This window comes from Telopea speciosissima, chromosome 3, assembly GCF_018873765.1.
Source record: "Telopea speciosissima isolate NSW1024214 ecotype Mountain lineage chromosome 3, Tspe_v1, whole genome shotgun sequence".
NCBI lineage: Eukaryota > Viridiplantae > Streptophyta > Magnoliopsida > Proteales > Proteaceae > Telopea > Telopea speciosissima.
In genome coordinates this window covers 31049669-31110616 of record NC_057918.1, presented here as the reverse complement: position 1 = coordinate 31110616, position 60948 = coordinate 31049669, and the positions used below count along the sequence as shown (strand labels likewise).

The 60948-nt window shown below is 39.0% G+C and overlaps 3 protein-coding genes across 6 annotated transcripts; 2 read left to right on the top strand and 1 right to left on the bottom strand.

The window, feature by feature from the left end:
- The first annotated feature begins 1027 nt into the window (after positions 1–1027).
- On the top strand, positions 1028–35968 carry LOC122655571 (pumilio homolog 23). Of its 4 annotated transcripts, none has more exons than XM_043849785.1 (10): positions 1028–1322; positions 1871–2234; positions 3167–3271; positions 3748–3915; positions 6429–6572; positions 8462–8581; positions 9244–9429; positions 11727–11875; positions 23393–23575; positions 35310–35968. In XM_043849785.1, the coding sequence occupies exons 1-10, from the start codon at positions 1129–1131 to the stop codon at positions 35806–35808; spliced, it is 2112 nt and encodes a 703-aa protein (XP_043705720.1). In that variant the 5' UTR covers positions 1028–1128; the 3' UTR covers positions 35809–35968. The 4 variants fall into 4 exon arrangements, with proteins under 4 accessions (XP_043705720.1, XP_043705717.1, XP_043705721.1 ...); XM_043849782.1 differs by having other exon boundaries at positions 2966–3271; XM_043849786.1 differs by lacking the exon at positions 3167–3271.
- A 4725-nt stretch (positions 35969–40693) lies between these two features.
- On the top strand, positions 40694–56660 carry LOC122656423 (ubiquitin-conjugating enzyme E2 34-like). Its single transcript, XM_043850932.1, has 10 exons — positions 40694–40911; positions 42192–42330; positions 43733–43787; positions 47484–47522; positions 47669–47732; positions 47855–47916; positions 48004–48043; positions 48265–48292; positions 55333–55424; positions 56093–56660. The coding sequence occupies exons 2-10, from the start codon at positions 42274–42276 to the stop codon at positions 56382–56384; spliced, it is 729 nt and encodes a 242-aa protein (XP_043706867.1). The 5' UTR covers positions 40694–40911; positions 42192–42273; the 3' UTR covers positions 56385–56660.
- A 2087-nt stretch (positions 56661–58747) lies between these two features.
- Positions 58748–59662, bottom strand: LOC122655072 (RING-H2 finger protein ATL3). Its single transcript, XM_043849313.1, has one exon. The coding sequence runs from the start codon at positions 59660–59662 to the stop codon at positions 58748–58750; it is 915 nt and encodes a 304-aa protein (XP_043705248.1).
- Positions 59663–60948: the final 1286 nt, after the last annotated feature.

The window sequence follows — 60948 nt, the reverse complement described above, 5'->3', positions numbered from 1 at the left end:
GTCGTGAAGATTTGCAAAAAAATTCCTCCCCTCTTCCTCTCAAAATAGTAATTTTTTGGGCTGTGAAGCTGGCAATCTGATGTAATGTAAGCAAGAAGGAAAGAAGAAAACAATTAATCAGAGTGAGCACTTCTTGACTCCCCCCCCAAAAAAAAAAAAGAAAAAGATCTCACATATTTTTTTGCCATCTAGAGTTGTAAACTTCGCAGGTATTGTGATTTGTTTTTTCTTTTAGATTTTTTAAAGAATTTATCATATGGCATTGCAAATTTTTTTTTTGGATGAATAAATAATTTCAGTACCAAAGGAAAAGAACGGGTGGGGGGGAGAAGGGAACAAGCGTGAACCAAAAACAACACCCGCCAAAATGGCAAGGGCTAGCAAAATAAAAGGCAAGAGCCCAAACAAGAATTACACACTAAACAAAACGAAACAAAGGACCAACAAGACATCCCGAAGACAGCCTCAGCAAAACAAGACCTCTGGCCCGGATCCACAGTCTCACGGCAAAAAACATGATCTCTGGTAACCGAACTCAGAGGCAAAATCTTTTCAACGCAGGGAAGGGAGTAAACATTGTAATTTGTTTACCATAAGTACTGGATTCTCTTTCTTTGAACCATTAGTGCATGGAACCAGAAAGAAAGCATCCTGACTCGAGGTTTTTATTTCTGTTGCATGGTTGTTCTTGAAATAACTGCAATTAGTTCTTTTAGATATTTTTGGATATTTCTTTGACAAATGTGTAAAATATTTTATGCTTATTGTCACCAATTCAGTTTTCCTATTCTCATTTGTACCGTAGAGTTTCTATTTCATTTGCACAAAAAGTAATTGAAGTCCATTCCCTACTATTACATCCAAACCAAAAAGTTTTATTCAACATGATTGTATTGTGTGCTTTCTTAGTATGAATCCTGCTATTAGGTTGTTGCCATTACATTTAGACAACCGATCTATTTAATGACATGTTTCTGTGCTTTTTTGGTCATAGATTTCAACTATCCTTCTATTCACTCTTGCTTTTTGTTTTAGTAGGGAAATCATAAGGTCACTGTGCCCAGTTTTGGTTCAAAATCCTCACATTTGAGAAGACCTCGAAGTGGTAATTTAGTGGAAAACTGTCAGATGTCTGAGGAGAATTTTGTCAAGCAGGGAGAAAGGAAAAATGGCAAAAACAGGTGGAGAAAGAAAGAGTGCCTTAGGTTTAATGCGGATTGCCTGACAAAAAGTCCATCTGAGAGGTTGACTGATAAGATTGTGAAACCTCGAAAATCATCAAAGCACCTGCATGTGTCTACAGAACAAACATTAATTGTCAGGTTATTGTTAACTGAACTTTTTTTTTTTTGCATTTTTTTTAATCACCTTTTTAATAGTCAATTGAGTTTATGTGTCTGATTTTTTACTTTACTGGGAAGGTGGCTGCATGCCAGCTGTTCATGGAGCCTGGCACAATGGCCCACTCATTGCTTTCATGTCACAGCACACATGGCACTCAAAATTTGGTGTACAAGTAGGCACCGCCATCCCCTATTTACCTTTAAAATTTCATTCCAACCAGAGTCTTGTATGTCGCAGAAAAAGGGGCAAAAAATGGTTAAAAAGTCAAGGTAGGATGTAAACAAATTGTCTGTTGTAAAAGCAATGGGAAAAATCCAATACCATTTGGAACATATGGTTGTGATGGATCACCAAATTTGACATGTGGCTCGAACACTAGGATTTTACCTATCGAATGGTTAGAATTTGCTGCATCATCTACCATGCGTCTTAGACATACTCTAATTGATTCAATGTTTTGCTTTTTGTAGTTTTTGTAGAAGGTTATCAGTATAAAGATGTTCATTATTGTAATTAATTCATGCAGGAAACAAGTTGATCCCGAAACAACGAAATACTTCTCAGAAATTGCAAATCTTTTTGAAGGAACAACAGTTGACTTAGATGATCGATCGGCTATATGTGGAAATGCTTTGGAGGAAACTAGGGGAAAAGAGTTAGAACTGGCTACTGATTATATTATAAGCCACACCTTGCAAACTCTTCTTGAAGGCTGTGACATAGACCACCTCTGTGGTTTTCTCCAAAGCTGTGCAAAGGAGTTTCATCAGATAGCGATGGATAAGTCTGGATCTCACGTGGTTGAGACGGCTCTCAGGTCTTTAGCTGTGCATATTCAGGATGAAGGGGCATACAGTGTTATTGGATCAACTTTAAACAAGATATGCCAGGTAACAAGCATATGGTGTTTATGAGCTAGAGGAGATTAAATGTACCTGTTGGGTTGATTGCAACAGATGGCTCACTATTGCCTAACAGTATCCTTTGTGCACATTCAGGGTAACAAGGCCTCACTATGGGGTGGGTTCTTAGTAAGGGATGTTCTAACCCCAAAATATGTAGAGCCTGCTTATTAGAACCGGATAGTTTTTTGGGTCTATAAAGAAGTCAACATAGTTGTGACGGCGTCTAGGCGGCCCAAGGCGTTGGAGAGGGTCCAAAATCAAGGCGGCACTAACAAGGTGCCCGCCTAGGCGACACCTTGATAACTATGGAAGTCAATACATGTAACAAACAGTTTGGAAGGAGTTTTTAATTCTTTCTTTGGGGCTGCTTAAATAAAATGATTTTATGCCGGGTTGAGTCTTGGGAGTGGTCAATTTGTGCAAAAATTGCATCCAACCCTTCCTGAAACCCTGTCAAAGCAAGACTAGCACCAGGTTAGAGCCTCAAATGAGCTGCATTTCATGAATGATATGTACCCAGTTTTCGTTGATATTGAACTCTTAACCTTGTTGCATGGTGGTTGTGAACCATCATATGCACATCACATACTCTCATCTACTATTAGGCATCGGTAGACCTTCTTTCATCTGTGCCTAACAGGTACCCTGGATGTTCCCTATTACCTTGGTTTGGTCCCTGGCCTTCCATTTATTTACACTTTGTTTTCTCTTGTCAGGAGATAGTGCTTAATCTTGCCTGTGTGATGTGTAGCCAATATGGATCTCATGTTCTTCGTAGCCTTCTCTGTCTCTGTAAAGGACTACCATTAGACTCTACAGAGGAGTTCCATGTTACTAAATCATCTTCCATTCTAGCAGAGAGGTTGAATTTCAAGTCACCTCAATCATTCAGAAATAAAGTACCACATCTTCAGCAGGGTTTCCCGGATTTGCTTAGATACCTTATTGCAGAACTGTTAAAATGTGCTAGAGGAGGCATTGCAACTCTGCTAGTTGACGAGAAAAGCAGTTATGTTATGCAGGCACGGCTTCTATTCTGTGTTGCTTTTTATTGAGCTTTATTAGTTGAGATTCAGCTATGTTGTATTTATTTAATTGTTTCTTGATTGATGTGTCTGAATGACTCCTTTTATATGTAGTACAATGCCTTCTTGAGGTTTGAGTGATATGATTTGTTATTCAGAAGGGTTGAAGAATTATTCACATTCATTGAGGACCTGGGTCTAAGCTGACTCAAAATTCTTGGGGAGTTGTCAATAAAGTTTTTGGAGTTTACAGAACTCACCTTTTGGTTTGAGGATTACCTTCCCTAACTCCCTTCAGTAGAGGACTCTGTTGTAGTTCTCAGCAAATGGCTAAGATTTTACTTCCAATATTTGACCATTCTAAAATTTGCTTGAGTTTTTCCAGCATGTGTTCATCCATGTGAGGTAGTGATCGTCTGAGCCAAGGTTTTAATTGAGTGATTTAGTAATATGGTTACAATATTTTTCTGCAGACTGCCTTGAGGTTATTAGCAGGCGAGGATCAAGAGTTGATGCATGCGATTCCCATCCTTCTTGGCTGCTCTGAGAAAAATATTGCGAAAGGGAAATTCATAGAAGCAAGTATGGTGCAAGACATTTTAGCAACGCTCAAGGACACTGCTTATAGCCATCTAATGGAGGTGGGCTACTTAATATATATGTTGCATGTAATTGTGTTTATGCGTCTTCAATCTTCTTTCTTCTTCTTGATGGATATCTTTTGCAATATATAGATTGCTACAAGCTACATATGGTTTTAATATTATGAAATGAACTCAATTCAAACTCAACTGAACTCATCTAAGCTTTATCCCGATTCCCAACTAAATGGGGTCAGCTACATGAATCCTGTTATGCCATTCGACTCTATTTGTGATGGAAAAATTGTATCTGAGCCAAAAGATGATCAAATATATAGTGTGCAATGTTGATTCCACTAAAATTTCAGTAGGATGAAAGATCTGCTGACAAATGAAAATTTCTTTTTGGATTAATTAAATATTGTGATAAATGCTCATCCATCTTAACATGATCGTGTGTGGTAGAATCCATGAGATAAAGGTGGCCGCAACCGCCTCTCAAAGCACTGAAGAACTGTGTTTGCATTGCCCTTAGATTAGTTACACTTAATGGTCCACATGGTTGAATGGTTTAAGGGATTCACGATCTAGAGTGCCATACGACCAGGGTTTTAAGTATCGGTATCGGTGGGTATCAATACGATACTTATTTTTCAAAAAATTTTGTATCGATCAATATGGGTCAATACGGTCTGATGCGGGGCCGATACAGGTAAGATAGACTTGATATGCCTCCTTTAGACCTACAAAATAGAAACCGTGAGTAAGATACGAGACTGAGAGCAGCCGAAGGCCATGGAAATTTGTTTCTCTCTTTGATATTGAAATCATCCAATATAAAAAATGACCGTAATCTTCACCATTCAACTAGTTTGGGTATTTTCAGTGCTCAAATCATGGATCGAAACAGATTTGAGCGAAAAAGTGGTAAAGTTGCAGTTCTCTTTTTTTGTTGTTGTTATGCATCACTAGATTAGGTAAAAATTACTCAAATCCTTGCGTCAAGCTGATGTATATATTGCATAATAAGGTGTTTTATGCTTGAAAACTATATTTTATATGTATTATAAACACATCCATGCATTTCTTGACTTTTTCCATGCGTATCTTGAATCTTTCCGATTCGATACAATTCGTCTCTTAAAATCACCCCTCCGATACGATACCCGATACCGATACTTTAATCCTTGTATACGACTTTGTGGATCCTCAGTTATATATTCTCTGAGGACTTAAGAGTTCTCATCTAAGAAGGTTGCAGAACTTACATGTTGCAGTAGTGCTATCGTGGCTGGACCGATACGACCAGATTTGGAGACCTAAACCGGGTTTTTGGTCCAAAGAGGGTGGTAGTGATTGTCGCTCTACATCAGATATACTTGTATTTATTTTATTGTGTTTTATTTTTGTAGGAGAATTTTCCTATTGCAAGTTTCCTAGTTGTTTTAGTTTCCTTGTCTAGTTAGTTCCTAGTTGAGAGTAGTTACTATTTATAGGAGTCTTTGTTTTTACATATATGGTTGTAACCTCACTGCTAGGGGGAGATGAATATTGGAATGAGAAAATTTGCCTTGCGTTTTTCTTCCCCCCCCTCCCCCCCCCAATCCTTCTTGGTTTGATTGCTGGTTTCCCTTTCCTCTCCCATTGATCCTGCCCTTTTTCTTTCTGGGTAGCTCTCGTAGTTCTCATTCTTCTTTTATTATTTGTCTCCTTCTTATATTCTTCCTTCACTGTCCTCTACTCCTGTCTTTTATTTTCTCCTTTGTTGAACTCTGCTTTCCCTCATTTCCCTGTTACATACATCACTGAAGGGTTGAGAAGAGTATGTTCGAACTCTCTATCTCAGATCATTGATTTGGGATTTTAATTCATAACCTCAGGGCAAAACCTAAGTCTTCATACCCTAAGTCATCCTCTGTTGTTAGATCAAAAACCTGCAACTTGGATTGATTTCTTGTCTGCCACTTCTTCTGGTAATAGTTTCAGCAAACTATTTGCAGAATAATTTATCAGCTTTGGAACTATTGTGGGTTGAGATTGAGGAGTTAGTTGATAATGAACTTTATCTTGCAGTGTCCTTGGATATGGGCTCAAGGAAAGAAAGCTTGATCGTTGTTTGTAAGTTGGAGTTACCACTAATCCTTACTTCCGTCGTGAGGAAGAAGAAGACTTTTTCTTCTATTTGTTATTAAATATCTAAGCTTCTGTTAATTTCAGTTATGCCCCCCCTTGTTGAGTTGGATTACATTATACCATTCTTTCATCCGAAATCCCAGAATACCCCTCCCTTTTCACTTCCCAATTAGCCCTTAATACTGTTCTTTATTGCAAGGGTCCAAAACTTTTATTTATTTACAGTTTTTTCCACTAAACTCTTGATTTGAGCTATCTAGTATTCTTGTGGCCCACAGCAATCTCAAACAGGGTTTCATGACCCAGGATTGTGTTATTACGTCTATTGAATAATCACCAACAAGAAATATTTCTGTACTACATGTTCTAGTATTGTTGCCATTTTATGTTCTGAAATAATCTTTGCTAGGTACTGATTGAATACTATATGAATTTTGCAGGTCATTTTGGAAGTGGCACCGGAGACTTTGTACAATGAAATTTTGACAAAGGTTTTTAAAAATTCATTGTTTGAGATCTCATGTGATCATTGTGGCAGTTTTGTTGTCCAAGCATTAGTTTCTTCTGCTCGATGTCAAGATCAAGTAGGTGCTGAGACATTTTAGTGCATTTTGAGTCTTCCATGTAACTTTTTGTGTAGAATGTCTTAGTCTTCCTATGTGTCATTAGCATGTGTATCATGGTGAACTCGACTGTTTATTTTGTAAATAAATTATTTAGTTGCCTGGAAATGTGCTGCTGAAGAAGTTAGTGTCCGATATTATGGAGCTGTGTGTCGTTATTGCTTGATGCAGTATCCATAAATTGTCCCGTGGGATGTGGCCAAACTATCATCAATTAATTCATACGACAGTAGGGGGACCAGGATCTACCATCTTTCATTGAAAGAGACCTTCCAAATCCATAATCTTGGTTGTATTGGCTTCATCTGGACTTCCTTTACAATGTACCAGTGGTTCGAAATATTCCTTGGGTTAGCTTTTCTTTAAATATGTGAAACTGAATTTTATAGTTGGTCCTGTTCTGTTTCTTAACTTCTTTTGAAAGTTTTGAAACATTATCTGCGAAAAGAATTTGAAGTGATTATCTCAGTCAAGTCGAGATACTCTCTTGGAACAGATGTGGGTCAATCAAATAAAGATATATTTACTGTCCCATATATATATATATATATATATATATATATATATATATATATATATATATATGTATCTGAGGAAGTAGCTATAAGCTTAAAGATGAAGATGGAGAACCTCTTACTGATATATGTGGGGTTTAGAGATTAGTTGGGAAACTCATCTATTTCTCCTTCACTAGACCAGATAGCTTATGCTGCCAGCTTCGCCAGTGGTTTATGTACTCGACATGAAACCTCTTTACCTGGAGGCTGCTTACAGGATATAGACTTGCCTCAATCCTCCCAACTCAGGTGAAGGAAGGCAGATGTGTCTGGTTGGGGGCTGGCATTCTGTAGCCAGATCCTTTGAAATACATCGCTATAAGTTCACTGTTCCACTTTATGCTGGGGCATTGGCTTTAAGTATAAACAAATGCTGGAACATGATCTGTGTGGCTGACCCCATGCAGTTTGGATAAAGGCTTAATTAAGAATGGATTTCTGCTTTGATTCCTGGATTTGTTTGGGAAAAAAATGGGTTTCTAGCGAGTAAGTACTTAACCACATTGCTCAAGTATATGACAATATATTCATTTGTGTTGGGTTGAGACATCTAATTTTTCCCGGATACAATTGGTATGCACGTCTCCTTACAGGATTTTGTGTGTGTACTGGCATAAGTTGAATATTGCTTCTTCTTTGGAAGCTTTGGTGTTTTTTTTTTTTTCCTTTCATTTTTGAGCAAACATGGGTCCCTGGGCAGGTCAGGAAGAGTGGGGCCTTTTCCATCAACAACTTATATGTTTCCTTTTCCCTTCCTCCTTGAAACCCTAGGGGAGAATGACAGGAGAAGAGTTAGGCAGCATCATCTCAAAAGGTAAAAAATAATAAGTGGGAACTATTTACTTCCTTTTCAGTGGTAACTGAGAGTTTATATACTTTTGGAGTATATAAGTGATAAATGATAGGAGAGTTTAAATGCTTGGCTAAAACAATAATACTCATATGAACCCAAAAAATACCCCTACCAATAAATAAATCCTTATACATTGTAAAGATATATTAACTAGTATCTTCTTAAGTCCATGTGTAAATCCACAGGGAGTTATACTTGGCTTTTAAAAAAAAAAAAACAGAAAAAAAATCTAAAAAGATTCATTGAAGTTACTCCTTTTAAGTTTGCTGTTTGGTAAAAATAGGTTTTGATCATTTGGAGGGTGTCATTTAATTTTTCCCTTATATGGTATTGCTGAGGATTAATTTACCTCAGTAGACTAACACCCAGGTGACATTTGAAGTACTATTTTCTCATGTTTATTGCATATGTCCTAATCATTCTTTTATTTTGCTGCATAGATAGAGTTGTTTTGGGAGGAACTCGGCTCCAAATTTAAGGAGCTTCTTGGAATTGGAAGGGCAGGAGTAGTTGCTTCTCTATTGGCTGCAAGTCAAAAGCTTCATACACATGAAAATAAGGTTTACAGCTTTAACTCTTTGTTTGTATACTTTTCTTTCCCCTTCTTTTTCAGGAACCCCCTCTTTTCAATATCATCTATCTGAAATTTTTATTAGGGAGAAGTTTTTCTAGTCTAGCAGGTCTCGAGGGTATCTCTAAACTGCACAAATATCTGCCATATGGCAGATTGGGTAGAGCCAAAACTTTGTGAATAGGTAGACCTTAAGGTCCTTACTCATATGTCAAGTTTCAGCTGAAATGGAGTGGCCAAGTGGCAATATAAAGCTTTGAAAATCCAGTGAATAAATGAGGCTTTGTAAGAAGAAATGAAGGATTGAAAATACAAGGGAATATGCAATTACATGGGAGGGTACATGATTGAATCTTACTCTGAAATTTAACATGTGGCCGATCTAGACTATTTCATAGATATCCATACTGTTAAAATTGTCATATCACACTTTGAACGTGGGATAACTTGTCCATGTGGCAATACTTGTTGCAGATCTATAGATACTTTCTAGTTTCTAGACCTGCCGGTCTTGAAAAACTTAACCTCTCAACTACAGATCAAATGATGTTTGTTGCTAGCTTTTCTGAAATAGTTACCATAATTCAGTTTAAATACTTTGATTAGTAAGCACAAGTAATGAAGGTATACTTATATTTCCTTGTTTTGCAGTGTTGCCAGGCCCTTGCTGCTGCAGTGTATTCAGAGAGTGAACCTCCTAGCTGCATTTTACCTCGAATATTATTTCTTGAAAACTATTTCTCATGTGAAGACGAGTCAAATTGGAGTTGGGGAAAGGGTGATAAGATGCATGTCTTGGGGTGCTTAATGCTACAAACAGTTTTCAGATATCCAAGCGTATGTTGATATCCTCCTCTCTTTCATCTCATTTTGTTTTATCCTCTTAGACCTCTTCTGGCGGTGAACACTTCCCTAATGCATATCAGAATACTCTGCTTTTTCCATCATCCAATCACAACAAATCGAATGAAACCTGGCCAAAAAAAAAAAAACATGCTAAGAGATCTCAGGCCTGGTCTATGACCACTCTCTCCCTGTGTAAATGTAACTAGGGAATTCGTTTCAACTTCATTACATATTCAAATTCCTACATTGCTGATGAATTGCATAATTTGTGGAAATGCATTCTGTAACTTTGAAGAAGAACACTATTGAATAGCGATGCTTCCTTGTTGCTTCCATTGACAGCAGAAAGAGACTGGTTGTGGTTGATTACAACATTTACATGATAAGGAGGAGGTTGAGGATTTTCTGATGGAACTAATCCTTCTTGGTTTTCTTCTTATCAAGTATCAATCATTTTAGTTGTTCTCGCTTTCTCCGACCATCACGCACTGGTCAGCAACCCAAATTCTTGACTCTGGCCACTTGTTGAACCCCCAAACTGGAATGGTTGTTGAGATTCTCTTTGTTTTTCTGTCATTTTTTCAGCCAGCCGTTGGTTTGGAACATTTGGGCTCTGTTTCAACAACTAGGGTTCTTCAAGTGAGACTGCACATTTATCATCCCATGCCATCTACCATTATCCCATAGCGTAAACCTATTTCTACCATCAGACTGTCACTAGTGAACTTTTCAAGAAACCTGCAAGAAGCAAAATGAACTCATCTTTGTCTAACTTGCCACCTAAAATTCCCAGTAAACTGAACTTAATCAACCGTCTTTTAGACTTTAATTATATCCTGTCATTTTTTATGCCAGCATAACTTTCCCCCCTTTTTTTTTTTGATCTAGAAACCATCCTCTGAATTACCCACTGATAAGCGGTTCAACCAATACCTTTGATCCATTTATTTTTCAAATCCCTTATGATGCAGATTCATCACCGAAATGGGCTTATTTTATTAGGAATAAGTCTAGGGTTGGGTTAGGGCCTTTGATCCCATGGATTTTTTAATGTAATAGGCCACTTTTATGGGCCTAAAATATGGGTAATTAGGTTGCATAGAGGATTAGATAGTTTAGTAGTTTTATGTTCATGTTTTTAATGTTTTAATTGAACCGGTCCAAAGCTGGTTTGAACCAGTGGTTCAATTTAAGTGATTTTAGTAGTTTTTCTTTTAAATGTTTAGTTAGGCTGGATTAGGACTCTATTTTGAGTCTATTTCAGTTTCCTAGTCTATTTAAGTTACCTAATAGGTTAAGGATTGGGTTAGGCCTTTCCTTTTTAATGTAGGAGTAATTTTGAGTCTTTTATACAAGGTTGTAAGGGGGGCAAACATTGAACACGAATTTGATTAATAAAATAACTCTTGCTTGCTGCCATTGCTGTTGCTGTCCTGCTCTGTTGCCTTGTGAGTCATATCAAGGTGAAGGGACTGGTGGATCTCCAGTTGACTCCTTGCGTCTTGTAGATCGGGAGGATCTGCTATTTGTCTTCAAGCTGCTGCGATTGAAGACCTGCAACTATTCTTCTTCCCTTCTAGGTGGTCACATACAAGGTGATTTTTGTGAGAATTCTGCCTAGCCCAATCTAACCTTTAGAACCTGCTAAAATTTTGATCGAATCTTCCTCAAACCCTAAGAGATACTCGATTCAAATTTCAGCACCATCCACCCAGCCGATTGTCTGATATTACACTTTTACCCCTCTCTCCTACTTCTACTAGGAAACCTCCATAACTCTAGATCTAACCATCTGATTTAGTTGTAACTTTCAACATATATTCCCCTTCACCCTACCCACACTCGAACTAAATATTAAGCCCATTCAACCACCTGATTTCCTACCCTAGATTCCATCATCTTCCACCTTTCAAAACCCTAACCCTAGATTTGTCCTAAAACCTCAATTCTGCCCCCATCGAACCAGCAATTCAACAGGTCCTGGTTGTTTGGTTCCTAGTAGATCTTCTATCTATCTAGGACTACATTACCTTAGCTTCTTTGTGTCCTAAGATCCTGCATCTAGTACTCATTTGGTCTTAGTCTATCATGAATGGATGTTGGTTACCTTATCAAGAGTACCATTTGCTGGTTTGCTACATTTTGTGTTTTTATTTTTCTGGTATATATCAATTTAATTCCACTCATGTTAGCACCTTATAATAGAAGTTAGCTGGTTTGAAACCATTTTGTTTCTAATTTAAATCGTTTCAGTGAAGTGTCTCATTACCCTTATTTCTGTTTAACAGGAATTCATTCAGCCATTTGTCACAAGTATTACATCCTTGGAAGCTGACCATGTTCTTGAAGTTGCAAACGATGCAGGGGGCGGACGGGTGATTGAGGCTTTTCTTAGCTCCAATGCGTCTATAAAACAAAAGCGCAGATTAATTGTCAAGTAGGTTCATGGAGAAATTTTGATGCTTATGTTTCTTGCTGGTAGTTTCTGTTTGGCTTACTTTACTTGCATACCTAAAGATTAAAGGATTAAATCGAGAGATAGGGATTGTCTCATTGACATTAATAATGCTCTCATATGCTCTAATAAGAGTGTTGGGAAAGGACCTCTTGATGCTACTGTAGGCATAGAACATGATCATATGATGAACTGATAATGACGTGTGAAGCGGGGGGGGGTGTCCTATAGGATAAGTTGAACTGCTACTATAGAACAAAAACTCCTAACCAACCCCCTGATGCAGTGAGGCCTATGCGCAAGCTTAGAAGGCCCACAAGGTGCTGGTGGTAGTGTAATGGGCTAAAATTGATCTTTGGGTAGTTATATTATAGGTTGTCTTAATTTTTTTGGGTTTCTGATGGATATGAAATCTCTCAAGTGTTAGGAATTAGAAACCAAGAAATAATCTAGAACTGCAGGCAAGGAGGAATAGTTCAGACTGGAGAAAATCAGATAATAGAATCGAAACTAATTTGATTTGATCTTAACTCAACTCAACTCAGCCTTATCGAAACGAAATGGGGTCGGCTACTGATGCAGGCCAAGTTCCGAAGGGCAAAGAAAGTAGAAATTGAAGAATGAGATTGGAAGTCTTTTACTAATAAGCAGCAAGCATACAAATTACAAAAAGAGATGAATAACTTGGGGACTCACTTGACCCAAGGGGGGTGGACTCACTCAACTCTCAAAATGAACTTGAGGTTCATACATAGTAATAGAGTTCAAAAGCTGCTTTCACATGGACTAACATTACATATATAAAGAAGAAAAAAGAAAGAAAAAAAAGAAGAAGAGATATGAGCTAGTCGTTGGAGCCTTGCAGGAAGTCAACTAGCTGATGGAGCATTAATTGCCAATATCAAATTCAAAGTGTTGCTTGCAATCCTTCCAATTGTCAGAGAATTCAAAAAACATTAATGCTCTTTGACCATTGGGGGGGTGTTCCATGGGTTGAGCCTTCTTTCTTGTTGGGCCTAAGAAGGTAGATTGCCCCATCCTTCTCTTCTTGAGAAGAACTCGTTTCTGAGTGTCGTTGGTAGGGTAGAGGTCGGAAATGTTAAAGATGGGGCTAATTTTTATGCCTTTGGGCAACTCAACATGATAAGTACTTGATCTGATTTAATATTACATGGATCAATCTTCTTGTACTTGAGCTTGTTGTAGGTGCCACTAGGAAATCTTTCTTCCGCAAATATACCATGACTAAGTCACCCTTCTCAATTTTCACATGTTGTCAGTGGGCATCAATGGTTTCTTTGTAAAGTTCATTGGCGTTTTGGAGTTGGGCTCGCACTTGCTCTTGAATATCCCGATTGCGTTTTGCAAGCTCTTCTGCTTCCATGTTACTCTTGTTTGGATTTGGAATTGAAACACAATCTAAGATGTGATTTGGACTTCCTCCCATACACGATCTCAGATGGGCACTTTTGAGTAGACCGACACTTGGAGCTAGTGTAGGCGAACTTTGCTTGTGGCAAAATAAAACCCCATTGACGTGCATGATCACCTGCAAGACAACGGAGCAAATCACCAAGCGATCTATTCACGACCTCGGAGGTGGATACATGTCTTTAAATGGGAGTATTAGAGGGGGGAAAAGAGAATGTAATAAACACACATCACATACATCCAGTCCCATGACCATCACATTCTACAAAACAAGGGTTAACAATTGCATTTTACAATCTTAACTTTTAATATGATCAAAGCAATTATGCATCACTACAACGGATATTCCAAAATTAGGGTTCTTTGGGGGCATATTGGTCGTTACAACTAATGTAGCTCTAGATAGGGAAAGGTCCTACTAGAGGCCATTTATCAAGGATCTAATAACAAAGGAATCAAGGGCTGCTGGTTCTGCAGTCTCAGTAGGACAGAATTGCAGTTTTAGGTCAAATCTAGGGTTAGGTTTATGAATACGGAGATGAATCTTATAGGGTATTGATGGGCAGGTCTAGAAGAAGCTATTAATGTAGGTTTGGATGATGTTTAACTAAAAAATTGAATTTCAGAAAATTTGGGTTAGGGTTTCGGGTTTTGGATTTTATAACTTAGGCTAAAACTAGGGTTTTTAATGGGATTTTAGGGCTAGGGTTGGGATCGAATTTTCCAGGTAGGGAGGGGAGGGTTCGATCCAAATATGGGTGGTTTTTATTGGTTGGAAGTACTAATTCTAGAATTTAGGGTTTTTTTTGGGTTTCACAGAGACGAGGCAAACTAGGGTTGGAGTGGGAGGATGGGGCTGCAAGTTGGATCGAATGGAGGGGATGTAGTATGGAGACTGGTTTGAATTTGACGAAATTCTGATGATCAAATATGGCTGGGCAGCAAGGTCTAGGGTTTAATGGAATTCAAACACAAAAATAAAGGGGATCGATTGGGGGGGGGGACTAGAGGATTAGAAGAAGAAATTGGTGAACAAGTTGTAGTAGAAATCCACTGGCAGCAGCTTGAACAGGATTGAAGGATAGAACCACCTTCAGAGAAGAACTTCCTAGCCGTCACGGCGTAAAGAGTCACAGGAGATCCACCTGTCCTTCTTCCTTGATAGAACCACAAGGCAAACACTCTAAAGAGCAGTAGCAGCCAACAATTCTGTTTTTTTTTTTTTCTTTCAAATATTCAACTGTGGGGGAGCCTCCCACGATTTAATCTTTTATAATAAAAGGCCATAGGCCAAATCCTAAAGCTATTACAACTCTTCCCTCTTCATAAATCGTGGAGAGGTATAATTAAAATACTTAAAACAATTTAAAACACTTAAACTAAGAAGATTCCTAAGTAACCAATAGGATATAAGACCCTATTAGCCAAGAGGAACATTTCACGTAAATTGGACCAGTGGTTCAACTGGTTCAATTTAAAACATGAAAAATAAATTAAGTATTGGGCTAATCCCGTATGCAACCTATGTATCCCTGGTTTAGGCTCATTAAAGTGGCATATTACATAGAAAACCCTTGGGAACAAAGGCCTAACATATATATATATATATATATATATATATATATATATATATATATATATATATGTTTGACTTATTTCTAAAGAAATAAGTCATTTCGAGTGAAATCTGCATCAAAAACCTTTTTCAATCGTTTGATATTGAAATTTGTTTTAAAATGGTTTTATCACACCCAAAAATTAGGATTTTGAGGGCAATTTTGTCATTTCAACACTTTGAATTAACTCGCATGATTAAAACACTTTAATCAACAATAAAATGATATTCAAAATATTCTATATAGGGAGTAGAGGCAATTTAAGTAATTAGATCTAATCTAAGCTCCCACTTGAATCTAGTGAGGGCAAATTTGTAATTTAATACGATCAATTTTATTTTTTTTGGCCCCCAAATCCAATTTGGTTTATTTTATTTTAGTTGGGCAATACAATATTGTCATGTTGGTAATTAAATTTCCTATCCAAATTAGTGTCTAAAGTCTAAAGCTTGGTCAACAAGTAAATCAAATTTGAAACTTAACTTTCCATTTAAATTACTTGCACAAAAGGATCAAATCATACTCTAAGTAGGAAACTTACTAACAATAGGATTCCAAAACTAGGTTTCCTATTAGGATCAAATCACCACCATTCTGCATAATTTTATTGAGCATTTCGATGATGAATCTGCATCAACACCACTTTGTAATCATATGCAATTAAACTCTTTAATTAAAACTCAAGAGAGGGAGCACACCCAAAAATTAGGATTTTGAGGGCAATTTTGTCATTTCAACACTTTGAATTAACTCACATGATTAAAACACTTTAATCAACAATAAAATGATATTCAAAATATTCTATATAGGGAGTAGAGGCAATTTCGTAATTAGATCTAATCTAAGCTCCCCTTGAATCTAGTGAGGGCAAATTTGTAATTTAATACGATCAATTTTATTTTTTTGGCCCCCAAATCCAATTTGGTTTATTTTATTTTAGTTGGGCAATACAATATTGTCATGTTGGTAATTAAATTTCCTATCCAAATTAGTGTCTAAAGTCTAAAGCTTGGTCAACAAGTAAATCAAATTTGAAACTTAACTTTCCATTTAAATTACTTGCACAAAAAGGATCAAATCATACTCTAAGTAGGAAACTTACTAACAATAGGATTCCAAAACTAGGTTTCCTATTAGGATCAAATCACCACCATTAGCAAAGCTTCAAGCTTGAACCATGGTCTCCATTAATGGAGTATCAACATGAACATCATAAAACATGAAGAAGAAGATGAAAAAGCATTAGGAGAGGATAATGCCATCAAACGGAAACACCATCCCATCTTCCCTCTCTCTTTTTTCCCTTTCTCCTTCTCCCCCCCTCCCCCTTTTTTTTTGATAATTGGCCGCTTCCTGCAGCCATGGCTGCACGCAGGCTGCTTGGCCGGCGGCAGTGCCCTCATATTCCTCTCTGTCTCTTCTTCCTTCAATGGATAATCCCAGTGAGGGGTATTGAACGATCTTCAAAACATCAACCAAGGAAAAAAGAGAAAAGAAGGAGAAGAGAGTGAAAAACCTAACAAAATAAATTTTTTTTAATGGCAATCAATTGATCAGAAACATGTTCATCGAAGAATGCCTCTCTGATACCAATTGTTGGCGGCAGCGGAAGCGGTACAATATCAGATATACAATAAAAATTGTGGTAACAGGATCTCGATGAACACATGCAATAACAAATCACTTTCGGGATGGATAGGTTACCTAGACCTTGCTAAACGCGGGAGCCTTGTGCACTGGGTACAGCTTTTTATAGGTTACCTAGAGCGCACTAGAGGTACGTTCCTCCAAAGGAATGCAACACAAGAACACGAACTCCGTTTGATTGTACCAACTCCAATGGCAAAATCCCTTGCTTGAGGAAGAGAAGACTCTATTTCTCTCAAGTTTTCTCTTTCTCTTCTCTACGAGAATATTGTGTAGACAAAAATTGTAGGGCAATTTAGGATTTGAGCCAAGCTTCTCTTAAATAAAAAAAGCCTAATTAGGATATTACAACTTAACGGATAAGATTGTGCCAAGCGGTGTGATCCTAAAGGGTAGCCTTTATGCTATCCGTAATTGCTTAAAAGGACATCTCTACAAATGGTGTAACCTGAAAATCCCCAGTGGTAGAAATTTTCATTACACTTACTCTCCCGGCACTACTAACATCCACAATGCACCCTCACAGGTATGTAATCAAATAATCCGCTAAAAAAGATAGTGCATTGTATCATAAACCGTGTGTGTCGGGAGTTGGGACCAATGATTAACCAAAATTGTTTGAGACTCCTTTCAAATAGTAATATTGAACTAATATTATCAAGGCCCCGGATTCAGATCGATCGCTGTCCAACAACTCACATACTCGGATGTTCATCCTATCAGGGTGCGGAAAATCCTATTGTGGAACACCTCTATTCAAGCGTTACCCCATACAACGAACGTCCGGTGTGTAGTCAGTTATGTCGGTAGACTTCAACCATTGGATCACCATGATTGCATGAAATATAAACGCAACAGTAAATGCCTTTCAGGTACGGGAAAAAAAAACTGCTGGAAATTCCCCTTACAAATACAATGGCGGTAAACCAAATAGGGAATTTCAATGGATTATTGTTCGACACAATTAAGTGCACACATTTCCTATTAGGGAAATATACAATGTGGCAACCCTAGAACGGAATGCCCAAATCTGTCCACAGTTGTGACTGAGTAACGGTAAAAGTGGGCAATTGCACTTTATCAAAATAATCACAAGAAGCACATGAATATGAAAATGTATTAATTAATTTAATCAAATTAAATTTGGTTTGATGGACACATACATCAAATATAATTAATCCAACACGAAGTCCATACTGATGTGAACCCACAGTGCATGTTGGACGGGCAGTGGGGAATACAAACCTGCCTTTTGTTTAGTTCCCTTAGCAAGCTGACAAATACAGAAACGTTTGATTACGTGATCCACTTCCTTCTGTAGTTGTGAACAATAGTAGTGGTCAGTGATGTGTAGAAGGGTTTTATCTTTGCCAAAATGTCCTCCGTCCTTTGCAATGGAATTCCCGTATCAAATGGTGTCGTAGAGATGACTCAGGAATGTGGAAGTGAGCCCCCATAAAAAATATCCATCATGGAGTAAGTATTCAGGATCTCTCCCACCTTATTATAACTTGTGGTAGATGGTCTAGAAATCCAAGTCTGAATTATTCTCAACCTTGATGTGGTCTATACTCATCGCATGGGTCGAGCATGTGTGAAGAGTCGACACTTTTTCTGCTCAAAGTGTCGGCTACAGTATTCTCTTTTCCACCTTAGTGCAAAAATGAATTATTGTAGATATGCGACCGACTTGGCATGTCTGTCACTAACTTATTTCTGGGAGTTGAGATGCTTGAGTGCTTGATGATCAGTAAAAAGAATGGATTCTTGCCAATGAGATGCCAATGTTTCAACACTTGTACATCTGCTTAGAGCTCTAACTCATAGGTAGAATATCACTTCTCACTATAAAAGGCTATGGATGGCCTCCTTGCATACGAACTTCTCCAAGGCTAATATGTGAAGCGTCGGTTGCTACCTCGAACGCCCGATTGAAATCCAGCAGCTGTCAAACGGGAACTTCAGACATCTTCCATTTTATGTGCGCAAAAGCCTTAGTTGCTGCGGGTGTCCACTTGAACCTCCCCTTGCTTGATTTCATGCATTCGATGATAAGAGCCATGGTAGCACTGAAATTGTTTATGAATCTCCGATAGAATTATGCAAGGCCATGGAAGCTTCTGACTTTTGTGAGGGTCTAGGAAACCGGGCAGTTGAGGATGCTTTTGGCTTTATCTAGATCAGGCTCAACACCTCATGAAGATACAATGACCCTAAGGAATATGATCTTAGGCAGCATAAAGGAGCAGTTCTTTAAATTGATATAGAGCTTTTCAGCTCGAAGTACTTGTAGAACCTATTTCAGGTGGTCAAGATGGGCGTCTTTCTCTTTGCTTTATATTATTATATCATCAAAGTAACAACCAGAAATTTACTGATAAAATGACGTAATACCTGAGTCATAACATGCATGAAGGTGCTCGGCATGTTGGTGAGACCGAAGGGCATAACCTTCCACTCAAAAAAGCCATCCTGCTTGGTTCTTGAAGGCTGTCTTCCATTCATCACCCAAATGAATATGAATCTAATGATATCTGCTTCAAAGCTCTATTTCGGAAAAGACCTTTGCACCAGACAACATATCTAACATATCATCCAGCCATGGAATGGGAAACTGGTAACCGTGATTTTGCTGATGGCTCGACTGTCAATACACATACACTATGAACCATCCTTTTTTGTTGTTAATAAAGCAGGAATGACACATGTGCTTCAGATCTTCTGTATATAGCCCTTCCTCATCAAATCACAAACCCGTCGCTTTAGCTCTACATGCTCAGTAGGGTTCAGTCTATAGGCAGGTAGGTTGGGTAGAGCCGATCCTGGTATGAGGTCAATGGTGTGCTGAATATCACACATTGGTGGAAGCTTGTTTGGGTAACTCATCAGTCACTAGGTTTGAGAAGTCCTAGATCAGGTCCTGTATTGGCTTAGGAAGCTTAACCTCAGGTTGAGGAGTTACTTACCTAGTGACAAGGGCCAATATTAGTCTCGAATCTTTGTTGGATTCTAGAGACTCCTTCTGCGGTAGTGCCAAGAGTTTCTTCTCCTTATCAACTAGCTTCTGATTTGTTCTCAATGCACTCGCTTAGCTCGCTCAACTGGGATGTTGAGAGGATCAAGTATGATGTGTTTGCCCTTCAACTTAAATATACGACGGTTCTTAGTGCCACCGACAAGCACATCATTATCGTACATCCACAGGCGTCCTAGCTAAACATCTGTGAGCTTCATGGAGATCACATCGCACCATACCTTTTCATTATAATGATTGAGTTTCGAATGTATGGAACAACGCTGATTGACTTCCAATGTGTTGCCATTCAGAAGGGAGACCTCGTAAGGTTGTGGGTGTTTTTCTGGGCGTAGCTTAGCCTTGTTAATAAAGGCTTGAGAGACTATGTTGACACAACTTCTGCTATCAACTATAATCTCAGCAGCTCTTGAACCACTCTTCATACAACTATAGAATATGCAGTGTCATCCCCAGTCCTCTTCTTTGGATTTTGCAACCAGAATATGGCTAACCACATGGACTTCATATGCCTCATCATCATCACTATCATCATCACCATTCTCATAAAGGTTAGCATCATCATTATGGTCCTCATTGTGGTCATCATAATTATAATCCATCAGGTCGAGACCCCTTATAAACCTCCATCGAAGTGTCCTCATTAATTGGCGTTGCAACTGCATTAGCCTTTTGTTGTGTGGGACAGAATTTGGCGACATGTCCATACTCTTGACAACTAAAGCACTTTGTATTACTGCCGCTGGCCATAAGTGCCTCACCTTTATGATCTGCACGTGTAGGGACAGTAGTAGGAGTTGGCCTTCCAGTAGGTTGAGCTGATGGTGTACCTCTCCGGTTCTCCCTGGCTTGAAAACCATATCACTGAACTGGGTTTTTCAGTTACTCTTTGGCAAGTACAGGCTTTTGAAAACAATCATAAAGATTAATGATATCTGTCGCACCAATCTCCTAATTAATTTCTGGTCATTGTCTCAGCCGGAATTGTGACAGCAACTGTATATCATCCTCCTCAATGCCTCTGTGGGAAGATAGGGAGTCAAATCCCTCCATGTACTCAGCCATTGATAAAGACCCTGCCAAAGTGAATTGTGTTGGTCTTGTAATTGGGCTTTAATGTCTGAGGAAGATATTTATTCTTTAGTTATTCCTTCATCTCTCCCCAAGTAGGTGGTGTTGCACTTCATCGTTGCAGCTTTCTTTCATAGTCTCCACCATTCATGTGCTGCACCCACTAATTTTGTTTGAGCTGACTTCAATTTCCGGACCTCATGTAGGTCATACCCATCAAAATAATCATCTAAGCATGACATGTAGTCTTAGAACATTTGGGGGTCGTGCTTTCCACCATACTCTTTAAGTTCTAACTTCACCTTCTCTGTGTCTTCAAAACGCCGCTGAGGTGCGCCATTTTCAAAGTAAGTTCGCATGTGGTCCTTGAAGGAGAGTTGTGGTGTATTCCTTTGTGGACCTCTACCCATAAACCGTGAGTATTGTTGGTAGTGGAGTGTGCTGGTAGTCCTTCATTAGGTTTAGGATGCTCTGAGTTATAAGAGGTAGGGAAAGGATTTGATTCCAGAATTTTTCCATAGCAGTCATGCAATCTCACAACTGCTTGAACATGTCAGTTATTTGATTGAGTGATTCATGTATATTTGTTGGGTCAGAGTTCCTTGAACTGGATTCAGCCATGGCTCTGATACCAAATGAAGGGGTTCAAATCCATCTAACACTAGGTTTCAGCAAACAAACAGCAAGCCAGAATCGATTTCAAAGGAAATTAAATATTAATAGATCAGTAACTCAGATGCAAGTATTAATAAGGTCCAGGGTTGCTGTTAATGAGAGTAACAACTCTTCAAAATTGGGACAGAATCAGATGTGTGGATTGATAGTTCTAGAAGAGCCCCTTCAGATTGAAATACCTCAAGTCTTAACAGAACCTGAGATTTCAGATTCCAGCAGATTAGTGACTCTGATCTAGATGAAATCCAGGTCGTAGGTAGATCCAACAGAGGAGAATAAAATAGTTTAATCGCAGGTTAATCCATCAGTTAGATGGTGAGATTGATAGATTTCTTGTTCAGTTAAAACACCTTAAATCAGACTTAAAAATAGCATGTTTCAATTCCTAGTTTACACGATTTTAATGGAGTCAAGAAATGTGTATATGAATGACAGTCAGATATTAGCAAAAAGAATCAGATTGCAGCAGAATCAAATTAACTCCAAAAAGCACTGTTACTAAAATCATTGGACAGGATATGGAGTTGCTGAAAAGAATGAAGTACTTGAATGCTGAAAGAAGTAGAAGAAGATAAGGGAAAAAGGATAGGACTTGGAATCACTACCAAGCTTGAATTGGAACCACCAACAATCACACCCACTGAATCACCACAGAATTCTTGGCAGAAGGGCCAAACTCTATATTCATCATCAAATCATGGGCTGTAGCCCTGCATTGCTTTAATTTATGGAAGAGGTAAAAAGGAGTATTAGTTGACGCTAACAAGGAATAAAATAATGAATAAAACCCCCGTTTGTACAGCCTTAAAGAATGGTTATTACTTATTAGACTTAAAACTCTAACAACTAGGTAAGGTAGGAGAAAAGAGGGTTACAACCAATACAAGTAACTACTTAAATAAAACAAATAAACTAATAAAAGTACCCCACAATGGGATTACTATATCTGGTGCTGAGCTGGCTGAACAAGCTGAGTTAACTCAGTTTGAGTTGCATCACTGAGTTGAATCTCAGTGAGTGGACTGTGAGTTCTCTCACTTTCATCTTCCTTCTTTGGTAATTTTTCAAAACCTTTTGATCTGCATCACTTTTACACTTTTAAGTGGGAAAATTACCTGAGTCTGCAGAATTTTGCTATAATAGTCACTGTTGAATTACCACTCATGGCTGCCTTCTTGATTTTCAGAATTTTACTATAATATTCACTGTTGAATTACCACCATGGCTGCCTTTTTGGTTTTCAGTTTTTTACTTTTGTCAATGAAAAGCCCCAACTACCCTCACCCGAAGTAGGGTTTATGGGAAAGATATGGGTTGTGAGTTACTATGAGAAAATATATGTTCCTCTTTCTAAAAGTAAATAGTTTGGTACTTTCCCAGGGCTGTACTATAGGGAGGGTTATCTGCATTTATCCTTAGCAAAGATCAACTAGGAGCTTAATTACCTAATCCTTCCGTTAAGGGTGCTGTTTGCTCTCAATCAATGAATTCATGCTCTGAGTGGGAGCATATAAATCCTTTAATCAGATGCTTGTGATCTTGCTTAAAGCGAAACCACTTTATGGGTAAGGAGTGTACTTGAGGTAAACTGACATTTTGATTTTATTGGACAGCTCTAAGCTTAAAATCAAAACTAGGTCAAACATCGGATGTGCTTCCCTTGTTCTCCATTCTTCGACTGAATAAATGTTAAATATATGTACATATATATTCATGTATATGCATATATGGGCTTTCATTTTAAAATATTTGTCACTTCGAAGCTTTCGTGCTTTTGCTCCAACACCCCGCTGTCACTCTTGCACGGCACTTGGGCACTAAGGAGGCAGTTCTGAGTTATCTTTTAAATTTGAAGCAGCTTCTAGGAAAAATCTTTGGGGCTAGACAGCCTCCTGTAGTGTCCCCCTTTTAATGGCTAGCTTTTTTTCCTTACGTAAATTCTAAGAAGGAACTAATATGTAAAATATAATCCTGGAAGTTTTCGAGATTCTAATCATCCTTTCTTGTATGCGGTCTTCTTTTAAGGCTCCGTGGTTATTTTGGAGAGCTTTCTTTGCATCCTTCAAGTTCGTTTACTGTTGAAAAGTGCTTCTCTGCAAGTAATGCCTCGCTGCAGGAGGCTATAGCATCTGAGCTGTTAGATGTGCGAACTGCACTCTCCAAGACAAAACAGGGACCTTATATTTTAAGAAAGCTTGAGATTGACGGGTAAGCCTATCTGAACATTATATTCTTCCGCATGCTACATTTTCTATTCATCTCAAATACTAGACATGATTCTCTTGAACCTCTGATTAACAATTTAATTGTCCTGGACAGTGTTTGATAACTTGCTAGTCAAAACTAAGATGTGGCGCTTTCTGAAGCCCAATTTAACTGAATTTTTAGACAGAATGGTCTATAACGTGAGCCATCCAATTGAGTAAAATTCTATAAGTGACAACCATTGTCTGCCCTAGTCATGTTTATATTATGGGTTTTTGCATCGGACTATTTTTTGGATGGGGAAGGGAGGACATTAGTTGTAGGTAGAAACAATCAATTTGTGATCTGAGATCCTTTTTTTTTTTTGCTGGAGTTGACTCTGATTCTCAACATTATTGAGCCTATTTTGGTTTTATGTCTTTTTACTCCTTCATTTGAAGCATCTGTAGTGAAATACTAGTTTTTTTTTTGGGTGAATAAAAAATTCATTACCAAAGAGAGAAAGAATAGGGGCCTTAACAACGGGCAAGGAGAAAAAAGTACAAATTACAACAAGCCAAAGAAAAAATCCCATCCTCAAGAGGAGGGGGGTGCAAGGAGTAGGAGAGACCCCCAGAAACAACAATATGCATGTTCCTTGGGGTGTCCCGGCAAGAAGATGCGACCAAAGGTAGCTTGCTTTTGATGTCAAAAGAGATGGAATCCCAAATAAGCTGAAGAGATCTCAATCTGGAAGACCATTTTCTGATATTTCGTTCCATCCCAATCTGGTTGATGGTGGCAGCAAAAGCGAGCTTTCCCATAATGTCGTAAATAGATGACCCGGCAAATGTCATGTCCATCCAGATCCATTCTCTTTGAAAAGCCAAAATCCGTCTAGGTCTGGCCCAACATCTGGCTAGCATCTCTTTCCAAATGGACGAGGAGAGGGGGCAAGTGAAGAAGAGATGTTCAATTGTTTCCATGACATTGTAGAAGAGGCAACAAGATGAAGAGAACAATTTGGCGATGGATGAGGAATGACTGCGTTGGAAGGCAGTTGGAGGAGGCTCGCCAAACTGTGAAACTGTGCTGAGGGATGTGGTGTTTAAACCATACAAGCTTATGCCAGGGTGTTACAGTGCCATGCAAACGGATATGGTTCCAAGCTGCTTTGATGTTGAAGAGCCCTGAAGAGGAGGGAGTCCAGAAAGTCTTGTCTCCCCTACCAGAAGAGCGACCTAGTATGGGGGGCAATGCATTCCAGACTGATGTAAGCAGCCGGGAGGATGAAGTTGGAGGGGCCCAGGCTCCATGAGCTCTGATGTCGGCAACCTTGAAGTGCCTAGGGAGGTTGGAGCTGTATATGACACTGGGGGGGACAAAGTGCAGAAGAATGCCCATAGGATGGCAATGGTCAAGCCGAAGACTGGGGCGCCATAGGGAGCCTGAGATGGACGGATGAAGCCAGCATCAAGTAAATCCTTCAATTGCTTCCTTAGCTCCTCTTAACTCCGGTGGTGACATGCACGACCAGACCATTGCGAAGGCTGTCCTCAGTCCGAAAATTATATTCATTAGATTTGTCGTTTGCTACGGATTGCTTTCCGCTTGAGCTTGTTGTTTCGTCTGGTTCAATATGCTTATCCCAGTGAGTTTGACGGCCCACTGGCCCAAAAGCTTCTCAAGCTCAAGCATTTGTTGCAGTCATCTGAGAGAACGTTGCTTTGTCAGAATTAGAAAGACTACCCAAGAACAATAGGGATTTCTCAGGATTGATATGGAGACCTGACAAATCCTCAGAGGACTGAAGACCAGACACTATTGTCTCAAGGGAGGCAATGGATGCTTTGGAGAAGATCATAGGGTCGTTTGCAAAGGCCAAATGGGTGAAGCTTGAGAGCCTTACACTTTGCGATTGGGGAGATGAGCTGCTGATCTGTGCAATGCTAAAGGCTCCTTGAGAGAACTTCAACGGCTAAGGCTAATAAGTTGGGCAATAGAGGGCATCACTAACGAATTCCCACCGATGAGGGAAAATAGCCTGCTGCCTGCTGGATTGCCATTGACTAAAACTGAGAATTGAGGAGCGGAGATACATTGGAGAATCCAGTTGATGAAGGGCTGGGTAAAACCCATCTTGAGCATGACCTTTGAGATAAAGCCCCATTGTGAGGAGACGAAGGCTTTATGTATGTCAATTTTCATGAGGGTTGAAGGGGAATGGGATCTCCTGTCAAATCCTCTGGTTATCTCATGACAAAGAAGAATGTTGTCTGCAATGTTTCTACCTGTAATGAAAGCCGACCGATTATGACTGACTAGGGTGTCAACAATCAATTTCAACTTATTGGCAAGAATCTTGGCAATATAGTTGGACAGGAGATTATATAGAGATATGGGCTTGAACTCTGACATGGCTGAAGCACCCTCTTTCTTGGGAATGAGGCAAATAAAGGTGTGATTGATTCCCTTGATTTGACTTGGTTATAAAAGAAACTCATGATGGCCTGGATGAGGTCATCTTTGATAATGTCCCAGGAGGAGAAGAAGAAGCTCATACTTAATCCATCCAGACCGGGAGCCATGTTAGTTTTGTGAGATCAGACCGCAGCAATGATTTCATCTTCAAAGGGGATGACCTGTAAGGAACTGATGAAATGAGAGGGAACAAACTTGTTGAAAACAGGTTGTCGGGGATGGAGCCAGGGGAGATCAAAGGAGATTTGAACAGCTCTTTGAAGTAATTCACAGCCTCATTTTTAATGTCTTCCACATTGTGGAGAGGGAAGCCATTCGGAGTCATCAACTGGGGATGGAGTTGATGTTTGTCCTGGACTTCAAAGTCCTGTGGAAGAAAGCTGAATTCGAGTCCCCAAGCTCCAGCCACTTAATCCTAGCCTTGTCTTAGGAAGCTTTCTTCTTGGGAGAGCATGGAGGCAAGAGCCAAACTTAGGTCTTTTTCTTCTTCCGCTAGAGGAGCTTTGTGAATATCTAGTTGGAGACTAGATTGGGTAGCAGAAAATTTGGCCTTGCAATCTGAAACCTGCAGAGATACATTCCCAAAGGTACTGGAATTCCATAATTTAAGAGCATATTTCACATTTTTGAGCTTTCTAGAAAAGACAATAAGGGAGGATGAATAAGCTTGGACAGGCTTGTCCCAAGCTTCTCTAACAATAGCAAGAAAGTCAGGGTGGGAGGACAACATGTCAAAAAATTTGATTGGTTTCAGGCCAAAGGAGGGATAAGGATGGATGAGAAGGGAAATGGGGCAGTGGTCAGATATACCTGGAGTGTCAAAAGTTGCACGAGGAGGGAAAGGAGGACAGCTAAGCTTCAATGACCATCACTCTTATCAAGTTTGCAGTGTATCCGAGCTTCACCACCTCTTCTGTTATGCCAAGTAATAGCGTAGCCAGACCATCTCAAGTCATTAACCCCAATGTCCTCAATGCATTCATTGAAAGCATCGATTGAGGCCAAGTCAGGTCTGTCTCCTCCAGCTTTTTCGTGACTGTAATGGATGACATTGAAGTCACCCCTCAAACCCCAAGGGAGAGGACTAGCTTCAATGGCTATGGAGCTAAGATCATTCCAAAGGGAGCATAAGTGGCTGTGAATAGAAAGCTGGTATTACCAGGAATGATGGTAATGTTGAAGTGCAGATACTGAGAGGTGGAAGAGATGAGGGTAGGGTGGATTTTGGAAGGATCCCTGAGAAACCAGAGCCTGCCATTGTGGTGGTGGGATTAGTTGGTAGTGAGGGACCAGCCGGGAGCAATAGATGCAGCGATACAGAGAACATTTGGTTCTTGAACACCGGTTTCAATGAGGTAGCAAAAAGTGGAGCGGAGGACTTGATGCGCGAGTGAATCTCGGTGTGCTTTGAAGGGGAGTTGAGACCACTGGTATTCCAAATGAGACCTTGGTCCATTGAGAACTAAGAGAAGAGGGCAACATACGTCCATTGGGAGGACAGGGGGTATTGACATTATAGTTGTCAAGGCGTCGCCTTCTCTCGCCTTGATTTCTGGTGTCGACTTGGTTTTTAACCCCCTCGATCGCCCTGGTTTGCCTAGGTGCCTTAACAACTATGATTGACCCGAGAGAGGGAGGCGCTACGGTGCCGACACACATAGGAACAGGTTAGGGGGCCAGGAAGAGGGGGAGAAGATGAGGTATATGCTAGGCGAAGTGTGGGGGGGGGGGAGAGCAGGGAGACCGGGCGAAGATGATGATGTGTGATGGGAGCCAAGAGGCGGGTCATGGGTCGAAGAGAGCATGACCGAGTTCGTGGTCACAACTGAGGAGAGGAGATGGGCGGACCGAAGTCCAGATGAAGAAAGTTTCAGACCTGAGCTGGGTTGAGAGGTTAAAACTGCAAACTTGTTTCTTGTTCTAAGACTGCAAACTGCTTCCACCAGCTCTCATGGGCAGGGGGAGAAGGGGTGGGTTTGGCTCCCTCAACTCTCTTCCCCACCACCCCCCCCCCCTTTTTTTTTTTTCTTCTGAAGAACTATCCAAGTCGAAAATACTGGACATGGTGCTTGTTTTGTTTTTTCTAAGCCAACCTCTTGAATCTCAATTTACCCATTCACAGCCAGTTGGTTTGTGTACGTCATATTTTCACAACCAGGTCTAGCAATGAGAATCTAGATGGTGAAAGTTTTCCTTGTGCTGTTGTTAACTATTTTTGAAGGTTTTCTTCTCTCCATGCTCCCCACTTTCAATATTGATGTTTTCACATTTTCAACCTAGAATCTGACCTCTTTCTTCATACATTCCCAGTGTGTGGTGATAGAACTTCCTGTCACCTAGTGGTTTGCAAAAAATGAAATATGCTTGTGATGTGCAATTGTACCTTCAGACCTTTAGAATTATTTTTTGGGAAATTATCAGCGCCACCCCCTAACGTTTACCTATATTTTAAGGCACACCCACTAATTACCATAATATCAACCGTTACCCATTTTTGAACAGTGTTAACATATGAAATTCTTTTGACCAATATACCCTTTACACTAAGACTTCAAACAAAGTCTTGGTTCTCTGTAAATACAATTTTAAGACCATTTTACCCTTCCAATTAAAACAAGTGAACCACTCCTTCCTCAATCGAACGAAATAACTCACCGCCACCGTTCAGCTCTGTAACCCCTTTGCAACCGTCGTCAAAGTGCTCTTCAACCAACGAAGCTCGCAACCGTCATCGAAGTTGTAGATTTCACAGATCCGAAATGCTCTCAGGAATTTGACCATATCGAATTCTCACTGGAATCTCTCCTGTTAACAGATTATGTGAAAGAAACAACGCTTGTAAGCCCTTCAACTCTGTAATACCTACTGGTATTTCACCTGAAAACCGATTGTGAGATAGGTCAAGAAGTACTAGACCAGATTTTTCTGTTGTTGCTGCAATTTTACTCGGTAGAAGACCAGAGAAATCGTTGGAACTCGGGTCCAGAACAAGTAGCTTCTCCAACATTATGAATTTTCAACGAAATGTCATATTTTAGGCTATTGAAGGTGAGATTGAGCACCTTTAAACCTCGCAGAGATGAAATGCAGGTGGGAATCCCTCCGACAATGGACTTATTTGCGAGATTGAAGACTGTGAGTGAATCAACTGAAGTAGAGAAGCAAGGAATCCCTGAAACCAAAAAAATAAAAAATAGAAGGGTTGAAATTGTATCTGGCGGAAGTCACCAGATCTGATTTGAACTTGGGTATGGAACTCACGATAGAAGAGGATTTGGGAGGGGAGACTCTAAGGTTTTAAGTTGCCTTCAGAGGGGCTTCCTTCTCTCCAAATCTCAGACCCAAAGGAACATGCACCAAGGAATTCAAACTCTCTGATTAGGTCTGCAAGTACCGCCCAGAAATAGGACTGGGAATGAAGCTTTAAGATTAAAAGAAATTAGGAAGAAGAAGGGCAAGAAATAAGGAGCAACGTAAAGGGAGTAAGAGAGAGAGGGAGAGACTGATAAAAACGAAACCTCGGTGGACAAGATTATTTTGTCCTCATCTCTATAATTCTGTTCTGTTTCTATCACCAAAAAAACAAAAGCCCGAAAATGGAAACCTCCCCTGGGTTTCTGTCTTCCCTTGTTTATTCTCAAACATAAAACAAAATTTCCTATAAATACCCAATAAAACTCCCTCTGATTTGAAAGTAAACCAAACACCCTCTCAAAACCATCTCCCTTTCTGTATGTATGTATTATCTGTCTCCAGATTCATTCCAGAATACAAAATTTTTAGCACCCATCTTCTTCTTCTGTTCTACCCGCCTGCTGGTTTTTAGTTTGATTTTTTGTTTTTATCATTGGTCGTTGATTGATCATCATCAATGGAAACTAAGGTTGGTAACATCGATTTATGCAAACCTACCTTGTAAACAGGGCCGAATCCACCCTCCCCGAGCTTGTGATCAGAGTGAAAATCTCTGGTTGCTGCAACTAGGGTTTCTAGAGAGAATTGATTCTGTTGCTCACAGGGTAAGAAATCATTTAAAATTTTCTTTTGTTCTGGTTAAATCATGGGTTATTGACTCATGTTTCTGAAACCTTCTCCCTTCAGTGGCTGATCTTGATCAATTTAATCTTGTGGGTGTTTCAACTACCTGTTTGATTGATGGGATCTCCCTTCTCTACCCAGGTAGGGGGGAAAAAATTGAATGCTTTTGAGTTTGAAATTCTGAACTTTAGCTGTTTAGAGGGTGGTAGGTTGACGCCGGGCTGCTTTATCGCCGGAGTAGGTCTCTTCTTCAGAAGACGGTAGGTTGGAGTGGTTTGTCCAAGGTTGTGTGTGAGTGGGAGGAAGAAGAAGGGTTTGTGGGTGTTTTAATTAAAAGGGTAGATTAGGTACTTCGCCCACTAAAAAGGGCAGAATTGTCTTTAAAAAAATATTAAATAGCTGACATCAGCACTTAACAGCTCTTAACTAACGGTAGGGAGTCTGTGTGGAATTAGTTTGATAAAGCAGGGTGTGGCGCTGATATTATGGTAGTTAGTGGGTGTGCCTTAAAATATAGGCAAACGTCAGGGGGTGGCGCTGATAATTTCCCTTATTTTTTTTTGGTTGTATAACCCTTAGAATGCACAGGTACAGAGATGACCTAGTTTGATACCTTCAAACCCTAAAAATTCACAGGTACGATTAACTCCTGGTCTATGCTTCCTTTAGGCAGCCTTCTATTTGGTTTTATGTTTTTTTTTTAAAAGCTTCATTTGAAGCTACTGTGGTGAAATACTTGCGTACTTGTTCTAAAACTGCAAACTGCTCCCACCAGCTCTCATGGGCAGGGGGAGAAGGAGTGGGATCAGCTCCCTCAACTCCCTCCCCCCCCACCCCCTTTTTTTTTTTTTTTTTTTGAAGAACTATCCAAGTGGAAAATACTGGACATGGTGCTTGTTTCTTTTTTCTATGCCAATCTCTTGAATTTCAGTTTACCCATTCACAGCCAGTTGGTTTGTGTACATCATATTCCCACAACCAGGTCTAGCAACGAGAATATAGATGGTGAAAGTTGTCCTTGTGCTGTTGTTAACTGTTTTTGAAGATTTTCTTCTCACTATGCTCCCCACTTTCAATATTGATGTTTTCACATTTTCAACCTAGAATCTGACCTCTTTCTCCATACATTCCCAGTGTGTGGTGATCGAACTTCCTGTCCCCTACTGGTATTGCAAAAAAATGAAATATGCTAGTGATGTGCAATTGTACCTTCAGACCCTTAGAATTCACAGGTACAGAGATGCCCTCCTAGTTTGATACCTTCAAACCCTAAAAATTTACAGGTACAGTGATTAACTCCTGGTTTATGCTTCCTTTAGGCAACCTTCCCTCCTCTTCGATAATGATTAAGTAGGAAGAAGAGGGAGAATGTACAAAAGGAAGGTGGCAGTACAGCCCAACAATCTGATGTAGGACAGCATAGAACCTTAGATTTCTGGGACTTAACTACAAGGAAGTGGTGATGGGCAGGGTGTTCGGTCTGATTATGGCCTTAAGAAGGATAAGAAATTAGGAAAGGAATAAGAAATCAGCTATTGTTAAGGGGTTGTGAACAGTATTTGTAAGCAGTAACACTACTTTAGAGATGGGAAAGGAGAGTAGTAGTGCAACTATGTGCATAGTTGCTAAGGGATAGTTTTTGTAATTGTATTTTATTTTTTTAAATTTTATTCCTGTTGATGGAAACATAGGAAAGATTGTGGAGTCTGATTCAAACTCTACTTCAGTGTAGAGTTGGAGTCAAATGTTTTTTCAGTTTTAGTTTTTGATTAGGAGTCTTTTTTTATCCTCTTATATATACAAGCATGTAATCAAGGATTAAGATTGGAATGTAATAAGAAAGAAAACAGGTTTGCTATGTTGCTTTGGCGTGTGCTTTCTCTTATTTCATTTGTTTAATTGCTGGAAGAACCTCCATTTTCCAGACTCGTTTCAGTATGCTTAATACTGTTGGTAACTACTTCTCACTAGATCTATTTCTTTCCAGATTTGATGTTTGACACCCTATTACTGATGTCTCAGAAGTTATAAGATCGATTCTAGGTTTTTCAGGTCTGAAATCACTGAACTGCAACCATACTGTGTTTTTAGAATTTTCCTGCATCTTGGCTATCGCACCCCTTATATCCTCCTTGAAGTATTGTTTTCTAGTCTAGGTTTTGTCAACAGACCTAGGTGACCCTAGTTCTGAAATCACAAACTTGTTTGAGCGTGGTTGAGGGTGTTACAGTTTATTCTTTGACAAGGTTTTGCCGCTGGATTTATGTTCCTGTCATGGGGTGAAGAGGACACTCTTCATTGAAATTACAATTATGCCCTTGCCCACTAAAAGTGTCCCCTCTTTTATTTTAAATTCCACGAGTACCCTCCACTTAAGTAACTATTATTAGTTTAGTCCCGAGTCTGTTTTCCTCTTCCAAAAGGACCCTAAGCTGTTCACCATAATTACAGAATTGCCATTGGTTCCTTATATTTGAATTCTTATTGCTTTACTGGGCCCATAGCGACCCAATTTCAGGGTTTAGAATCAGGGTTTGCATTGAGGAGAAGGGGAAGGGAAGGGGAAGGGGAGGGTTTGAAGAGATCAGCTCCCTACAGGCTCATGTGAGAACCTCTCACTAAACAGTCTTTCATTTCAGTTCTACTCTCTCTCCTCTAAGACGAATTTACATCTTTTTATAGTAAAAGAGTTGCTTTTTTGAGAAGCTCGAGGTAGCTTACTTAAGAAGCAAAGAACTTCTTTGCTTAAAAAGCTATCTTGTAGCTTTTTTAAGAAGCTAAAAGTAGCTTCCTTGAGAAGTTTAAGTTTTTTTGAAGCCCTAACAAAATAAAAGTACAATTCTAAAAGGGAAGAGGTTCTCTGGTCTGCAGTTTAAGTCATAATGACTCTTGGATAAGAGTGGATGAGCATTTCAGGAACTTCGTTCAATTGGGGGGGGGGGGGAGTATTAATGCTTTCACCATGGTGGATGAGCCCAATTCAATGTCCCATCACTGCTCTGCCAACTAGAAAAACTTTTGCCGTTGTAAAAATACCCTCAAACAAAATGACAAAAATCCCCCTACTTAGTAACACTAATACAATATTGCTCCTTATCTAAAATTATAAAAATACCCTCCAAGAAATGAAATTACAATATTATCCCTTAGAATAACAAACTCAAACTGCCAAGTTTGAATTAGTGAAAAAGTCCAAAAGTAAGCCCAAAATAACTAAATCCTTTTCTGTCGTGGTTCCCCATCACTCAACAAGAATGATGAAACAAAAACAAACAAAGCAACAGGTCACAAACTATTCTCAATATAGAATATTGGTCTCACATAGGGGTAGACACTTGGGTAGTTGGGTGGTTTACCCAAACCCTTCTGAGCCCATCCAGAAAAAGCCTGAGGTTGGACTGAAGTTTCTTAACCTCAGGTTGAGTTTGGTCTGAATAAAGAAAATCCAAGGTTGGGTTGGGTTGAGGCCTTTGGAAACCCAAAACCTTCCCAATGTCATGGACAGCAAATTTCAGGACGCTCCGCCATGTTGGCAGCGTCATTAGCATAAAAACGCCTACATAAGCCAGCTTATGTGGGCAGAGAACAGCTAGAATACTATAGAATCATCAAGCTTATTCAATAGAGTACTTGTACTGTCGTACATACTAGAGGTGTGTAGAGTAATTCTAGAGTTCTCCATTTGAGGTGGGAAGGTTCTAGGCTTCTATGACTAGAATGTTCCTAATTGTTGGATGGAGGACAAGTGTACATAATCTTAACCATTCATTGAATTCTTGGGTGCCTTTAAGTAGGGGTCGTCTCATTTGGCTAAGGCACTAACCAAGCAACCAAGTTCTCTAGTGCAATACTACTTTCTCCCCAAACTCCTAGTGTTCTCTTGTGCTCTTAAGTTTTCTCTTTTCCTATTCTCTTGGTGAAGGTTGACTTAGTGCGACAAGGGTTCGTGTGAGCTACTAAGTACCGGCACAGTTGGCATAGTGAAGCCTCAAGGCTGTGACACTAAGCTCAAGCCCAAAGGAAACCCAAGCCTTAAATGTATGACTATACGTATATATGTCAAATATGTGACTTGTGTTATATAATGATACTAAGTCATTGTTCTAGATCCTATACATGTCAATGGTGGTAAAGTTAATTAATTTAGATTTTTTTTTTTTAAGAAATGAAAAAAAAAAAAAAACTTTTGTTTAAGGTTTATGTGGGAAGATAAATGTTCATATACTTATAAATGTACCTCTTGTATTGTCATACTCTAGAACGAATTTTATTAAAATTTAGAAATTCGTCTGTGAGCAAACCCATGCCCAGGTGTGGGCTTAAATAAGGATTGGGCTCTACAATTTCAATTCTGAGGTCGGTTGGTCTTGATTTCCTATACCGCAAGGGTGGGCCCACCCCGAGTCTCACAACTCCTTGCTTTGCTAGATGATCAGTTTTTTTTTTTTTTCCCTTTTTTGTTGACTTGGGCTTCCACTCTGTTGAACTAATGACTTGGGAAGTGAGACAAATGACTTATCTCATCAGATGTGAGAGATTCCGAGGCCAATCAAACTTCCCTTCATCCATCAATAACATAAGTTTAGGCAACCTTTTTTTTTTTTCCATTTTGTTTATTGGGAAGGTGGCAGCGCTATATCTGTTGTGCTAAGTCTTTCACAACTGCTCACTCGTGGACACCTTCCTTGGAACCCAAATTGGTGTAGATGTGGGTCCCATCCTCTATATAAAGGGTGTACCCAGTCCACGATGCTCCTGCCACAGTGGAGTTTGGGAGGGGCAGATGTATGCAACCCGCTTCGCGGAGAGATTGTTTCCTGATTCAAACCTGCGACCACCAAGTCACAGTGGAGCAACCTTACTGTTGCGCCGAATCCCACCCTCTATCCATTTGTCCAATTTCAAACTAAATGGAATTTGTAACATGGCAAACAATGCTTCAAAAATTCAGCAGACGGTTTAGCAGCTGAAAACATGAGGAAAGTTGAATACAGGTTGGGTCATATGGTTCTGGTGGACCACTTTATCTGACAGGTTTCCAATCCAGAGGCACCCCCTCTATCTATCCACTAGTTCAGACTGGCCACATTTTACAGACATTTGCAAACCAAGGGGTATTGTGGTGTGCTTTTTGGTGTTTGCTTTATCTAAAATTGGGTATGGAGTTCTTTTTTTCTTAATAAATACTTGAGTTTCTGGTTTTCTTTTTTTAATAAATACTTATGCATTACTGCTGCAGGTTTGCAACACGGCCTGATCAGTGGAGATTGAGACAAACGTCAAAGCAAAGTGCTTACAAAGAATTCTTTGATGCATTTGGGTCCAGTGACACGAAATCATCTGGTAGCAACAGCATTTTTGGTGAATCTTCTTCAGGGACACGTCACTCAAAAAGCTTGAAGACAATGAAGAAGATGAAGAAAGACGTTGAGCAATGTCTGGCCTACTCTAATGCACCATCTTTGGGTTCCCAGCTTCCAGTTATTGATTCTTCAATAACTAGGTTTGACATGTCTAAGCGTGGGCATGAAAAAGCTAACAAGATTGTTAGGGAATCTGTTGAACTTGACTTGGACAACAATGGCATGAGAATAGGAAATCAAAAGAGAAAAAGGATGGAAACTGATGCCACAGGGAATTCAGCTGCTGCGAGTAAAACAACAGAAAATGCCAGGGATAAGAAGAACCGAAGGAAGGAAAATGGGTCAATATCATCCTTAAAGAAGTTGAAGAAGTGAGATACAGTTCTGCTAGCACATGTATTGGGTTTAGTATTTGAAGAAGAGTCTGGTCTTCGACGGGAGAAACTGTGAGTCTAATGAGTTGTATGTTTACACCTGTTTACATTTTTGAAATTGTAGGAACAGAGGTTGAATGGATGATTGCCTTTGTTTTTGGAGAAACATCCAGCTGATGAGTAGATATACCCACCACCTAAACTTCCTTTTTTTTTTTTTTTAATAAGGAATGGGTATGTAATATTAAATCTTTTTAGTATTGGATATATTTTTACTGAAAGGCTATGGATATTTTACATTTTTTTTTTCTTTTTGATAAAAAGAAACCGAAGTATAGTTATTTTTTTTTTTTTTGGTAGAAGGAGATACTTTATAACAATTAGAGAAAGAAATATCAGATAAGTACATATTGGTCCTAATTGATCTGGTCTTGATAGCCAAATCATTAGCCAGCTGAACAAAATCTCTATGCTGTTTAATAATACATATATCAGGGAATACAGTCATTAGATTTTTAATGTCCCACAAAATAGTGAAAATTTTCCATGATCGTTGCATTGTGTTGAGAGTGAGCCACTAGATCAAATTATTGCAATCAGTCCAAACGTTGAGTATAGGGTCATGTTCATCTCGAAGCTGCTGAAGACCGATTGGAAGTCCTTGCGCTTCTGTTTCCTGAGCTGACCTTGCACGGCCAAAACCAGCACAAGCATAGAAAAAGTTGTTTGTTAATAAAAATGACGGCTGCCCATCCTACATCTCCAACTTCTTAAATGTAACTTCCATTACAAATTATGGCTACTGATTCGGCTGGGACAAGGTTAAGTATATCAGTGGTAGTTAAGGGGGTATGAAGGGGACTGGGTATAGGATTGAAATCGGTTATGGGGGTATTGTAGAGCTTAAGATCAGTAATCCATTGAGAGAGATTTTTAGTGACGGAGTTGGGATTTGGATTGGATTGTTCCACCTAACAGCGATTCCTTTCTAACCACAAGAAATAGCATGTGATGGAGAAGATGGAAAGAACAAGTTTTAAATTAAACGATTAGCAGGGTGGATTGGTAATGATAGAATGAAAAAGTTCAATGAAAGAGTTTGCCATAAGAGTTTCAGTGTGGAGCCCCAACGGTCCAGCCAACCAGATGTGTTTGGAGAAATCATAGGAAAGGAAAAGGTGCCATGGTGTTTCTGAATTTGATTTACAAAATAAACAATGATCAGAGAAAGGCATGAATTTTGCTAGGTTTGACTTTGTTCCAAATCCATTTCTGAAGATCTTCCATAAGAAAAGTTTGAATTTTGGGTGAATCTTAAGGGTCCAAATTAATTTCCAGAGAGGTTTAAAAAAATCAATTGGAAGAACCTCATCCAGAAGACGAGCAACAACCTTGGTAGTTAGTTCCCTATTTTTGGTAAATGGGCAAAAATGGAAATCATCATGTGGGCATATTGACAAAGGAACTTTGGTAATGCTGGTTGCAATGGGGAGAGGAAAGAGAGATTGATCAGAAGTACATCATCATCCTGAGATAGAGAATCACACTGATTCTCATGGCTAGAAAAGCAAAACATTGCAATAGAGATAAAATGTTGGTATTAGTCAGTTCTTTGAATAGAATTCCAATGGAGTTGGTGGAAATATATGAGTGAGGGTATAAGAAGCCACGACCAAGGTACCATGTTTGGCGAGGGAAGAAGATTAAGAATTTCTTTGTTGGCACTCCAAATCTATTTGCTCTTGAAATTCAGTCAGAGAGCATGATTCAAGTCCCTTAGTGATGCTTGTGATATTGGCTTCCAAAAGCTGTCATGTATTAAGAAAACTTGCAGCCACCAAAATTATGCGTCCTACTAACAAAAAACAATTACTCTAACCCGATCTGTTCATGATGGAGTTAAAAATTCCTGCGCAAACCAAAACAGGAAGGTGTGATATAGGGAATATAGCATTCATTAAAAGACAACTATTTGAGTCAAAATGGATAGAGACATTTCTGGGAATAATATGGGTAGGGGTAAATATTTAAGTCTGATAACAATCGAGCAACATTTTGGAGAACTCAATATGGATCAGATTTAGCTAAACCATGAACCACTTTGTTCTGGAGACATCATATAAAATAGCAAGTAATAATAACTACATAAAAGAACCAAAAAAGAGATTGTTTATCCAGCTGCCGAGCAACAAAAGTAGAGATGCAAAGGTTTTCCAAAGAAGGAGAGGAGAGAAATTCCATCCTTGATCGGACTCGCAGCCCAAATTCGCTTAACCTATTCACATGATAGAAAAATATGCCAGAAGGATTCAACACAGGATTCACAAAAAACACAATGTAGATCAATTGGCATCCATTTCGAGATAACAACTTTGACCGGGGTTCCTGCATTTAAGACGTGCAAAAATAACGCCACTAAGCTGATCTCTCACGAGACCAAAAAGAAGATCTAGCAAAATATAAATATTTAGCAGCAAGCTTATTAGTAGAAAATCTTCCATCTCTAACTAGCATACACCACCATCTGTCATTTTTTCAGTAGAAGTTGAAATATTAATGATTGAGTGAACTATAATGGTAGGTAAATGCGAGATAAGAGAAGGATAATGCCATTGAAAGATATTATATGTAAAAGAACTAACCATAGTCTTAGTGTCACAATCATTAGAAAGGTTTATGATATAGAATTGTGGGATAGATGGAATCCAAGAGTTTGTCCACAAGAACAAATCATTCCTATTACCAATAATTTTGAACACTAGAGATTTTAATGTAAGAATGATTTGGGAAATGCCATTCCAAATTCAAGAACCCTTTTTCTTAATGGCCTTCGTGGTTCATTTTCTCTATATCTCTTGGAGCCTTTAATAAGGAGGCTCTTATACTAGCTAAGGGAGCTTCTTGGCTTCACCTGTCTAAAGGTTTGGTGGGGTCAGACCCCTGCCTTCATTATAAACCTTCTCTCCTCTCAGGGAGAAAGGTCATACTTCTCTTATTTTTCAATAAAATCAGTTTTGTTCATTGGCTTCAAAAAAACCTAAACATAAATAATAGCCTACTACGGGAGTCAAACCCTAGTCCAAACCGGTGGATCTGGACCAAACCAACCGATAAATTCCAAATCAAACCGAACTAAACCATTTTTTTATTGGTTTGGTTTCGGATTAGGGTATTATGGAACTGGCTGAAAGCCGGACCACACTAAATATGAAAAATTGGACCAAAATCAAACCCAAACCAATAAGAAATTGATACCAACCTGAAAATCATAAAAAAAACAAAGCAGGTTTTTCCCTATATATAGTGGTAAACCAAACCAAACCAGACCCGATTTTAAACCAATAACTAACTAAGAAGAGCAAATCGAACTAAATCGAATCCAAACCGGACCGGACCTGAACCTTCCCTTGTTGGTTTAGCTTAAGATTCAACCCTTTTCAAACCAACACTGATCGAACCCGACTGAAATTGGACCGAAACGACCAATTGACACCTCCAAAGTCTACAAAGTTCGATACATCCTCACTCACCAGAAAATTCCACTTATTGTTTCTCGCTTTCAAAGCTTAAAAGCGAGTAAGCCCTACCATGAAATTATTACAACTTTTAAGAGAAAAGTTTGTCAGCTTGGAACAACCCAAATAAACATCCAACTGAGTATTAAAACGCTCACACGACTACACCACTTCTTTGATCATCGAAACAAATGAATGCATGTTGGAAATATACATCCAAATCATACATGATAACACATATAACAAAGGGAATAGATTACTTCTCTGAAACGTAGACAAATCGAGCTTGATGATAGCAATCTCAAGGACCATAAAACAGCATCGAACTCGGGAAAACATGAAGACAATTAAGGAATCTGCGGGGCTGAGTCGTGTCAAATGGTCACTCTACTTTAGACTATAGATGCCCCCCTATATTGCATACCAGATTCTTGTGAATAAACCTCTAAGACAAAACAACCCCTTCTTAAGTCTATACCAATGTTGCACTCACTTACTGAACCACTTAAGACTTAAGAGACACCTAGAGTTGAGCTCAGTTGGACATTAAAACAACAATTATACTTGTGAAAACCAATTGAGAATGTTAAGAGGTTAATAAGTAGGAATGATAATCTAAGGGTATGATTGCTTGAAGCGCGGTATCTCTCCTTCCTCATGTTTGGGGTTGGTCCGGGATGTTTTCACACATGTGTGCGCGAGTTAGGGTTTGAATATATAAAATATTCTCAAGTGATATTCTGTCATTTAAGCGATCTCTTTTTGTCATTGTTTCTCTCATACAACTACACTATTGTTTCTGTTGGTCTACTGTCTCTCTTCTTTGTTTTTCTTTGTGAGTTCTTTGTGAGTTTAAGTACAATCCTATAGAACTCGAAGAGATTTGCAGGAAGAGAGTACACTATTATTGTTGAAAACCACTAGGCTATTGTATCTTAGAGGCCAAATTCCCATACACCCGATTGCACCAATGAGAACATCTATGGTCTTAAGGAAAGTGCCCATTGGTATACCTCGGCCTTCATCGTCTTCATTTTGTTTGTTCTAATTTTTTGGAGGAGACACTTTCTTGAAGACAAATTAATCACAATGTCATAGGACACATTGGTATTTTAAAAAAAATGTGGAGGCAACAGAAAATCTAACATTTTACATTAATGAATTGGAAAGCACAATAAATATATTAAAAAAAGGAAAGATTTCAATAAAGCTGAAAGTATTTCAACAAAAGAGGTTTTTAAAAAATCGGTTGAAATCGACTCGTGATCGGATGATTCCGATTCCGATTCCGATTCCGATTCCGATCCTCGAACCATGTGGACTGGAAAATCATCATAATAAACACAAATGGAAAATAGAGGAGCTCTTTCCTCTTTCCTCTTCCTCTTCCTTTCTTTCCCCTGTGAACTCAACGCCTACCAAAGAGGGAAAATCCATAAATCGAGAGATAAAATTGGAATGGCTCGACTCGGATATCTAGGGCTAGATTGTTCGTGAATATATTCACCGTCGTCGGTCCTAAATTCTCTGTTCGTTCTTCCTCGAATCGATTCTTTGGATCATCGTGGTTGAGAAGGTCCTGATCTGAGGTCATTTACCTCTCTCTCTTGTTCTATTCCCCTCGAATTATTTGTATATTTGAACTTTCATATTGGTTCAAAGAACTGAATCTTTTGCTGAATTCCATGCTGGACTCGGTTTTTTTTCGTTCGTGGACTGTGAGAAATTGGAATATCTTTTATTTTCTTTTTTATAGTTAAAAAAAAGATGAAATCTCTGTTGGTTGTTTTATTATTGTTTTCATTTCTTGTTTTAAAATTTGGAGGTTGACCTATAATACCTTTCACATTTTTATTTCCTCATGCTTTTTTCGCTCGCTTTTACTCTTTAAGTTTTTCTGTCGGTCCATGTAACTGTGTTACTATGCATTTTCTAGTCTGAATTGGGTGAGAGAATAAACATTTGTTTCCAAATTCCAAGAAAGAACTGATGGTATGAGTTTTGAACTTGGAAATGCTTTTGCACGATTCAAGATAAAAGCTGTTAGGTTTTCTTTCTTTTGATGGGGGAACCTGATTTATGTTATTCTGTTCTTTTTATTTTTGGGTTATCCTCGAGAAATTATGTTTATATGCCAAACATTTGGGAAAATTTCCTGTAAACAATTCATTCTTTCGTGTAATTCCATTAGTGCAGATGCTTGAATGATACATGGTTTCCTTACTGGAGTAATCATTATTCTAGTTCATTGAGGGAATTTTCTTAAATAGTTAAAAAAATTGAGTGAACAATACCCCATCTCTAGTTTTGAAGGTATTCTTTGATGCCTTATCTGATTAGAAGTTGAGGTTTTGTTTATCATTATATTCTTTAAAATTAAAAAAAAAAATCAAATATGCTTCAATAGAATACAAACTTCCAAACCTATAGTTGTCTCCCCCCCTCCCCACACACCCCCCCCCAAAAAAAAAAAAAAAAAGCATCTGGCTTTAAACCCTGAAAAGGATTTAACTAGGGTCCTACTTAATTATGTCGTGTTTGGGTTTTAGCTCACTTCAGGCCGTTGTTGACTTCCATTGGACTTCTAACTCTCTACAGCCATTCGCTTGTTATGTTGATGCTTGTGGATTAAATTTTAACTAGCATTGTTCAAAAATTTGTATTTTGATTATGATGACATATGAAACATTATGACCTTACTGTCCATTGCGCTGAAGATCAGGGTGGTCCTTACTCTAAACAGACATGGAATAGATTTGGAGATATCCCATCTTTCCCATCTTTTGTTTCATGTATTCCTCGAATAGTTTTTCTCTGAAATAGTTGATCCAAATCTCATTTTATTTTACATTTTCGTTGTGTTCATCAGCTGCCATATTGAGGCTTTTGTGGTGGAAGAAGAGGAGTATAGGGTTTCAGAACCACTGCAGTACTCTGAAGCTGCTGTCGCAATGGTGGATAAGTCTTGCATCAAGCGCCTTCAGAAGGAATACAGAGCTCTCTGTAAAGTATGTCCGCCACAGAGATTACTGTATCAATTTGTTTTCATTTTTTTCTCTCTTCTTTTTTGCTTGTTTTATGCAGAACTTATAATATTATCATTTAGAAAAAGTTAAGCATCAATTTCTAAAATTGAATTTCTTCTTATTGTCTCACTGTTGTATGGGAGAACCCATGTGCTTTTTATTTTTAATAGTTAGTGTGTGGGGGATGGCTTTTGTGGTTTTGTCGAATTCATGTGGTTGACTCAGGAGACCCCCAAAAAAAATTGTCTCTCTAAGTAGGGAAAGGAGGAAGAACCATAAGGATGATCCACTCGGATGTTGGTTTGAGTTGAATGGCTTGTCTACTTCTCTTAGAGTTTACCAAGGCCCGCCAGGTAGGATAAAGGCCTGGGGAGCACGTACTAGGCCTGCCAGGTAATCATAGTTGTCAAGGCGCCTAGGCGAACAAAGGCGAGCGAGGGGGTCAAAAATCAAGGCAACACCAATAAGGCAACAAGGTGTCGCCTAGGCAACACCAAAAATCAAGGTGTGACAAAGGAGCCTGGATGCCTTGCCTAGACGACGCCTTGACAACTATGCAGGTAATTGTTTAGGGTAAAGGGCTGGGGAGCACGTACTAGGCCAACCAGGTAACGGTTTAGGGTAAAGGCCTATACATGAGGGCTCAAGTGGAACTTCAGCCCAAGACTAGCAAGGTGTGGAGATGGGTGAAAGACCCTAACTCTAAGAGGGTTAGAGATGAAATGGAAGATAGGAACGATGATGATCGTGAAAACTTGAAGATCAAGATCTCCAAATTGCAGAGACGCTTCGACGACATCGTTTGCAACTAGGAATTCGCTCTAGTGTTGTTTTCAGTTATTAGTAATTATTTCCCTTTTTGATGTTTGGCCTTCGGAACAGTCATTGTTTTCAGTTCATTTTGAACAAAGTCCTTTGACTATCTAGTCTTTATGTGATTATGCTTGGTTAATGGTAGTTCTCAGGTTGCACGCCTTTTTTCATGCCTGGGACTGGCTTATATATAAAATTCTGAGTTATAGTTGTCAACATCACTTTGATTGCAGTAATTACTATTTTAAGCATTGGGAATGGAAGTGCAGTATTGTGGCATGACATGTCTCTAAAACTGGCCTTATTGGTTGTTTATTACAACTTCTTGAATTAGTAGGGGAAATATCATTTTTGTTTTTCACAGCTTCTTGAATTAGTAGGGGAAATATCATTTTGAAACATAACTAGTACAATTATTCTTCTGTGGCTGGTTTTTGCAGGAAAAATTGGTGAGAAATTATGCACATTTTCCTCTCTGTTAATCTTAATTTCCTTGAAGTATTATCTCCCCAATCTCCACATGCAGAAATTGTTAATATTGGGGTCTCACTTTTTTTATTTAAACTTGTAGGAACCAGTCTCCCATGTTATGGCTCACCCTTTACCAAATGATATCCTTGAATGGCGTAAGTATTTTATCTCTTTGCAGTGTTTTGGCTGAAATTCCGGCAATACGTATTATTTGTCAACATGATTTACTGCTTCTAGGTGTTGCCTCTTTACAGAGCATGATGCCAAGGCAAAAAATTTAGGTATTAGTCAATTTTCTTAGCTTTATTTTCCTGGGTAGAATGAAGAATCCCATTACGAGTAAATAACTCTACCAACACTCAACGTCTCTCCAACTTTCTAGAACTATGGGTGCTCAATTTCAGGTATTCAGTGGCAAAGGGATTGATAGAGGGACTGTTGTAGCTCATGTGTTGTACCGTCATGGTAGACTGGAATGAAGAACAAAATCCATATTGAAAGTATTTTGAATGTCATTGTTTGGCTTGGTCAGAAGGCAAGACTATGAGCAACAATAGCTAAAAGAGTCTGACTACTGGAAGCATGCAAGCTTGACAAATTATGGAGACCTAAATTGATGATTCAGAACTAATGAGTATGTGCAAGACCATAGGTATGATACTTTGAGGAGACTAATACAACTTTAATGGGACATGTACGAGTGCTTCTTGGATAATCACAAATAACATGAGGAGGGGATAAATGATGAATTTTTTATGCGATCCTGGGATCTGGGTCGCTATGGCTGCATTTGTTAACAGTTCTCCTCTCAGAAAGTATTTTTTTCCTGATTCTGCTCAGAATAATTATAGGGGGAGTAGATAGGCATTTGATAACCTAGCGAAAAAAGTGATTCTGAAACACAAAAAAGAAAAAGAAAAAGAAAACCAGAATGGGGTTTGGCAGGCACTTTAACGGAATCACTTCCAAGCAGAAAGTCAGGTCCTACAAATTTGTTAAAGATGGGGGAGGGGTTAGATCCATCAAAACTGTCCCATCTTTCAACTCAAAGGCTGGAGGAGAGGACTACAAATGCTGTTCCGAATAAGAGAGTTCATGCAACAGTTGTGGAAGTATGGGTTTGTATTTGAAAGATTTGTGGAGGTGTGATCTTTACTGCACCTTCTCTTATTATTCATCTTCCATGTCACAAAAGAATACATGATGTGGCAGTATTAGATGCTAACCGAAACTACATCAACTAGAATTTGATTGTAAATTCTCTTTGAAACATTCTTATGCTATTCAAGGCTTTAGCAACCAAATTTCTGGAAGTAAAAAATCTGGGGATTGGGAGCTATATGCCGGGGACCTTCAAAACTACAAGAAATGGAGCTACCATCTATAAGAGCAGCATCTGTACTAGGATTTTTCTCGTATAAAATACGGTGGAGAGCATAGTTGTCAAGGCGTCGCCAAGGCGCCGCCTTGGTGTCCAGGCGGATTTGTAGAGGCGACGCCTAGGAAACTATGCTTTGGCACTTATTTATGCCAAATAACGTTTAAGAAATGTTTTTATATTTGTTATTTCATTTACTTAAGATATTATTCATAAATCTTACCAAAATAAAAAAAAGATATTATTCATAAATAAACAAATACCTCCCTATTTGAATAAAAATAGTTAAAAAATAGGAAATATGTCTGATTCTTGAACAAAAACAGTTCACAGGGTACCCTAACTGTCATTTTTGTAACTTTGGGTATCCCAAGTTCCTGTTGTTTAAGATTGGCCACCTCAGGTGTAATTTACCCAAAAACTTATAATCTAAAAATATAAACTGTAGTAAACTAGGTAACTACCTCAAACAAAGAAACCAATCTCTTACATTATCCTACTTTCCATAAAATAAATATTACAAGATAATCTTATAAGCAAATAAATCCCTAATTATTCTACTGGGCCCAAAACTAATTTTAGACCCAGTTCGTCTCAGGTTGGACTTCAAAACAGGTTCAGGCTGGTCCATGGAAGTGCTACTGCATCAGTTTTGGCATGAGGGATTTATTTTCTTTTAAAAAGATATGAATCTTTATTGGAAAAAGAAATTTAAGAATATGGTGAGTACGAGCAGTAACTGAAAAAGATAATGAAACAAAAAAAAAGAAAGGGAAAAAGATAGGAGGGAAGGCGGGGTGAAGAAATGTTGAGCCATTTATATTGATTAAACTATGACCATCCAAGGTGCTTCGTCTACCCTGTTGCACCCCTGAAACAGGCTGCTGTGGAACATTTCAGAAGACAGTTTAGACATGGAGAAACTGGTATGGTATCAAGGTCCTCAGCCCATTCACAAGGCGCCGCCTAGGTGTCCAGGCGGTTTTGTTGGGGCCTAGGCTACCTCCGCCTTGTTGCAAGGCACCTTGCACTTGTTTTTATTGGTCTTAAACCTGGTATTGGCCCTTGGGCGGTTTTGTTGGGGCCTAGGCGACCTCCGCCTTATTGCAAGGCGCCTTGCACTGGTTTTTATTGGTATTAAACCCAGTATTGGCCCTTATTTATGCGGACCTCCGCCTTATTGCAAGGCGCCTTGCATTGGTTTTTATTAGTATTAAACTGGCCCTTATTTATGCCAAATATCATTTAAGTAGAACTTATGATATTATTCATAAATAAGCAAATACCCCCTATTTGAATCCAATAAAAATAGTTAAAAATTCAAATTTCAAAAGGATAAAAAGTTAACCCCCCAGTTCAAGAACGAAATCTGAATTTTCGACGGTAGGTAAAATTTTCAACTTTCTAATGCTGGAGTTTTTCTCAAATCTAAAAATTTATAAGAAGAGATCAATGAACTTCTATGAAATGGTTTCACAGAGTTCGGTGCTTGAATTAGATAGATAGCTTCTTTCCAATGTGTAATTGATATTATACAAAGTCGGAGCTAGAAAGGGAGGTAGGTTTAATTTGAAAGTATTCTGTCGGGGTGATTATGTAGTTTTGTATCCTATAATGGTAAAACATTGCTAAAAACAAAAAATATGGTTAAATATCCATTTGTTTTGATATCTAAAAAAATATTTTCATTCAAAGCAATTTTGACAGCATTCACGCATACCAAATAAGGTTTGACCGGAACATAACTTCTTCAATATAAATCAGATTTAAACAATTTTGGATTTGTTGGAAAGCTTTGTGCTCTACCTAATACTAAAAGTCTCATGTAAAAATAAAATCACCTGCCTAGTCAAACTTCTTAGAGAACAAGAACATTTCTCTAAATCGAGAACAACTTAATTACTTATAAATAAGATCATATTTTCCAAGAACAGTATAAACCAAATGTGAGACTAGTATAAACCAAATGTATGTTTGATTGTTTCAAACTTCAGTTCTGTTGTCTTCTAGTTCTATGTTGATTTTTGATGACTTGATGTGGCTTAATATTGATTTTTGATGACTTGATGTGACTTAATGTGGCTTAATGTTGATTTTTGCTGACTTGACAAGGCTTAATGTTGATTTTTGATGATATAAGGTATATATTGTAGCATACTAAAATATTGTAGCATACTAAATAATGTTAGAAAAGGGAGAAATAAAAAAATAACACTTGGGGGTGCCTTGTCGCCTAAGCACTTAGACACCCCTCCAGCGCTTTGGGTCGCTTTGCTGCCTTGACAACAATGGATGATTTTAGTTCAATTAATCAAGAGGTTTTCACTACTTTTGTCTTGTCTCTCTGCCATCATTCATTTGCAGTTTTTTTCCCCCTTCTTTTTCTGAGGGGTTGGGCAGCTTATGTACCTCTAGTCCTCTATATTTGGTACAAATGATATTCACTTTTTTTTTTCCTTTGGTTTCCTCCCAGATTATGTATTGGAGGGAAGTGAAGGAACACCGTTTGCAGGTATTGAGTGTTTTCCAGCCAACCTCTTGTGATGTTTTTATCTTGATCTTTTATTTGGACTTCATATAGTTTCTGTCCCATTTCTATGATGCCCATAGTTTTCTTATATATTTAATCTGTATATTCTTTCTACTTATTATTGTAAGGTGGTTATTACCATGGAAAGATCAAGTTCCCTCCAGAGTATCCATTCAAGCCACCCAGCATCAGGTACAGTGGACTATGGTCCCCTCTCCGCTTAACTTTCTTACGGAGACTAATTTTGATGCTTTCAGTTAGAATGACTATTTCGGAAGATGTTGAGTTGATTATTTTTCTTTATCCATGGCTAGTATGATCACTCCAAATGGACGGTTTATGACACAGAAGAAAATCTGCTTATCCATGAGTGATTGTAAGTATTTTACGGAAGTATTGTATTTGGGGTGTTATAATCAAGCGACCCTTTGGGTAACTAACTTAAATTAATCTTTCTCTCCAGTTCACCCAGAAACTTGGAATCCTATGTGGTCCGTATCAAGGTAACTGAAGATATTACTGTATTTGGATTCTTGGAATTCTTTCACTTTTTCTCTGATGAATCTGAATTTTCTTCTTGGGTGGAATACTTGACATGCAGTTTTTGCTTTGTTTATGAATTAAGTTGTTTAGGTGGAGGAAACAGGCTCTAATAAATTTGAAATTCTTCTTATTCTTTAGTTGTCTGCACTAACTTATTCATGTGATTACAATTTATATGCAGCATACTTACAGGGCTTCTGTCATTCATGGTAAGTTCATTGCCGCTCCTTATACTTTATTTGCAGTTTCTGTTTCTCCTTTTATTGCTTGAATATTTTAATGCTCTATTAGGTACCTATACTTGTCCTTGGGTTTCTTTTTTATCTTCATGAAGTGCCTAATTCTTAATCTTGCAAGTGAACACATTTTCTATGTCGGGTTAAATAGTACACGCGTTGGTCCAGGGCAGCAGCTGAATATCTCTGCTTAAGCATCAAGTAGCTCTAAGGCCTTTTTTGGATATGTTTTCACTTGTTTTTTGTTTATAAATATAGAAAATGAAAAATCCTTTAAAAAAAATCCAAAATGTTTTGAGCCATTACTGTTGTATTCCTATTGGGTTCAATAAAGGTTAGTATGGGGAAAGAGAGGGGGGAGGGGAGAATAGAGGAGATCATTTTATCCCCACATCCACCACGTGTTTATAAACATGTAGCACAAAAACAGAAAAGAGTTTCTCTGTTTGTTTTAAAAAAAGAAAGGAGTGTTTCTGTTTTTTTAATGTTTTTTTTTGTTCTGATAAAAAATCTGTTTTTTTAATCTTTTGTTATCATCCTTTACATCTTCCCATGCCATCTTTGACCCTACTAGAATCTACGACCATAGCCCTACCACCATTTTTGTTCCTTCTTACATCTCTTTCGGCCTTAAACACTTCAAATATTTTTGACAGGTGGTCCTCTCACTAAGATTTCCTCTACATTGTTAAAGAAGGCCTGGAATATGCCAGTCCAAGCCCATTCTAACCCCTTATTACCTTTATCAGGAAACTTCAGAATTTTAAATGTGCCCTTAAAAGTTGGAACTCCTCTTTTGGGAACATCTTATATTTGGTCTCTATCTGTAGAGATAAGCTTGCAGATATCCAACTAAGGCTTCAATCTGACATTCACAATGCCCTTCTTTCTGATGAAGAAAAAGTAGTTTCTTCTGATCTCCTCTCCTTGGTTGCCCAAGAGGAGAGCTTCTTAAGGAAAAAAGTCTAGGATCAAATGGTTGGAACTTGGTGACTCTAACACTGCCTACTTTCTCAGGTCAATGAAGGCTAGAACTAATGTCAACTCTGTCCCCGTACTTCTTGCTAGAGATGGTTTCTCTCTCTACGATGTTGATGATAAAGTCAAAAGTAGTTGACTACTTTACAGAGATAAAGTTAGAAGTAGTTGACTACTTCACAGAGATTTTTCAGCCTTCTTCCATGCCTCCATTATTCGTATCCTTGAGGGTCTTCTAAATAAGTTCATCCCTGGCCATCTCATTGGTTCTGTCCAAGCATTTCCCTCTGAGGATGAGATTATGGTTGTGGTCCTCTCCCACAAGGCTAATAGAGCCCTCGGCCCTAATGGCTTCAATATGTGTTTCTTCTCCTCTTGTTGAGACATTGTCAAAGAAGATCTCATTAAGGCCCTCTAGATTTTTTTCTTCAATCCTAGCCAAATCAAAGGGGTCAATCACTCCTTCCCTTTCCTCATCCCTAAAAAGGCAGGTGCCTCTACTATGTCTGACGTCAGGCCCATCTCCCTATGCAATCTCTTGTATTAGTTTATTGCCAAGGTGCTGGCAAACAGGCTGCGGTTTGTCTTTGACTCTCTGGTTAGTGGCAATCAATCGACTTTCATTGCTGGTAGAATTATCTCTGATAATATCCTCCTTTGCAATGAGCTTGTCAGAGTCTTCGACAAAAAAATCTCACTCTCTGCTGCCTTAATGAAGAATGACAATTCATAAAGCCTTTGTCTCTTTGAAGTTGGATTTCATTTCTAAAGTCATGCTCAAGATGGCCTCCCCCCCCCCCCCCCCTAAGTTTTTATCAGTTGGATCTACCACTGTATTTCCTCTCTGTGCTTCTCTATGCTTGTCAATGTTAGTCTGGCCAGGTACTTCGCCTTCACTGTGGGTATTCGACAGGGCTGCCCCCTCTGCCCATTCATATTCTTCCTTGCCCTTGAAGTCCTCTCCAGAAGCATCCAATTTAACACGGATCAACAGCTTATCTCCCCCCATTCCCAAGTGCAAGGCTCTGAAGTTATCTCACCTTGCTTTTGCTGATTATCTCATGATATTTCTAAAGCGGATATTGTTTCGATTGAGACCGTCATGTCCTATTTACATCATTTTGAGGGGTTTTTTGGATCTATGGATCAACCTCTTGAAATCTCAATTATTCTTAATGAGGTCTCAAATGCGAATAAGGCTTCCTTCCTTGAGTTGACGGGTTTCTTCTTGGTCGCGTCCTAGTCAAATACTTGGGGTTGCCTTTGATCCAGACCAGATTGACTGCTCATCACCGCACATCTATGTTTGATTTGAGTTTTGAGAGGTTTTAAATTTTGAAGGGCAAGCTCCTCTCCTATGTTGGTCGCCTGGAATTGATCAGATCAGTTCTTCAATCCTCTCACATTTATTGGGTTGGTGTTTTCGGACTACCTAAGTCTACTATTAAGGCCATAGAATCCCTTATGTGTGCCTTTCTTTGTAAAGAAACTGACTCATCCAGTTTCCTTCACTTGATCATTTGGGCTGCAGTCTGTGTACCCAAGGATGAGGGAGGCCTGGGCTTGAGAAGAATCAAAGAGGTTAATTCTGCTGGTATTCTCAAACAGATATGGAAGCTTGCGGTTAAGAAGAAAAGCATTTGGGTAGATTGGGTGTACTCAGGTCTTCTTTGAATGGACTCTATTTGGACGGTTTCTCTTATCTCTAATGTTTCATGGGTTTGGCGGAAGATTCTGAATCTCAGATCTATTGCTCTAGGGGCCATTTCCTCCAAGATTGATGATGGTGTGTCTGCTTCGCTTTGGCTTGATAATTGGCATCCTATGGGTGTTCTCCTTCACTTAGTTGGTACAGGAGCTATTTACAATCAAGTATTAGTAAGCAAACCTTAGTTGCAGTTATCATTCAGTATGATGATTGGGCCCCCTCCCCCTTATTTATCCTCCCCATTATCAGCCATTTTGGAATGCCTTGCCATGCATTCCCGCAGGGTAATGTAAGACTAGAACCTGAATAGGTTTAATCCCAAATAGGATTGAAATTGGTAACCAAAATTGATTGAGATAAATGAACAGTAGGATCTTACAAATCAGTAACCTGTTCAGACTGCAAATTGGATCGAGTAGTCCCCTTAGATGTAGGATGAAGCTCACAAAAGATGAGCACGGACAGATCAGTGAGAAGAGAGATCGATCAGCCTTCAGGGTTTTGAAAATCCTAATTTCTCTCAAAATCGATGATGGGGATTGGCCCTTGTTGTGATCGTTGGTAATGAACTTGGCAGCAACTCAAAAATTGATAATAAATACCCAAGAGAATGATGTGAGCAACTTGCAGAAAAATTTCAGCAAACTTGAAGAATTCACTGAGATCGATTGGGCAGTTTCAGGGTTTGAAACACTTGAAATCTTGAGATCGATGGAAGGGAATGGGGGAAAGGGGATTGGAATGTCATCCTGGGTCTCTCACGTATTCTATCTCAGGATTTCACAATTGCACAAAGCAAAGACTTCTATTCATTCAAATCGTGGGGAGCGCTTAAGAGCTGATACATATATATATATATATATATATATATATATAAAGCCCAATGGCTGAGAATAAGAAAGTAAAGTCTAATTAGGATTCCCAATTAGGAGTGCAATTCAAACATAGCTAGGAAATTAATTTAAATACATAACTAGGAATTAAAAGTCTAGAAAAAGAAACAGAATAAGTTGTAACATCAGCCTGCGATTTGCTGCTGGTGTAGGAAGATCCCTACACCTATGGCTGTATTTCTTGGCATATAGGCTAGATACATCAGAGTGCCTTGAGGTAGGGGAGACTGTGGCGTATGGTTAGCCTCTTCCATTGGCCTTTTCAGTTATAATTCAGCTTGGGACTTCATTAGAGCTCGCGGCCCCTTATCACCACGGCACAAGATTGTTTTGTTCAAGGATAATATCCCGCGTTACAGGCAGACTGTTTGGCAAGCCCTCTCCAATTGCCTCCTAATGCAGTCTTTCCTCATTCATCGTCAGATTCCCTTCTCCTCTTCTTGCTGTCTCTTTTGGAACGGAGTGGAAGACGTGGATCACCTCTTTTTTGCTTGTCCCTTCTCTACAGTTTGGAAAGCGATCCTGAGCATATTTTGGCCAAGTAGAAGAAGAATTCTCTCTTTAGTGAGACAATGGATTTGGGTGGATATGGCTTATGCCAGGAAGTCTATTTGTGATATCGTCGGTAACCTAGGCTTTGGTACCACCGTCAATCATATTTGGATGGAGCTAAACCTTAGAAGATGGTCCTCTAACTCTAGATCCTTCGAGCAGATTGGGAAGTCCATCTCTTTCGATGGTAGTACCAAGTTATCTTTGGTAACCCTCTCATAGTGTAGATGATTCCCCTAGGAACAAGCTTATTGTTGTTTCTTGGGGCTTGCCATTCTCCTTACTGCAGCCCTCTGTCCCCTCCCTTTATTTGTATCTGTTCTGTATTTTTCTTCTTTTACCCCCTTTCAGGGGCCCCTTGTATCTCCTTTTTCTTTTCTTAATGAATTCTTTATTCACCCAAAACAACAAAGTAAAAAAAAATAAATAAATAAACAGTTGTTAAATGGCTAAAATCTCAGCTGATTCCGACTAAGTTAGAATCGACCAGAATGAGCCTAAACCCTAGACACTCATGATAGTAACCCTAAACTTGTAAGTAGTTTTGAGGAAAGAAAAGATGAAAAAAAAAAATTGTTGATTGGCTATAACTTCAGCTGATTCCGCTTTAGCTGCGATTTTATACTACCGCTGATAAACATGGGGGCCGTGAATATTTTTTACTTTTGAGTGGCGGTTTTATACTACCGCCGCTATATAAGCCATGGGCTGATGTTCTCTGTGCCGCAGCGCAGCCTGCGCCCAGACACATGGGCCTGCCATTCAGGGGGGCAGGGTGGTCATTTCTCCCACCCCCATGTGTCTGGGCGCAGCCTGCGCCCCCGGCATAGAGAACATTTGTCCATAAGCCATTTAAGCATTTGGTGGGCACCCCTATTATTTGGCTGGCTATTTGGTGTGGAGGGCGGGAATGAATTTTGTGAAATTTAATGGTCGTGATATTTTGTCGCTGAGGGATTTATACTTACCGCTGCTAAATATTGATATTTAGCAGTGGTATTTATACACTGCCACAATACACATTATTTGCCGAAGCGTGCTTTTCTTGTAGTGAAGGGCTGGTAGGGGTTAGTTAGTTGCTTGGGGCTATTTTTGTAATTGCAGTTTAATTATTTATTATTAGGGATAGCCATACGTAGGGGAAGCATCTTATTTGTTTTGAGTTCTGTTTCAGTTTTAGATAATGTATGGAGTTTGAGTTGGTGTCAAAGTTTGTTTCAGATTATGATTGGGATTAAGATTTTTTTAAATCGTCTATATATCTGATTTAATTATCAATTCTCAGAAATATAGAATGGACTGAAATCTTTTGAGTTATGCTGGTTGTTGTGAGAGTCGAAGGTTGGTTCGACTGCTGAATCTCTTTCTCCCTCTGTTGTTCCTTATCTCTTCTCGTCTCAGGTGCAAGCCAACTCACTTCCCTTCTTATTAAACTAATTTCAGACCTCTATTTTTGCTCATAATTTTCATTATTACTTGTTAATTAGCCCTGAAATTTGTTATTTAAGCTGTTGGCATTATTCTCTATTACATTATTGTTATTTACTATGACTTTCTTCACCAGTTCATAATCTGTTCCTGCAACCTGCTCTGTTTTCTGAGTTTCTGCAACTTTTCCATCGCAGCATCTTTTAGTCCTGTTGTGATATTTTCTAGATGAAAACTGTTCACCAGGGCATGATTCAATCCTATAGTTTCATGCCAATCAGAGTCCTCAAGAGAGAGCTCCTTCACCCGCTAGTTTTCCCCTTCCCGCTGGTCTCTGCACCTATCGTGGCTGGAAGGTTGAAGACAACCTGTAGGTTGTTTTATTTATTTTTAATTCATCACTAACCCCCTTATTCCTAAAACACCCTTGTGCTAATGCTTCCAACTCTGTTCCCATACAAAAGATATAAATGATATTTGAATCATAACCCATATACACCTTCCAAAGTAACCCTTTACAATTCTGGTTAATTACCAGATTACCACTGCCATTACATATTGACCTGCTTAGACTCTTGGGTGGGCCCGTAGCGAACACAAATGGAGTTTTCGAACCGGGGATTGCGTTACCTCATTTCCTATTTCTACCGTGACTTAAAGTCTGTTTACTTGGATTCTGCGTTAACTTGATGCATCTGAATTAACTCAAGTTTCCATTTAGCAACTCATATGGTCGCATAACACCCTTATTCAAACAAGTAAAATCTTCAGCCTAACAAATATATTTTTAATCTAATTCTTGATCAAATTGGTCTTTGTAAATTAGAAATCCTGTCAGACTGATACTCTTCCAGTATATTTTCCTCATTGAGCTTAGGATTGCAAAATGCAGTCTCCTTCAGAAGGTAATTCTACTAGTTTTTTGACTTTGTTACAAAATGACAGTGCATATAAATGTTGTCAGAACAGTGAAAAGAAAGTAGCAGAATAACCTAAATAATGACTCGGAAGAAAAATAGTTTATCCAAATCCACATTTTGTAACCTCCATTTTATTGAATATAAACTTTCTGAACATGTAGCATCATCATTATACACTCCCACTTCAGAAAGGTGGGTAAGTGAATAATTTTTTAATTCCACTGCCCATTTGGTAGACTTTGTAACATGATGCTATGGAGTATGATGATGATCACCTCCAATATTTTCACTTATGATTTGTGAAAGGATAAATTTTGGGGTAAATTATAAAGAACGAGAACCACATTATCTCAAGACCATCTTATCAGGTTGGCCCCCAAAATGAATCACTTGCTATGGTGGAATTTGGGGTAAATTTGACTTTTGTATGATGTTAGAACGAGTAAAATGGATTAGTTCCTTGCATTAGAAATAAAATAAATTTTATCTTTGATCATATAAATACCTATCCTTGTACTCCTTTTCATTTTGCAGATGGACAACAGTCCTACCACTGGCAGTGTTTCAACTACTGCTGCTGAAAAGCAAAGGTTGGCCAAGGCTTCGCTTGCTTTCAATTGTAAGAGGTAAGCCCCTCAGTTCAGAGGCTCCCGGGTTGATCATCAGTCTTTAGTAGACATATGGTGGTGCCTTCGCCCTAGTCATACCCATAACCTACCACCGAAAGGGGGGGGGGGGGAAATGTCAAACTTATAACCCTTCTATGCATTAATGCATGATATTTTGGTGCAGCTATCACCTGAGAATTTTGCATATGAGCTTTTAAAATTCAACAGTAGGATCAAATTTACTCATCTTTTTGTCAGTTTGTTGCAATAATTTATAATGCCATCTTCAGAGAGTTTAAAAGAAGTCTCCTTGGTTTCTCATCAGTCCAAGTTGACATATGGTGGTGCCTTGGCCCTAATCATACATATAACCCTTCTATTCATCAATTCGTCTCTAATTTCATAGGATACCACCTGAAAAATTTGCAGATGAACTTTTAAAATTTCGACAGTATCTTGAAATTTACTTATCTTTTCTATTATTTTGTTGTCAAACATAATTTATGATGCACCATCAGAGAGTTTTAAAGGCAAGGGTTTCCTGGTCTGTTCTTTACATGGTACACATATTTACCGCCACATGGCAGATTAAAATAATGTGAAAGATTGGATGTATGGCACATTAGTATGTGTTACTCTCAAGTGTTAAAACTTTTTTCTCTTATTCTGACATTTTTTAATTGCAGCCCAGTATTTAGAAAAATGTTCCCGGAATACGTAGAAAAGTACAACCAGCAACAGCTTGCAGAGGAGTCGCTGTCAGAGCAGTCGTCACTAATTTCACCTCCTAGGGAAGATCAAGAAAGCTTCGGAGCAACATCTGGGAATACCAAAAGAAGGCTAGAAGAGCAAAATAGAGAAATCCTCAATGATGCAAGAAACAAAAAGAGAGGATCACAGAAATTCCCCTTCTGGTTGTTGATGTTGCTGATTTCCATCTTCGGTATTGTGATGGCCCTACCTCTTCTCCAACCTTGAAGCAACCTAAGAAATGAAAAGCTGTCTTGAGGTCAGTCCACATGAGGCTTCTAGCAATGTTACACTCTTACATTTATGGTTATATTGGATCTGAACTCTTGAGTCATGTAACTAAAAGAGAACTTGTATGGGGGTATTAGAAGCTGAAGCAAGAAATAGTTCCGATTCACTAGCTTGTCTCCTATTTCGCTGGATCTGCTTGTTTGCAGCTCCGGACATTTGCTGCCGCTGATGTCATCTCAATTGACCTTGTTGTGGATCTTGGTTTTTGGCTTTGAAAGACTTATTTTTCTGGGAACGGGAGTTATATTAGAAGGGTAGAGAATTAAACAAGGGCAAGGATTCTCTGAGCCTCCCTCTTACACAAATCTGTTTATTCGTTTTTTACCTGGTGAAAGTTTTTTCTTACCGTGTATTTTCTTTCATCATTCCATCCTAGGGTTTTAGTATGTTTTCCAAAATACGCTCTCGCATGCATCTGAAGCCCTGTGGTGAATGGGGATTGGCTCAAGGAAAACTTGGTCCTTTGTACTTTCCTGAAAAGGTGAATACAATTCTGTGAGACACCTTTCCCATTAAATAAGCACAAAAGGAAGGAGTTTGGCCATATTATGGCTTAAGAATGCCACACTAATCTAAAGTAGCGAATCTAATCCTTCACTATTTGATCTGGACCTCTGGAAGTCGCACTTGCAGTTGCGCTCTTGCTCTTTGCTTAGCAATCCCAACTCAAGAGCGAGTTCATTGCCATTGCCCTCACTTGACGCGTACCATCTGGTCTTTTCTTTTCTTTTCTTTTCCTTTTTTATGTTATTTTATTTTTATTTTATTTTATGTATAGAAACTAGTTTTTTTATTAAAGGATACGGGTGAGCAGACGAGCAATGGGAGACCACCACTTCTGCTACCAAATTTGTGAATATTGGAATTAGCTGCCCATCTTTTTTACTATTATTGTCAATTAATCTCTTCAATGTTCGATTCCACCAACCTTTCATAATTTTTTCCAAGAGATAACCACCTTTAGTTTGGATGCCTACAATACACATTCTATGCATCTGGATCATCTGGAACTAGATGAGGGTACAGCCGGGAATCAAACTCGAATAAAACAGTTACAAGTTTCCAACAGATTAAATTACTTTAAAAAATGGTTATTACAAAACTACTACCCAAAATGGTCTTCTGCCATCACCTACATTTTTTTGATATTTTTAGCCCTCTCTCTTTTATCTCCGGTGGCTTCAATACCTGCTGCCCTCTTATGGCCACAAATGGAATATCAGCTCAAACACCATTTTTCAAGTTAAGGAAATATAAAAAACCTTGGTAAGAATCTTTGTTATATCTATTTTCTTATCTGTTGGGCCAATGGGCATCCAGAGGATATTTTGGGAACATACTAAAATCTTATGAGGATTTTATGTCTAGGACCATGGTTCAACCTTAACAGCCCTGCGAAGGAAAATGGAAAAAAAAAAAAATCCTCTCCAATTCCCTAAAAGTACGGACCGATGGATGTTCACGCCTGCCAAGTATCAACCTCTCAACCCCAAACTACACCGACGATGAAGGAATTGGAGACACCTTTAACTGCCCCTCACCCTCTCTTCCTTTTTTTTGTTGGTTAAAACTTGAGAATGACAATATACTTGCAATAACTCTCTCTGCCTATTGCCTTTGCTTTGTTTGTAAACCCAGTTGGGTGGGATCGACCTTTATTATTGAGAGAGTTTAACATTCAATTCTGTGAAAGTTATGTTTGTTCACAAGATTAACATTCCAGTTGCCAAGTTTATTCACAATCACAATGAGAATACATGATGTTCCAAGATTAACCGCCAAGTTTCCATAAGAAAAAAAAATAAATAAATAAATAAAAGAATTGAATAATTGCCTAGTTGAAAATTTTCTTTGGTGAGAGTTCTTGGAAGAAGCAAGGAAACATTCCAATGTGGAGAAGATCCAAGCTTCTTCATCCCCCGATAGAATTCATCCCAGTGCATACAAAGATCAAGAAAACATGGAAAGATGCAAACAAGGAAGGTTATCAAGGAGTGTGGATTCTAGAAAGCACAAGCAGAGTACCGATGCCCCGAATTTGTAGGCGCTTCTATGTCATGCCATAACTCCTACAATCAGAAAAAAAGAATGACTGAACATCAGAGAAGCCTTTCTTCCTCCATCCGAATACCCAGAAATCAGAATTCTATTTCTTCTAATTTTACTGGGCCTCAGTGAGAATGGCGGAAACTCGGAATTCTGTGCTTGCTTGCTTGCTGTTATTTGGAAGCCATTGGTGTTGGTATGAACCCATCTGAAACTTCAGATTCCGATCAATATACTTAAGCACCTCAATGCTTTCATGAATCCGAAACTGATGCTGTCTGAGTCTCAACCTTCATCACCTTTTCACCCTGTTCGACATCAACAATCCAACTAGGACTGCAAGGAATGACCCTTTTCCCTTTACTCAAAATCCTCTGCAGCGATCTTAGTTGTCTTGTCATCGGCGACATGGATTCCACTGGCGAGGGCGACACTGACGAGAAGCCCTCGTTCAACCGCCTTGGTATCTCAATCGCCAGCGTTTCTTTGCCCTGCTTACTAATCGCCGGCGGCGGAGTAGAAGAAGAAGAAGAAGAAGTAGGTCCATCTTCCGGGCACGAGCCGCTGATGGTTACCTGAGTCTGGTTGCCACAGAACAAGACGTTGGTGGGAAAATTCATGGATTTCGTCGACAAAGAGTAATCAGTAGTGGTGGAGATGGGGATGTGAAATTCTTCTGGTGGCAAATCTGAAACGGGATTGGAGGATTCAAGGGCAACTGGGACTCTACAAAGCGGGCAAGTTGAATGGGAATGGAACCACATGTCAATACAATCGACATGGAATCCATGGTTGCATTTGGGAAGCAGGCGAACCTTCTCGCCGTCGGAGAGCTCACAGAGGCAGACCGAACACTCTAGTCCATCCACAAATTCATCAGAATGGAAGACCAGAACTGGGAGAGCCTGGATAACCGATGGTTTCAATCCTACTCCTCCGTGCAGACGGCGGCTGGCCCCGTTAGGACTGGGAGAGAATACAAAGCGTCGTAGGTGGCTCCGAGAATCGATTCTACTTTCCCAGAACCTCTTGGCGAACACATGAAGCAAAAAGACGAACACCACCACTAAGAACAGAAGGATAATCCCTCCAACCATTATCTTCCCGCTTACGGCCACTGCTCCCGGATCGTCAAAACTCCCATCACTTGAATTAGATGATTCTGCCATGCTTCGTGAATCTTGATTTTTTATTATTTTTTTCTTTAAGCCAACAACTCTATGCAGGCTCTTTGAAACTTTTTTTCATATATATAGTGTGCGGAAAGTCGATGAAACTTGAAAGGCCTCCTCTCGTTAAGCCGTGACATACACATGAATGACAAGTTAAAAGAGGAGGAAAGAAGGAATAGGAGTGACGGCTTACAAGAAACAGATGAGAGGAGTGCTGGTTACAAACGTCAGCCGCCATGAACGATTCAAAATGATGCCAACGACTTCAGACTTCAGATTTCAAACTTCAAAATCTTCCCATTCCATGGATTTCCAGTGGCATTTCTTCCTTGAAGTTTCCAATTTCACTATCCAAGTGACTTTTTCCCTCTCTGCCCTTTTGACCTTTTGGACCTCGAATTTGGGTTTGGTGGGGTCCGAGTGCCTGACTCCTCGTCTCCTCCTAAGAGTTGTTGTGTCTTACACGTCATAAGCTCAGGTGGGTGGTGAGTATAAGACCCGGTCTTGGCCGGACTCGTAACGCAACTTGCGGGGCGTTCGGGATTCCATCCGTGCCTCCTCTTCTCTTCCCATCTTTTCATTCTTCTGTTTTGGTCATATTTAAGGGAGACCTTGGATTAAAAAAGAGGATTGATATGATTCAATGGAAGAAGTTAAAAGAACAAGGGGTAGGTTAAAAATGACTGTAAGATAAGTGGTGATGAAGGACATGCTTTAGTCTAGGTCTTATATTAAGTATGACCTCGGATAGAGTTTTTTGGAGGGCAAGGATACATGTAATAGTCTCTATTTAATTGAGAATCTCCTGTTGTGCCTTCTTTCCTCTTACTATCCGTCATCTTTTTTTCTTTTACTAATTTTTCATTTTTCATTTTTCGTCTTTCATCTCTTCCACCATCCCTTTTTTCCCACCTCTTCTTTCTTGTTTTGGTTAGAATTCAGTTTTTTCTACTTTGTTTTATTTGAATCCATGTAGTCAATCCTATTAAGTTGGGATAAGGCTGAGTATACTGTTGTTTTACCTACTTTGTTTTGTTTGGATCCATGCAGGGACCTCATTAAGTTGGGATAAAACTAAATTTATTGTTTTTTTTTTTTTTATAAAAAAAAAATACACATTGAAAACGGGAAAACACAAATTGTTGCTAGAAACCTATAATGCGGTGAGAAAAGAATGGATCCGATATTTCTTGCATTTAAAATTATTGTATAAAAACCACTAATGCAATTATAGTTTCTTTCTCTTTGTAACAATTTTTGTTTACTTGAGCAACATAAGGAAT

Bases quoted from the DNA above. Each gene is read 5' to 3' on its own strand.
- LOC122655571 (XM_043849782.1), top strand. From the start codon at position 1,129: ATGTCTGAGGAGAATTTTGTCAAGCAGGGAGAAAGGAAAAATGGCAAA. The intron at 6,573-8,461 runs GTAGGTGCTGAG...TTTGCTGCATAG, and splicing joins CTGCTCGATGTCAAGATCAA to ATAGAGTTGTTTTGGGAGGA. The intron at 11,876-23,392 runs GTAGGTTCATGG...TCTTCTTTTAAG, and splicing joins AAGCGCAGATTAATTGTCAA to GCTCCGTGGTTATTTTGGAG.
- LOC122656423 (XM_043850932.1), top strand. From the start codon at position 42,274: ATGGTGGATAAGTCTTGCATCAAGCGCCTTCAGAAGGAATACAGAGCT. The intron at 47,917-48,003 runs GTAAGTATTTTA...CTTTCTCTCCAG, and splicing joins CTGCTTATCCATGAGTGATT to TTCACCCAGAAACTTGGAAT. The intron at 48,044-48,264 runs GTAACTGAAGAT...ATTTATATGCAG, and splicing joins CCTATGTGGTCCGTATCAAG to CATACTTACAGGGCTTCTGT.
- LOC122655072 (XM_043849313.1), bottom strand. From the start codon at position 59,662: ATGGCAGAATCATCTAATTCAAGTGATGGGAGTTTTGACGATCCGGGA.